We start from the raw sequence: 72,089 nt of genomic DNA on the forward strand, positions 1-72,089 counted from the left end.
ATTTTGAGTTAGTGCGTCTGGTGCTGCGGTGCAGGTAAGTATGGATGTGTAAGTGTATTTTTGAGGGGTATTGGTTTATGTAAGTGTGCATTGTGACTGTGGTGTGTGTGTGTGTGTGTGTGTGTGTGTGTGTGTGTGTGTGTGTGTGTGTGTGTGTGTGTGTGTGTGTGTGAAGGACTGTAATGTGTGGGTGTGAGTTTGCCTTGTGTGTCTGTGCGATCTCGGAGTTAGAATATTAAAGTGGGGGGTGTGGGGGTGCAGGGGGGCTTGCCCCCCTGCCTATCTCTGTTGTAGGATGTTGTGTTTGGGTGTTTGGGGCAGTTGTATATGTGTGTGTGTGTTTTTAGTATGTGCTTTACAGTTTTGTGATTTTGAGTTTCGTTGTTGTGAGTGTTCGGTGTTATGTGGTTCCGTGCATGTAGTCTCAGTGTTTTGGTTTTCGTTGTAATGGGCTTTTGTTTTTGTGTAGTAGATCCATACATACACATATATATTTTTTCTCTGTTTATATTTTTATATATGTATATTTATATTATGATTCTACTTTGTCATATATATATTTCATCAGACACACACCCACAGACACACATATGTATATAATATATATATATATATATATATATATATATATATATATATATATATATATGTGTGTGTGTGTGTGTGTGTGTGTGTGTGTGTGTGTGTGTGTGTGTGTGTGTGTGTGTGTGTGTGTCTCTATATACAACACAGGAATGGTTCCACAAAGCTTTCTTCCTAATGTTGTATGCCTCTATTGCATGATATGTTTGAAAAAGCAGCATTAATTCATATGTCTCAGATGGTGTAGTGGTGTTTCCTTCTGAGTATAGTTTTCAGGGTTAGGGGTTTGACACTTGGGACTGCTTTTTTTTCATTAATGTTAAATGACCAAAATGCATGATATGTTTGTTAAAGCATTGCAGATGCTCACAAGTCAGATGGTGTAGTGGTCTTTTGCTGTGATTGTAGAGGACCGCATCCCTGGTTCAAGACTTGGCAGGGCTGATTATTTTGTTGCCAGGCAGAACAAGGTCTGATGGTTACAGAGTGATTATGGCATGTTTAAGCATATTATACTTATAATTTTATATTATAAAATAATATTTATATACGCATTATAATTTTATGTTTACCTTCCATGTTATCCCCCTATGTGCTTTCATTAAATTATATTCCTGTGTGACTATACTGTATGGGACACTTGTGTTTATATGGGGGTTTCTCATCTTTTCTACACTGACATCTCACTTTAGGAACTGCTACACTATCCTGGTTGACAAAAAAGTTGCTACATAAATTAAATTTACTAAAATAATTTTAACATTTCTTTCACATAGAAAAATAAGCTGTCTGTCCTGGGACTCAAACTATGCATCCCAAGCTGCAGCTCCAACCACTGCACTACTGTGGGTTGGAAATTTTAACTGTCGATTTGCATTAAGCTCCTATGGTATGTTTAAGCTATGCTAAGCAGATATCCACAACATACATACCCACTTAGCTACACTTAAATATTCCTTAGGCTATTAAGAAAAAGTATATATTATTATATTTTTAGTTTATATGGGTATGTATTGTGGTGTTCTGACAACTATTTTGGGCTGCAATCATGAAATACTGACATTGATTTAGCGTTCAGGCTTCTATCCTTCAGGGACTCCTGCTAATACATATCCGTCAACTTTCTAATTGTGTGAGGGCAATTTTCAGGCATGTCCCTAATGTAGTAGTTATTCCCCCCATCATTTGTGCCTTTGTTAACATGCACTGATGTGAGAGAATATTGGCATACATTTGCTTTCAGACTTCTACCCTTACGTGATTCATGCTGATGCATGACCTGTTCTCTATCAACTTTCTATGTTTCTGGGGGTATACTTGTGCTTTTTCACTTTTGGGGGATTTATCCTCCATTATGTGTGCATTTGCACACATTTCCTGCTTTAGTAGTTTGCAGAAGCGTCATACGGCACTTTAGCAATGCAGGGTGTGTGTCCCAGAACCTGTCATATACTCCCTGAATTGCTTTCTTGTTGCCGATTTTTATTTCATGTCCGCGGACACTGAAATTATCATTTGTTCATTTCAGTGTCCGCAGACACTGAAATACTGGCATAATATTAGAGCAAAGTTCTAATATTATGGCAGTTCAGCTTAGTAAGTGCCATATGGCACTTTCTGAGTGCAGGGGACGTATTTAGTGTCCATGCACTACTTGGACACACCCCCTGCACTCGTTCACCATTTGTGCCCATGTAGATTAAACAGCAGCATGCTTTCATGTATATGCAAGACACGCTGCTGTTCTAAATGGACATGAACCTGGGAGTGAGTATTTCTGATGCCATTTGAGTTGCTGACATGCAGTAAATTCATTATTAATGGGTAAGAGCATGCCTTGTATGCCACCCACAGGTCACTTCTTAGCAGTGTGTAGAATACCAAATATAGTGGCAGGTGTTTTGAGTTGGTCCATGAAGGACGGTATTTAGGCCTTGTATCCTTTTTGAAATGAATCTCTGTGTGTATTCCAGTGGTTGCATGTGTCTGGACAGATGCTTGGCAAAGGGGAAATTATATTCACTGACTGGACTAAAGAGGGCTGAGTAAAGGGGGGCGATGATATCCCTAGATCTAGACACACTCCCACTGTTTATGAGTTGTGCAATGTAGAAGGCCAAGAAAATTAGACCTGACACCTCAGTTGTCCAGTGAGATTGTTGAGGCAAATGTCAGCACAGGATCGCTCCGGACATCGGGTAATGCACTGCAACTGGGAACCAAAATGGAAGCTGGTTCGGTGGATACCCAGAGTACGCCCGCTGAAGTTTTTCAACCATCACAACCTGATGGTGAGGGGGAACCATGGATCATGGCTTCAGAGAGGTCTACTATTACTGCCTTGTCATCCACTATAGCTTCAGCACTCAGGCCTACTACTGCTCTTTCTGCTCATTTAAAAAGAAAACAAAAGGAGAAACACAGTACAAAAGACCCTTATCCACCCTGAGAAGTCTTCTCCCAGACTTTGTTCAAGGTCTTTCAGGTTCTCCAAAACTAGATCCCCCAGTCAGGCCTACCAGTTGTTCCTCAGGTGCTGTCTGAAGAGGAGTCTTCCTCCTCAGATGAGTCTTTAACTTACTGCTCTCAGATTGAATCCCCTAAGGATTTCATTACTCCAGAAGAAGAAGAGTCCATTACTCCTGACTCCCCTGGAGAAGATTTCTCCTTTGGGGATACCATTTCCCTTCTTAAACAACATTTAATGTGGGAGCTCTTAGATCTCTCTGAGAAAAAAAGAGATATTTCAAACTCTTGCAGATGGAGCAGCCCTCACCATTTGCAGTCCCACCTTTACTTCCAGCATTCCAGGATGCATTTTTCTGCTGCCTGACAAATCCAAGAGTCACAGCCCTCTGCTTCTAAGAGACCAGATAGATTTTATAAAGTGTCTGCTAAGGAGCAGTACCTGTTCAAGAACCCTCCACCAGACCCTGCAGTCATTGCAGTGTCAGCTGATAAGTCCTCTAGGCAACTACCTTCCTTTTCCCTTTTCCCTACTGATAAAGATAGTAAATTTATGGACAGGATAGGGAAGAAAGTATATACCTCTTCCACCTTGACCATTAGAGCCATTAATTGTCAGACCCACATGGCCAAGTTTGCTTCAGATTCCTTGACCAAGGCCTCTACTTTTCTGTCACAGGTTCCAGACTCACCAGTTAAGGCTGAACTAAGTACCCTTCTGTCCACAGTTTCTCAAGTGACCAGACACTCCATTAAGTGCAGCTATGATACTGTAGAAGCTTCTTCTAAGTCTCCTGCTTCTGGCTCTGTGTTAAGGAGGTTTTCATGATTGAGATGTCAGTCTTTACCGTTGGATGTCCAAGCTAAGTTTTAGATGCCCCTTTGGGCAAAAAGCCCTCTTTGGAGCTGCCTCTGCAGAGCTACTTAAGTCTCTGCAGGAAAAAGGTAAAAACCTACAAAATTTAAACCATTTACTAGTCTCACCTGTTCCCAGATTTCATAGAAATTACCCTCAAAAGCCTAGCTTTGTCAAGAGGCAGTCCTCTCACCCCTCTGCAACTCAGTCCAGGGTATGAAGGCATCCTAGGAAACAATCTGCTCCTAGGTCTTCTGCCACCTCCACACCATCTTCCTTTTGGAGGCAACCAGATCCAGATAGAGCTACTCCACTTTAACTCTCACCCTTTAAGCAGTTTCACCCCCTATCTTTATGCCTAACCCTTTCCCTACCCTCCTGGCAGAAAATCACCACAGACAAGTAGGTGCTTTCCATCATCGGGAGGGAATACGTTATGACTTGGTGGGCTCTTCCATCCTTCCAGGGAATTCCTCAACCCCCTACAAATCAGCTTCCACTGTTTTCCTCTATATTGGACCAGCTTCACTCTCAGGGAGCTATAGAACAAATACCAGAGAATCAGTTAGCCAAGGGATTTTATTCAAGGATGTTTTTGTTTCCAAGAAAAGATGGTCCTTGTAGACCCATCCTTGACTTATCCTACCTCAGTCTCTTCCTCAAGGTGCCTACCTTCAAAATGCTCACATTACAGCACCTAGTTCCCCTTATGCCTCAGCAAGCCTCCATGGCCTCCCTGGATTTGAAGAATGCTTACCTACACATCCCTATTCATCCCCCTTACAGAACATTTTTACATTTCTCAGTGGGTTCTTCACATTTTCAGTTCTCTCCCTTACCCATTGGCCTCTCCACAGTGCCAAGAGTATTCACAAAGTGTCTAGCCCCAGCCATTGCATATTGCAGACTGCAGGGCATGCAGATGTATCCCTACTTGGACAACCTCCTTATTCTGCACCAAGTTCTGCTCACCCTGTCCTAACACCTGGGCATGGTTTGCAATTTTCTGCAGAGTTTAGGCTTTGCTTGCCTTCCCTTGACTCTACCTTCCAGGTTGGAAGTCAAGCAGAGTCTAAAAGGGGTCCTTCACATAAGACCTCCTCCTCATAAGCCTATCCCTCATCCTTGGGACCTTAACTTTGTGCTGGAAAAGCTTTCATTGGCCCCTTTTGAGCCAGCCCACTCATCCTCCCTTAAATTCTGTACATAGAAAGCCGTTTTGCTAGTGGCCCTTACTTCTCCCAGTAGGGTGATCCAAACCCTTATGGCTTCTCCTCCCTAGCTTATTTTTCATAAAGATAGGGTTTGTCTCAGAACTAACTCTTCATGCATACCTAAAGCAGTTAATGAAATTTCCTTAAACCAGACCATTAATCCACCCTCTTTTACCCTCAGCCACAGAACTCCTCAGAAAGACCCTTGCATTCCCTGAATGTTCATAGGCAACTGAGGTTCTACTTAGATAAGATACAACCTGTCAGACAGTCTGACCAGCTTTTTGTCTCCTTCTATCCCAGAGGCCTTGGCAAGGCAGTGTCTAAACACATAATTGCCTCTTGGATTTATAAGGTGAAACCCTTTTGCTATCCCTTTCATGGAAAGCAGCTGAGTTCACCTGTCAAGGCCCATTCCATCAGAGCAGCTTCCTCCTCAGCAGCTTTCTTCAAGGCATTGATTACATTTCTGTTCCAGAGGCTGCAACTTGGTCTTCTGTACATAGCTTAACCAAGCATTCAAATTGGATTTGATCTCCAGGGCTAGAGCAGGGTTTGCTAGGTCTGTCCTGCAGAGTCTCATTGACTCTGCTCCCCTACCTACCTCCCATGCAGCTTGCTAGACAGCTGCGGTACTCTTCCTAAGGTTATGAATACTGCAACATGAGAATAGAAGGACACAGAATAATTGTGTAAAAAATTACTATAACCGTAGATGTCCTTCTCTTTCATGTTGCAGTATTCAATCCCACCCTCCTTTTTTCGGACATATTTATAGCACTGATCTGGTGTGCCTGGGGAAGTTAAGCTTGGGTTCTTTCCTCCTGCTCCTGGGGTCTCTCTCTCTCTATGCAGCAGCCAGTTTCTGAGTTGGGTAAGTGTAGACGTCACAGATATAGCCAACATCAGTTTATGGCCCCTGCATGCAACTTTGCACGTACCCCTGCTTCTAAAACATTGTTATACTGGCCAGATGTTGCTGCAAACAGTAACTCCCTAAGGTTATGAATACTGCAATATGGAAGAGAAGAACATGTATGGTTATGGTAAGTTCTTACACAACTATTCTTTACTCTGCCACCGAGTCATTAACTTTTACTCTGGCTTTTGAGCCTGTATGCATAGTTTTTGTTAGGCGTATTAAATGTTAGGGGAATCCCATCATCAACAGAATTTCCCTAAGTTATTTCCAATCTACCCAGTCAGAGGTCTTTTCTGAGTAAAAACGTATTATTAGAAATTGCTTTTGCTGCTGTTCTGCCATTTGATGTATTTAATTTACTAGATACATATTGTCAAATATTTGTCTGCCTTTATTGAACTCTGATTGGTGTTGATTTATTAGGTGTGGTAATATTTTGCCAACCTCTCTGCTGTAATATCTACTAATATATTATAGTCATAGCTTAATATTACTATTAGTCTATATGACCCTGTATTCAATAAATCCTTCCATTCCTCGGGTATAATTGATACAACCGTCTGCTTCCATGTAATAGGTATTTCTTGCCGCTCCATTATTTGATTAAAGAAAATGTGCCAATACTGTATCACTGTCTCACCTGCTACTTTCCATATTTCCTTTGGGATGCCATTTCATCCCAGTGTTTTTCCTTGCACTTATTTCTCTTCTATTGTTATTGACCAAAGAATCTCCTCCCCTTCTATTTCAGTAATTCTTTTAATTTTGAAATCTTCTGTGAAACGTTTAAGCATGTATTCCCAGATTTTCGTCTCCCTTTGAGTGTTCTATGGCTCCCATTAATATTTTTGAAATACTTTCCGTACAGTTTCTGGGTCTTGCGTTATCTCTCCTGTTTTTAGATTGCTAAATGTATTTATTTGTCTTTCTATTTTTTGTTAACTTCAACACTAGTACTTTTTGAAATCTTGAGGAATTCATAAAATACATTTTGGTTTAGTGCTGTTCTTATTTTGTTCATCTCCAATTCCTGCTGCTCAAGCCAATTCCTTTCCATTTTCTGTAGCTCTTCTTCTTCTATTTGAGTTAATTTTCCTCTATTTTTTCCTGGAGGTCGCATACCTCTGTTAGTTTCCGTTTTTGCCACATTCTAATTCTTTGCCACTATTCCTGGTATATTATTCTGAGTTTACATTTCAAGCAGTTCTTATAATCGGCCCAAAGTTATATTGCTTTTTTCATTTTCGAGCTCATATTTACATTTCCCTCTCGTAGGAAGCCTATTAATTTCTCTCTTTTTCCCCCTGGTGTTCCTGCCAGCCTGTTCCTACCCTCCAGTGCCTTTCCATTTCTATTACTTTGGGTCTTTCGATTTTAATTTCCACTGGTAAGTAATCTGACAGTAGTATGGGGTGGGTACTTATACTGTGTACTAAATATCCATGCTCTGCAGATACATAAATTCTATCTAGCCTTGCCTTGGTTTTATGTCTGGTTGAGTAAAATGTACATTCTCTATACTGAGTGTCTCCTGTTTCATGCCAGCCAAATGCCTGAGTAAGCCTCTTTAAAAATATCCCTTCTGTTGTTAGGTACATCCTTCTAGGGCCCTCTCCTACATCTTGTTTGCTTGTTATAAGGTTCCAATCCCCTGTGACTAATAGTATACCCTGGTATGACTACTATTCCTTGTATTAATTGTCATACTTTCATCTTGCAACATTTTGGAGGGATGTAAGCATTCACTAATGTTTTTCTATTGCTGCCTCAGTATCCCCACAAAATTAAATCTCTATCTCCGGTACATTCTTCAATTGCTAGACCTGAATTGTTCCTTATTAGTGTCATTAGTCCTCTCTTTTGACCATACCATGCTTCTAATCCATATCCCTGCCTTACTTCCTTCTGCATCACATGTGGTGCTTCTTTTTTCACAAATTCTTATATAAATACCTCTTGTCTCTTTATTTTGTTGCTATTCCATTTATGTTCCAGCTCAAATGTCTTGCATACTCTGCCAAAATTCTGCTCTTCTCCCCTTGTGTTTGCTTTCCACTTATTGTATATCTTACTAAATCTTTGTGTAATATTATGCTTTCCTTGATGTGTAACGTCAGTGATTAAATCATTTCTTTTTGATTTCCTTTCTTGATTTATAATATTTTTTATCTTTTGTTATGCTTCCATCCTTTTTTATTCCCTGTTTGTTTCATTAAACTTAATTCCCCTGAACATAAAATAAACATAATTATATATACAAATACTTCAAACGTCCGGTCAAGTCCCACAGTGGGTATTCGAGTTAATGCTCTCCTTATGGTGCTTTTCCTGTTATACCACTCTCTGTCCATAAGTAGCTCCTCCCTACAGTGGGCCTGCCCTTTTCATATTTCACTCTTTTTAATTGATAATGTTTGGGTTTGAGATCAAAACTGCATATCGTTAATTATGTTTAATTTTACATACCCTTTATTTTACATAAAAACATAACTGTTTTTTTTTTTTAGTCTGTATGTCCATTCAAATGGCATGATAACTGTGCTACCTTGGCAAACTGTGTTGGAAATTTAGTTTGATGTACCTGATATGTTCCATCCTCCCCTTCCTACTTGTAATATTTGCACTTTCTGGTTTCCTTTTCTTGTCTGTGCTGTTTAGTTCCAGGTTTTAATTCATTCAGTGTATCAGGTTTGCCAAATTATTGCCTTTTTATCTACAAGATAGCTATGGAAATACATATTTTATGCTTTGTATGCCTTCACCTTCTCTGAAGTCTGCATTAAAGTGTATGGATTCTTATCCCGTGGCTGTCTTGGTGAGTTAAACTATCTGTCTATGTTTGTTCTTTTGTACTAATGGACATTGTACATTCTGTACAGTCCGGGTCTCAAGAGGCACATGCTGCTTGCGCAACAATCAGGGACACAATATTAACTTTGCAGTAGTGTCCATTCTGTTTTCTGATCATTATAAGTTATCCGTTTTTCTTCAACATCCGCCAGCTATTCTAGCTGTGCTGTTTTCCATTAATTCCTCCTTATAATCACTTTCCGCACCTTTCCTTCTTTGCTGATATCAGTTATTTGTTAACTGTGTACTGACCAACCTTTGGATAACCGCTGTATGAGTCATGCTTCCCTCTGATGTTCTGTTTTCTTCTTCATTAATGTCTTGGATGTTGTCTGCCACCCTTTTTGTAAACTTCTCCATCTCTCTTTTCTTATCTAATAGTTTTTGTCGAATAAAATGGGAAAGTTTTTATGGGTCAGAGTTGTCTCACACCCTTGATCTTTCTTTTAACTTGCATTCCCTGGGTTTGATTTTTTTGTCTTTCATTGTGGCTGATGTGTTAGACTGATTGAATCTCTCTAGGACCTCTTCCACTTGATCAATTTCCACAAAGATTTTAGCTCCTGATGGGAAAAATATTCTAAATGCTGCTAGGTTTATTAATTTAAATTGTAGCCCCAAGCCTCTGCACAGTTTGAAATATGGTATGAACTTGGTCTACGCTCAGAAGTCTTGAAAGACAAAAATTATATTTGCACCAATTCTTAGGATTTTGTCTTTTTTCCATAGTGCTCCCAGTAACCAATCTTTTAGTTGGTATGTTTGTATTGGACTAATATAGGGCATAGAAAATGCCTTTTCTCACTTGCTGGCATGTACCCCCTGTGAGCCCTTTCTATCCTGATTTCATCTGCTGGTATGCCAGTCCATTTTTGCAAGGGTTCAGTTATGTACTCTTTACATTTAGCCCCTTTTTCTCCTTCTGTATGTTCACAAAATGCAGGTTTTGCCTTTTCTCGCTGTCTTCCACTTCTACCAGCTTATCATGCAAGACTTCTTCCAACACTACTATTGCCTCCGTCCTGCTTACTGTTTCTTACATACATACATACATACATACAAATATTTCACACATGGGCATTAATGCCCTTCTAACTTGCCAATATACCAAAACACTTATTCCCATAATAAGTATCCAGGCTGTTCTTAAAAATATCTAAACTAGCATTTGCTTTAATGTAATTTGGTGGTCTGTTCCATGCATCAGCTACTCTGTCAGAGAACCAATTAGTACACTTTTCATTCCTATAGAATCTCCTACATAGGTTGTCTGATGACTCTCTAGTACTTTTTGTTAACCCCAATCATCCCCAGAGGTAGTTGTCATTAAATGCCCTATATACCTGAATAAGATCTACTCTTAGATATCTGTAAGAGACACTGTACAAGTTCAGATATTTTAGTCTTTCATAATAACTTACGTTTTCACATCCATGGATACCCTTGGTGTATTTCTGTTGTACTCTTTCCAGTTTACTCATGCTTGTTTTCTTATAGAGTTTCCATATTGTTATTCCATACTCAAGTTTGGGTATAATGTAACTAACAAACAATGACTTCATTATTTTTGATTTTCTAGACTTTATACATATTTTTATACAACCTATAGTTTTATAACTATCATTAACCAATTGGTTGATATGATTAGAAAAACTCAAAGCTGAATCTACCCATATACCCAGGTCCTTAAATGAGTCTACAGTTTCAATCACTTTGTGCTGTATGAAATGTTCACCTTTCAATTTATGCCTACCAAATCTCATATGCTTAGTTTTTGATGTATTTATCAGCAGATTATTCTCCTGCACCCAAATGGTCAATTTAATCAAGTTGTTTTGCAGACATGCCTTATCTGTAACACATGTAATCAGTTTATCCAATTTCAGGTCATCTGCATATAGACTGTAGAACACCTCAGATAAAAAAGTGAGGTCTGAAAGATACAATCTAAACAAGTAAGGGCCTAGGACAGAGCCCTGTGGGACACCCTGACTGTAACCAAAGATTTCTCCTGTCCAGTTGCTGAATGATACTTGTCACGTTCTATTTGTAAGCCATGCAGCTATCCATCTTATCAAGAGTACATCAATATCTAGTTGTACTAATTTATTGATCAGTGTTATGTGTATGACCCTGTCAAATGCTGAAGTTAAATCTATATAAATTACATCACAGCACAATTTTTCGTTCATAGCTTTTATTATATTGTTATAGAACATCATGTTACAGGTGGTAATAGATCTGTTTTCAACATATGCATGCTGATATATGGTTTCAAGTCCCAACCCGTCCAGTTCTGACAATAACTTATCCAATATTACCTTCTCTTTTATTTTTCCACAACATGAAAGTAGATGTAAGGGCTATATGACTCTGGGTTTGTCCTACTCCCCTTTCCCTTAAAAACAGGTTTAATAAGTACATGTCTCCAATCTTGAGGAATCTCCCCATATTTATATGACCTAGTGAATAGTAGATATAATGGTATTGTAAGTTCTTGCTGATGTGTTCTCAGGTCATTGATACTAATTCCATCTCCTCCATGTGCTTTGTTTGGATCCAGTTTGCATAGTTCTTTTTCAATATAATCTAATTTGATTCCAGTATCTGGGGTTACCTGGATGTCACTAGGACAACTTACCACCCCTTTTGTGGAGCCAAACTGTTTTCCATAACATTTTGTAAATATATCTGCAATATGCTGTGTCTGAGAATACATTTTAGGATCTGCACACAGTTTATCAATGTGTGTGTGTCTTTGCTCCTTCCACATCTTATGTATGTATAAAAAGGTTTCCTATTATGCTCAATATCCTTATATAAATTTTCTTCAAAATTTTCTTGATCTTATCTCACACTATGCTTAATCTGTTTGTCCAGCTTCAGTTTTCAAAGTTGCAGTTCGGCCTCTCTTCCATTTCTTAGATTTTTTGTCTCTCACCGTAATGAGATATCTTGTTCTTATGAAAATATATCCGCCTAATGTTGTATGCCTAGATCCTGATGTTAAACATTTTTTTTTTAATTTTTTGCACTCAAACAATTTCTCTTTCAAAACTTTCCACATTCCATCTGCAGTTTTTTTACAGAACACCTCACTCCAGTTAGTTCTACATAGTGACTGTTTTGCCTCCATATAATCTGTAATTAACCTTCTGTACTTTGTCTTAGATTTCAGTTTGGCAGAATTATCTAGCAAATTAACCTTTACAACCCCATGATCACTGCACATCAATGGTGGTAAAACTTGACTTAAAGTTACAGTAATTTCTTTGGGAACACAAATGTCTAGTATGTTCCATCCCCTGGTAGGTTATTTTACAGTCTGAAGCAATTGTTGTTCCTTAATATACGCTGTGAATAATTTCCTTACTAAAGTTGTAGAATCAATATTATTGTTTCTGGTAAATTTAGGTCCGCAGCTAATATTATTATTCCCGTCTGTGTTTCATGCAATAAATGCATGAATTCCCCTAGGTCATCTGCCCTTGACTTTGGTGTCTGTACACTCCAACGATTGTTATATGTTGCAGGGTTGTTTTTATTGTCACAGTTACACAGACTATAGTGTTGGTGTTTACACTGAACATGTAATAATCGCAGGTCTCATAACTATCTTTAATTCTTATCATAACACCTCCACCTGATTTTTTATTAGAATGTCTGTTACAGTAAAAATATTTATACCCTGACCAAACTGGTTTCTTGTCATTGTTCTTTAACCATGTTTCACAAACAATAACAACATCAATCTTGTGGGTACGTAGCAAATTTTCCAATGAAAAACTTTATTATTAATGCTCCTAGCATTAACAGCCATCAGAGAGGTAATAAATGTTGCTATCTGTGGGCTATTAAAATTTTGACACTGCAAAAATCCTGCCTAGTGTTTGTCAAATATTACAAAATATCTGCTGCAAAAATTCTCTTCACTGATCTAGACAAATGCACACCATCCTGTCCGAACACGTGTGCCCAAAACAAGGCTTGTATGCTCTACACATTTCCATTTTTTAAAACAGGACATTTTTTTCCATGTAGGTATTTACCTAAAAAATCTTTTCATTCACAGTGACCTGACTATCCTTTCTATAAGTGATTTGTGAAAAATACGTCCTAACACCAATACAAGAAATGCTATCTAAGAGGGCTGTCAGTTCCCTACTAACAGTCAGAGAATCCTTGCGGGTGACATCATTTGTACCAACATGAATAAAAACAAAGCCATACTTCCTTACATTAAGGCATTCCAAGGCTTGTCTCACATCTTCTATTTTTGCTTCTAGCAAGCAACACTTCGATGTTCATTATCATCTCTGCAAACATACGTATCAGTTCTTCTAATAATTGAATCTCCAAATACAAGAATGTCTTTGTTGGCCAGCTCTGAAGAATCTTCAGCTTCTAATGCAGTAATATCTGCTCTATCAATTGTTACAAAGGATAGATCATCACTATTAGCCTTATTAATCCCACTGTTTTCATTGTGTATTAAATTTTCATCCAGCTGGTGTTGTAAATCCACAGCTTGAGTTATGTAGTCAACATCCGTCTTTCTCCTCTGTTTTCTTACAGTAATGTTCTTCAATCCTTCCATGTTCAGTTTTGATTTCTTCCTTTTCAACTACCTCTTTTTTCTGCCTTCTCTGTTGGAAAGATGATTATTTTTTCTGTAGACTGAAGGTTTTCTGATAGAAAAATATCATCATTTCCTGTAACCTCCGTGTTACATAATAAAGCAGTGTCCTTTTTACTATGCATTCTCTTTCCTTTACAGTCATTAATCAAGTTATTTTTCTTCCTTGTTATTTGTTGTGAACTTCTTCCTTTCTTTTTTGTTTCCTTCTAAACAAACTGGATCCTCAGATTGCTGAAATACTTGCATCCAGAATTCCAGAGTTATCAGCAGCATCATCTTGTTTCATAGGGGTTGAATGATCTTTGCAGACAATAGATGCATCATTTCCTAAATGTGTTCTATTTGTTCTATGCCTAACATTATTTAGTTCATCAGTCCAGTCATTAATATATGAAACAACAGTTCTCCAAGCCATGCCAATTGTACAAGTGCAATCATCATCATTAAGTCTAGATTTAATTCTAACAATGGTAAGCAAATCATTCAACTTTTGACACAAGGAACACAGATCACCAGTGTTATCAGCTATTACCTTTGAATATGCATAGCATTTATTACACTGTACAAGATATTTGTGCATTAGCAAATTGTTAATTGCATACTCATTTAAGGAATCCATATTCAGATTCAAATGAATACAATATTCCAAAAGAAAAGATCAAAATCAGTAACCAGAGAATTCAAAGAGAACTTAAATCATCTTCTATGACCAAAAAAAAAAATCACACCAGCAATATACAACTAAATAAAGTACAATAAGTTCTGACCATAAAAGTTCTACAAGCTAGACAAAAGTTGTAATTCCTTTATGTTGCTTACTATTGCTTGCAGTAGCACTTCTTTTTGATAGTAAAGATAAATAAATCACAAACCAAGATGGGATTGTTCAGCTATGCTCAGGATTTTCCTTTCTGAAGTATGTGTAAATTTATAGCTGTCTAGGCCCCTTGGGTTGGCTAGAGCTTGCCTATCTAAAACCTATCCCTTTCTAACAACCAACAGTGAAATTAAAGGTAAAACAACAAAATATGAATCAAAGTAAATGTTATTAACAAGCAGTCCCTTCCTACCTAAAACATTGAAAAACAGTGATACCAAATACAATATAAATTAAAATAAAACTTCTCTTACCAATCAACTCCACAATAAGTCACAAACCAAGAAAGGATTGTTTAGATATGCTTCACCATCCCTTTTCAATTTCTGAATGTCTTCAGAGTGCTTGCTTAATACCGCTTCCTTTTCTTGTATATTAGAATCGTTTCTTCACATGTAATCGGGGTTTCTGTCATTTTGACTATTTCTTTGTAAAATGTATCTATGTTTCCCTTTTAAGTACAACATCTTTATTACTGGGGCCTTTTCAACTTGAAGGAGGGGGGTGGCATTTTGCTGTTGTGCAACCAGAGGAGACAATTTTAGGTTTTGCTTGTTTGATTTCTTCACATTTTTAGTTTTTATCCCTTCTCTTTGACATCTAATACTTCTGCTGAGTTTTTTTTTTGTTACCAAAACATTCTTTTTCTATTTATGTTCGCAGGGAGTGCGACTCACCCACCTATCTGGTGCGTGCCATACTGGAAGTCTCCTTAAGTAACTGCTTTCAAACTTTTCTACTTCTGGTTCCAAAAAATAAGTACTTTCTAACCAGCTTATATTGGTCCACCTGTTATGCACAATGGCCTAATAAGTAACCTTCCCAATGCCTTGGTGGCAGTTTCTGAGGATCTTCCCTTACATAAACTATAAGGATGGGATTATACTGGTTTCTACTGAGCAGAAAGGGGATAGGAGCAGTCATGATTGCCACTTTAAAGCAGAACACTTTGAGTAAGAATCATTTATTTGTTTATTTATTTATTTTATTCTTTGGAACACAAAAGTATAAATGGCATTTTGATGATATATGTTCCCCCTACAAACTGGCACCTAGGGGAACTGCTCCTTCCTCTCTACCATTCCAGCCCTTCTGTGGATAACTAGGCTGAATTCAGTGAAATTTCTTGGAATGAGTATGTGAGTCAGAAGCATATTTTAAAAGGTAGGAGTATAAAGCATTGACATTTTTGTCACATAATTAAGGTCATATGCTTTTTGTTATATTAGCTGTTTCTATAAGCATCTAATGAAGTGTGCCAAATGAGCAAAAAAATATCTATATATATATTTTTAAGTAAAGTCTTGATTTTTACCCTTGCCAGTGGTGTGAGCTCCAGTTTGCTTCTTACTGTGTTTTACTTTCACCTGTGTGATACCTAAGCTTTGGTATAAGCTTTCTCTGCCAATAAGAAAAACTTTCTCAAACTCTGCCTTCAGACTAGCAGTTAAGCAATATTATGAGTCTTCTTGGCCATTCCTGACACATTTTAGCAAAAGTCCATTTTATGACCATTTCAGCCAGCATGTTTGAATTCATATCTCCGTTTTCCTAATCAAAGGCTATGAGGATTGGTACTGATGATGTGCCCCACATGATAAACAATATGCGTGATCCTGTTTAAAAGAATGGGTACACGGGATTGTGATTCTCAGAAGAATAGTTCAGTGAATTGTTCCATACCTGCAGTGTTACACATTGGATTCTTCACAGTGTACTGGTTCAGCATGCACTTTCTTCTGTTGATTCACTGTCATTTTTAACTGTATTTCTTTCTGCTCCTGTCTTATTAATATTTTTCTGTGATCCTCATACTTTCTTCCTGTTTTCTCATTATTTATATTTTTGCTATAGCTTTCCTTTTCTTCCTTAATATCATATTTACCACCACAATACCTTATCCTTTAGCAAACTAGCTCACTGATAGAACCCACCTAGTAAAAATAGGGGAAGCCACCTGAAGCAATAGACCCATAACAAGTGACGTACCCCAGGGTTCAGTCTTGGGGCCTCTGTTATTTGAGATATACTCATCTGAGGTGCAGGCCAAAACCAGTGGGCTATGGCTGACCAAGTTTGCAGATGACTGCAAGCATCAATTCCACTAGTGATGTGGACATCCTCCAAGAGGGTCTCACTCAGCCAAATAACTGGTGCCAGAAACATGGCCTCAAGCTGAATACCAAAAAATGCATTGTCATCCCCTTTAGGGAAGGTGATATCCCCACAAATTGTCACATAAATAACAACATCCTAAGCACAAAATCAGTCGTGAGGGATTTGGGCACCCAGGTTGATAGCAACCTGACTTTTGACCACCATGTTGCTACCATTGTATGGAAAGCCTTCTACATGGCCCACCCCATAAATAAGCGTATCTCATCCAGGGACAAGGAGGTCATAACATCCCTGTATTCTTCCCTTATAAGGCCCATTATTGAGTATAATGCACTTTTTGGCATGAACCTCACAAAACACATGCAGTAGCTGGAGAGAGAGCACAGAGGTTCCTCACCAAGAGAATCCAGGACCTTAAACATCTACCATACACAGATAGGCTAAAAGCCCTATCCCTATACTCAGTTTCATACAGACTTGTCAGAGGTGACATCTGTCTGGCATACAAGGAGATCATGGATCCCACCTCAATGGGACTGCTGCATATCCACAAGTCAAGCTCCACTCGTGTAACTCACATGTGTGGCCTCAACCTGGTCTGTGACATCAACAGGACTTGTGGGTGGAACAGATTTGAGTCCCAGAGACTCCCCCATCTGTTGAATAGACTCCCTGTCCATGTCAAGCAGAGTACCTCTTTATCCCTTTTTAAGTGCAATCTGGATAACTGGATGGGAAACAGAAAATACACCCCTGGGATTCCACCCGTGTCCCTGCTGGACAGGGACATTTGGTGCTGACTTGTCTAAACTGGAGCTAAACTCTTGGCTAAGCTTATAAGGGCCTCAGGGCCAATAGCCTAGTAATCGCCTATGATCCTAAGTGTGTATATTGTATAACATTTTCTAAACTGTGCCAACCAAAACTTGGATCTGTCAAATATTTATTTTTGATATATGTACACTTCTTCCTACCAGTTTGCTACTGCATATTACACAAATTTCAAATGTTTATAACAGTGTTTACCTCTAGTGCCTCATGCTAAGTGTTACGTCAAAAAATAATCCTTTTTCCAGGGCCGTTGGATTGCATACTTCTTACCTGTCTCTGATATCAGCTCAAAATTTTGTGCAATTTTTCCTATTCCTTCCTACAAATATTGATTTTTGGGAGGCAAGTTGGTGGATTACATTTAATAAATAATGACAATAATTAAAATTATAGCTTGGGGTTCATTAACAATCATGTAGGCTTTCTGGCAGCATTGGTAGCCATGAAACAGTGCTGGGAGCATGAGCACACGTTGTAAGCAAAAGTACTTTCCTGTAGGCAAATGAATTTTGCGAGCATGAGCGAACAGCTTAAATTAAGTAAAGCCAAGTTACTTTTATTTAGATGCAAGGGATATCAAAATTGGTCTAAGTTACACAGAATACAATGTGAAAAGTGCAGGGATAATTGCGAATGGAGGGTAACCGGAAAAAAATGTACTTAGTTAATGCATTCAAATTGGATGATAGCACAAAGAGATCTTTTTCAGTAGAAATATGTCCATATTGATGGTAATAATAAATAATCCGGTATCCAAGTGTTTAACCATCTGCATAACTTAAAAATAGACATGTTAATAATGTAAGCAAGAGGGACACAAAGCAACTTTATAAGAAAAGGGAATAAATATGACATTAATGTTGAAACATATCAAGCTGAGAAAATAGTAAGCAAGGACAGTGGATACATTATGGACATTCTCATAGATTGCAGTTATCAAATATGACATGCATATACAGGGAATGTATGTGTGATAACTGACTACAGTGCTGCATCCTCCACTCCATCCTGTAAGGCATGTGCAATACATCATCTGTGTCATACACAGCCAAAAGGGACATGTTTTAACATTTCTCATTGGACAACTATACATAGGAGGTATAAAACTTTGACACACGTCTTATACAAGCATATGTTTTATATAGACAAGTGTCGTAAACAGTAATGTAATAGCATTCAAAATACACCAAGTGACAAATGACAATACAGGTCTGATGACATTGCAGTAGTTCATGGTCCCCGTTTGTAAATTGAATGCATCTAATACAGGATTATACTGCGTATGCTCATAACACATTCAGCGAGCACTGCCATAACATCATATAAAGAACACAAACACCAAGAAAGTGTCCAAATACAGGCACATTCACACTTTATGATGACCTGGCATCATGCCATACAGGAACACATGTTCTTTAAGTCCTTATGTCCAGTAAAGCTGTACAGTATAAATAAAACAATTACAGCAGGGACACGGGTGGAATCCCAGGGGTGTATTTTCTGTTTCCCATCCAGTTATCCAGATTGCACTTAAAAAGGGAGGAAGACATGCAATGCAATGCACTCTTATTTGGAAATTAAGTAATGCCTGTGAACAGTTAATGACATACTCAACATTTGCATCTTGCCAGAATTGAACACATGCCAGGACAAATGTAAGAAAGATGTGTATCAACCTGTGATGTGACAGCAAAAGGCATACTGTGTATGTCATATGTCATAATAAACACAATTGAAGGGTTTGCAGCTTTTCCCTGTTGTAAAGGGTACAGGTCCCTTAACTGTGGAGGCTGATGCGTTCAAAATTCTGCCCTCTGACTGTGCAATAAATGCTTCCTTTGTCTAAGCTACTCTTGTCTGACACAGTTATGTGATAGACAGATGTATGATGGACAGAGGTTTGAATCTGGTAACTACACAGTCTACAGAGCTGTGTATTGCCTACATCTGTCACATGACATTATAATGCTTCTTGTCAAAAATAAATTAAATTAATGTGTGAATTAATAAAGGACATGTGAGGATAATGTGTACAATACGATTTTTTTCAGAACAATGACAAGGAGGTAACCATGCTAATGTTCACACAAATGTAAGCCTTGTCATATCAAAATGTTCCGTGGCCAAGGAAGCTTTTCATGTTGTTTTGCCCAGCAACATTGTCCCCCATTTGAAACATGCTGTATCTGTGTAGATGTGCTGTGCAAGTCATTACTGAGTACACATGACACAGGAGCACTCACACCAGGACATTTGCAGAACAACTGTTTCACTGGCAGGATATTACAAAATGATTTGATATTTCTTTCTACAAAGTTAAAGCTGAGAACAAAAACTTCATGCAGAGTTGTTTGTGTGTTAGTACATTCATAGAATGTCACCCTTGGCTAGCATTGAACAGTAAACAATATAAGTCCACCAACTACAAATGTGTATTAATTACATGCATCACACTGAAAATCTTAACAAAGCTGTGAGACTTCACCTATGTTAAATCATGATACCATATGACTGTGTTGCAATTTGTATGAGATATAGTTGGGAGAGGTTTATTTCGCTGTAATTGTACACTTTATAACACATGTGCATGCCATTAATGCATAGCATCATTAGGACAGTCAGTGCTTACAGTCAGCCAGTGTAGGTTTTGAACACCTGACTATGTGATGACAGAAGCTACATGATATTGGGAAGAATGAATGCACCATGGTGTCACTGCTGCTACAAATGTGACATATTTTGGTATCTGAAGCTGTGAATTCATGTTATTGCTGAAAGAGAAATGCATGCATGTCATTTATTTAAAATACTGTTGCTATATGTATGTTTCTCACACAACACTGCCTGCTGCTAGGTATATCCAGACACATGTAATGTGATGTCTTATACAATCATCAATGTGATGGGAGAATCGCAGTCAGACTCAATATGTGGATAATCATGGATTCAAACACATGCCTTATTAAAACAGCAGCATGCAGAACATAGTCTCATGTTCTCATACCACAGGAAAATCCTTAGTAGTTCTCATGGGAAAGCAAAATGTCATCCCATGGCATCATCAGATAAAGTATTTCTGTCTGAAAAATGAACATAACTCATTGTAAAAGGAATCCCCAGCCGTACATGTATACAGCATGTTACCTACCAGCACATTCACAGACAGACTGACACAAGTGTGTCTAAGGAGTATGGCTGGACTGGAACAGACTACCTAAGACCACAAGGTACACAACACTGCTTAAGACATATATGCCATATGAGATGTTCTTTTACAATTATGACAATGCACATTTGAATGGAAGACATCACCATTATTTCATGTTGATATTCCTTTAAAAAGATATTAATGTGGTTGAACTACACAGTAACTCTGCACACTTAAACATACTTCATGCACTAGAAGCCTTCTCTACACAGTGTACCAGACCAACATCCACGGACAATAGTCGGTCATTGCTGGATTCAAACCTGCTCCCTCTGGACTTACATAGTATAGAGAGCACAGTATTTAGAGCTTGAATTGCAGGGTAACTCAGATGACCACTTTCATGTGTTTCATTTTTGAGAGCATGATGTAAGCATTGTGTTTCCAAAACTGGTTATTGTCATATGGGTATTACAAATATGTAGGTAATCCACTGCCAGTGAAAACACATCTCCTCAGTGGAAGTTTATATAAGGGGTGTTGTCATGGACATGACTGTACTGGACAATACACACAGCCACACTGTTTAAGCAATGATGGATTCAATCCTTCATCAATCTATTTACATAATCTATACAAAACAGAATTAGCTGCAAGCACCTGAGGAGATTAGTGAATTGTAAGGGCACAGTCCACAATTTTAGACATGCCAACGTCATCAGTGGGATGGAGAGGACATGTTTGTGGAAAAAGTGAGATAAAGCAATTGAGTCATCCTCTCCCATGTTAAAATTTTCCCCTGATTGGAAGTTGATACAGCACGTCTGATGTCCTCCTATTCCTATGTTGCAGTGTTCATCACATGAGGGATTTCCTGCCATAAATGGTCAAAACTACTGGCCAGTATTTAAAAACCTGTAACCACTGATCTTGGTTTGGGAAGAAATGCCAACAACTGTTATAGAATGCAGGCCTACGTAGGGTCCCTCCACCTTCCATAAGGCTGTGGTCCCGCTGAAAAAGCAACAATGAAAAACAAACATCTTCCAGCTGTTCAGGAACCTCTGCCTGACTGGCAGGCCTTCACACAGGGATTATTTAATGCCTTTATGGCTTTAAGGTCTCCCACTGGTGTTTCCTTTCCTAGCTCGCCTTCTACTTCTTCCCTCAAAAAAAGTTTAAGGATCAAGTTTTATCTGAGGATGAGGATTCCTCAGAGAATGAGTCTTTAGCATACTCTGCCCAAATTTCTTCCACCCTGGAGTATGCATCATCTGAGGAGGAGTCCAGTGGAACTGAATCTCCTGATGAAGACATCATCTTTGGGGAGACTATTGCTCGTCTGAGGGAGTTTTTCAGGTGGGACTGTTCACAGGTTGCTGACAGGACATCTGTTCAGGAAGCCATACATACCTGACATTGAAGGCACACTCACAAGTTCAACAATTTTGACACAGAAGAGAGAAGTTGTGAGATTTGAACCTTCTACATATCTAGTTACACAATCTAAAGAACACAGTATTACCTCTAAGTGCCACATGACAAGTCTGACTGTTAAGAGGAGAGAGTATTCTTTTGACAGGATGTCCTGATCACTGTGTTGCAGAGAAGTTTGTGGTAAAACTGGGATACAGGGATGGTGGAATACTCACCCAGGTTAAATTATTCTCCTGACTGGAAGTTTGATACAGCATGTCTGTTCAGGAAGCAGTATATACCTGATATTGCAGCCATGCATACAAGTGCCCCACTGTGAGACTTGAACCTTCTACTTGTCTAGTTACACAATCTAGTGAGCACAGTATTGGTCACAAGTGCCACAGGAGAACTTTGACTATTACAGGGAGAGAGTTCAATTTTGAAAAGATGACTTCATCATTGCATTGCAGAGAAGAATTCTGTGGTAAAACTGGGATATTGGGATGGTGGAATACTCACACAGGTTAAAACTTTCTCCTGACTAGAAGTTGATACAGCAGGTCTGTGTCAGATGATTACGTTTTTAGAAGCTTAAAATCAATATTGAAGAATCCATATGATCAAGTTTTCGAAAAGTAGATTATCAAAAGAAAAATGTTTATGTAAAATGCAGTATTTGTGTGTGTTCGCAAATGCATCTGAGATACATGCAGTTGCATAACCTTAGAAAGACATAGTAGGTTAGGTTACATATATACTTCATAACACATACCGTCGTAAATACATACTTGTGATATGTGAGAACTCAATAATTGGAACAAAAACATTGTACACATCAGACCTGTGTGTGTGCATTCTACTTAAAAGAGTATAATTGTCATGTTCAGTGTTCAGCGTAATTTGTACACATTGCACTGGGCTTCAGCTGCAAGCAGCAATGATAGATTTCTTGCAGTAAATATAGTTATGATACACATGTGCATTTACTTTGACACTCCTAAGCAAAATGGTGTGACAAACTGCATTCTAAACCCTTCTGTAAAAGTATCTATCAGTTATATTCAAACCTGCATCAGATGTCTTTGCACTTTATGATCACTACACTGATCCCTTGTGCAATGGGGAAAGTTACCTGGCAAGCTGAATTTATTCACTGATACTGTCTAGAGTTCTGACATCTGTGCACTGCTACCAGGCTTGTTTGTGCTACAGAAGGCAGTCTAAATTAAAATTTTCACTTTTTTTTCCGTAAGCAGTAAACTGTGGTTGCAGATTGCCAAATGGAGCGCATATGCAAAAGGCATTAGGAAAAAAGTAACACTGAAAAAAAAGCTGAAAGGAAAATAATTTCAGTCAATGAGCTTACCTAGCAATGAAAAGAGCAAAGTACTTTCAAGTGACATAGTCATCCTTTTCACAGCTCCTTGCAACATCAGAAATGTAATCTCTGGGGCACATTATCAGACTTATAGTTAATGCCAAATAATGTGAAAGTGGACAGGTAACAACACATGCTTTGAACAATTCTGAGAATACTTTAGTTTTATACAAAACACAGTGATCTAACAAAATGTGTGTAAACATGTATTCAGGCCACCATCTGTAAAATTGTCAATGAACTGGATTTAATCTATGTGTCATCTGTGTTATTTCTCTAAAGTCACTTCACGTAATACCTTGTGCCACAGTGAGAGTGACCTAACAGCTGCATTTTCTTCACTTAGGACTTTCCAGAGTGCTGATGGACACACAATGGCACCAGCCTTTTTTGAACTACAGAAGGCAGCTTAAATTAAAAATTTCCCTTTTTCCTTTAAGAAGTGAAATGTATTTGCATGCTGCTGAGCAGACAGCAAATGCAAAAGGCATTATAAAAAAAAAGAATTGACAGAGAAAAAAAGCTGAAAGGAAAAGTTAATCCATCAATAGAGTGTACCTAGTAATAACTGGAGCAAGAAGTACATTATAGTGACAATGTCATCTTTCTCCCATCTCCTTGAAACTTCACAAAATTGAATTTCTGTCATAGATTATCAGAACTGTAGTTAATGCCAAATATTGTGAAAGTGGACAGACTGAGAGTAATTGAGTTTTAAACAACACAATGATATCACAAGATGTATATAAATATGTATGTAGACTCTCCTCTGCAAAATTGACAAATATCTGGATTCAACCTCTGCATCACTTATCTTATTGCTGTAAACTCACTTCACTATACATTGTGCCACAGAGGAAGTGAACGAAGATCTGCATTTTCTTCACTTAGTATTTCCAGAGTGGGGATATCAGGGACAGCAGAGCAATAGCTCCAGACTTGGTTGCATTACAGAAGACAGCCTAAATTAAAATTTCCACTTATTTCCTTAGGCAGATAAATATGTCAGCATATTCTATGATGAATCACAACAAAGTTGAGGAAATATTAGACATATACATTTGAACTACTTGCTTTTTAATGTTTTCTCTATCTCACTACCTTTTGTCTCCTTGTTTGAGCACCATTTGGCATTGTGCACTCTGGACTGGCAGTGGTATCTAGGAAAGATTAGAACTCCAGGACACTGGGGCATTCACAAGACACATTTCAGATTCTTATCAGTGTGTGCCACACACAATATACTGAGAAAATAAAAAAGAAGTTACTTATAATCAGCATGTGACATAATATCAAGTGATACTATAAGTGCAACAGAAATAATTCCTCAGGCTTGTCCTGTGTAATTTGCAGTTAGACAGCAAAATAAACCAAAAACAAAACCGTGTATTAACTGATGGACCAACAAAAGAATGTTGCCTTTTTTGTTTTGTTAGTCCATCAGTTATTAAATTGTTTTGGTTTTGACTTATTTTGCCATCTTTTTTAATTTGATTTTTTTGTTAGAATGGTTTTACTATTGTTTGGTTAATTTGCAGTTAGATATGTGGATGGCTTTGATACTGGCATTTTCACACAGTATAAAATAAAACATTTGAACACTGCACCTCTTTGCTTCTCTTTTTTTGTGAACATCAGTCCCACATATTTACTTCTCTAACAAGACTGCTATGTGTTTTGTGTTTCAGTTGATATTTTTCAGTAAGTAATCTACTTCCTTAGAATTGCAGGCACAGTTATATACAGGCAGAATCTGTTGTCATAAGCAATCCATATTCTCCTAAGTCAGTCAATGGTAGTTACAAAATTTCTCATAAGTCCTGTTTCCCTGACACTTCATGATTGATACTGCAGTCAGATTAATCATTCACACTTGCAAGCACTTAGAAGGCAACACTTATCAGTGTTCATCCTTGCAGAGGTAGGATGTGTACATGCAATTGTCTAGGTCCTTACATCATGTTTACATTCCCTGCACTAAGTGCAGATCGTGAAATTCACAAATACTAATGGGTTCACACCTTATTTGCATATTCACAGTGCTGAGAAAGTCGAACCTGCACTATATAAAGGTAATCATGTAGGTGAACTTGTATTGTAGTAGGGGAGACTCTATACCTGGGCAACTCTATCCTTATTGCTACTTGCTTTTGAAACTTTTTTCTACTTTCTCAACTGAATTGCCTCAAAGGTAAGTTGCTGTAATTTATATATCTGAACTTTAGTTATGGTTTGCATTTCACAATACAAGTATTGCTTTACTGTCTGCATTATTCTCAGTAGCTGTTGGCATTGGGCATGTATACCATGATCATGTCTAAACCATGTGATATGTTTCTACATAATGATGACAACTTAATGGAAATTTCAATCTTGAAACATGACCACTTTGTTCAGATGACTGTTGTATTAATTATTACCAAGGTCTTGGGTTCTTGCATTAGTAGCAGTGACAATTCTGTTAAGACTCTGATGTCTACCTGACTGACCTCCAGAAAAGTGCATATCAGATCAAAAACTGTTAACCATTTTTCCTTGACAGGTGTACATTATTTTGTAATGCTGCAATGTACTACAGAGTGACAGAAATTTAATCTTGCTAAGAATTTTTTATCAAGTTCTTTTTTTTTTTTTGCATTTGGTGGTGGATGGTAGAGGGAAATGTGTTATTATGCTGTGAGTACTCATATAAAGCCTTCTTTCTGTGTTTATTTTGTGTATGATGGATGGATACATTCACATATCTTTTTGTTTAACCATCTTTTGTTTCTGTACTTGTGGCTGTATTATTTCCTATTGTCTTTCCTCTCATATATGGCCATGATGCTCAAGACATCTGCACCCCATAAACTGCCATGTACAGATGCTGAGAATGATGTGATAATTCAGGTTCTACATTGCCATGAGCCATTTCTATTAGAGAGACTAAGGTGACAAGTCCTTTCATGACCATATCTGGGAGCAGGTGGTGAATGACATTAAGGTTATGGGAGACCATGGGCATAACCATTCCAAAGTAAGGCATATAGCAAGTGACATGATTACAGAGGCCAGACATCAGACAACTGCAGTTGCCCATGAAGGTATGGCTATGAGGTGGCCCTCCAAAGGAGCCACCACTGACTGAAACTGAGGACTTTCTGTCCACTGTCAGAGATCAGAGACAATTCAGCACAGGGTTCACACAGAATTCTTGATGTGGCTGATGTGAAAGACAGCCCAAGAATGTCTGCTGCAGAACTGCAAGGTGTGCAATTGAAATAATTGTAATTGCATATATATATATATATATATATATATATATATATATTTATATATATATATGTCTATATATATATATATATATATATATATATTTATATATATATATATATATATATATATATATATATATATATAATATACACACACACATACATATGAGAAAGAGAAGAGAGAGAAACATGGGGGAGAGGCTGGATAGTGACCTAGACAGAGAGGGAGAAGGAGGTAGGATGGGAGAGTAGTCCAGTGAACAGTAACAATTTCTTTGAAATGTGTCATTCTCCATATGTAAAGGCAAGTGTCTTGTGTTTCCTCTGTCATTTGTATGATGAAGCCATTCCTGTTTTACATCTCACTTTTATATATGGACACCTGTGTTTACTATTGCACAACCATCTGCACATAGTAAGCATTGGGGTCCGAATGGAGATGATAAAATCTGCAAGCAAAGGAAAGTCATATTGCTAGAATTGAATTCATCCTCAAGTCTTAGTGAGTACTTTCAAAAGGTTGATCCCCTTTTCATATAATCTCACCAAGACAATAACGGTATATACACTGTATTTTATACAGCATATATCATGGATAGAAGTAGGATCTGAGTCCTTGTCATTATTGATCACGGATGGGTCTAGGATCTGACCTCGGATCCGAGCCAGCTCTAAAAGACAACTCCTGAGTTCAAGCTCCTCCCCTTTCCAAGAACCCTTGCTACCCACAATCCTGAGAACTTGTTTGCTATGAATTGCAGTAAGATGTGGTTCCTGAAGCTTCATTTCATCTCTCTCAGATAAGTGTCTTTTTTCTCTTTTTTGGGCTCTATCTTTTCCTGTTTAGTCTTCTAATTGTCCCATATCTTGTTAAGTAGTTTCCTCCTCTCCCATAGCCTTTTTGGGTAATTGTTACTAGGTCCTCCTCGGTTGCTGCCCTTTCCTCCCAGTCTTAGGCCTTCTATCCCTTTTCTCTCTTTCTACCTAGTTCCCTCACTCCCTTGGTGTGTGTGGTGTGACGGTGGTGCATGTGTATGTGTGTCCGCATGATAGTATGTCTGAGAAACCCACAGGTTTCAAACAGTGCTCCTCTTGTGGTCAGACGTTACCCCATGCTGACATGCATGAGGAGTGTGTTTACTACCTAGGAGAGCCTCTTCTGGAGGTTGAATGTGACATTTGCATCAGATTCACCCCCAAGACTCTCCTAGAGTACAAGAATAAACTCCTGCTTAAGGGGCTTGGAAAGGGGGTCCCCTGGTCATGGATTCCCCTTCCAAGCCTCCTTTGGATCGCAAGAGGAAGTCTTCTTCCTGTCATGATTCTCCTTCCAAAAAGCTGAGAATCTCAGATCATAGTTCCCCAGATAAGAGTCCAGCCTCAGCAGCTTCAGATCCGGGATCTTCAGCTTCAAGAGCCCCAACTTCCTCTGTTGGATCCAAGTTCTCAGAGCCTCTGAGGTCCTTGGTTCTGACCCGACCTAGTCCACCCTCAGATCCGACCCCTCCATCAGATCCAGCCATGGTTCCACCCAAGCCTTTGGATCCAACCAGACCCTCAGATCTGACAGTTTTGTTGGATCCAGTAGTTACTGAAGACTCCCCCACCACTCTCAAGAGATAGGATCCTAGGCTGTCTAGCAGGTCTCATTCACAAGACCGCAGGCCTTCAGCTATGTCGGGCCATTCTACCCTATCTCCCCATTCTACCAGAAGTCTGCTCCCCTCAGATATGGATAGGATGATGAGGAGCTTTCTCAAGGCCCAAATAGAGCTGGGCTTGTTACCATCCCCTGGCCATTTGCCCAGGGGACCATCGTCATCCATGAAACTCCTCTCTCCCTGACTGGCCCAGCTGGGTTTGGTCCTCAAGGATCAGGGTATCCCAAGGGAGAGGCCATCTGTGTTGGGCATTGCATCCTTTCCCACACCATCTGAGTCCCTGGCGGGTTCAGCTCTATTGCCCTCTGAGCTGGCAATGCCTTGGTCCTGTGAGGTTGGTGGGGTCACTGGGTGGGGGGTTGGGCCAGAGTTTTCAGACCGTTCCCTTCCTTTGGAGTCTCTGCTTTAGACAGTTCAGGGCTGATATTGTCTGGGAACATCAGTGCTGCATTAGGGTCTTCCCTTCTATTCCAATCCGCTGTGGGGGATGGGGAGGAGGGGGAGAGCTCCTTCCAGCCTGTTGGCTTTCCGGGTGATAGAGATGACTGTCTCTGATTGAGCAGCTGCCTCTACCTCTACTCTGGATCCTCCCCAATCTTGTTCCATGTTGGGCGGTGAGACCTCATCATCCTAACAGGGTCAGCCCTCCCAAGAGCACCTTTAGATGGGCATTACCCCCATTGGGGTCCCTTCCTCTTCCAAGTCCTCAGTGGAACCCGCTGTGGAGGAACCTCCTCGGAAGAGGATGTGCAGAGGAGGCACTTGGACTCCCCTCGAGAGTCCCTCACTGGGGGCATGGATTTACAGGAAGGAGATGAGTTTCACAGACATATGTATGAGGAGGTGTCCTTTGGGGACATCTTTGAGATCCTTAAACAGTGAAGTGGTTGGTCTCCCCCAACCCCATCTTCAGAGGAATCCATGTTCCTGAAGTATTTCAGGATGAGTTCATCTTCCACCTGGGTATCTCCTCCTGCTGTTGAGCTTATCCAACTCATTTTCAGCAGAGCATGGAAGGAGCCAGACATAATAGGACCTGTTCCTAAGAATGTGGATAAATTCATGAGTCCCCATAAAGACAAGACCTTTTGGAGCAAGGGTGTTCCAGTTGGTGCCATTGTGGTGGCCACAGCAACCAAAAAGGAACTCACTTTATCAGAGTTCCATGGTCCATCCCCTGAACAGGGAGTCTCAGGCGATTGACCATTTCAGGAAGCACGTGTTTTCCTCAGCTACATTTGGACTGAGAGCAACCAGCTACATGACACACTTTACCCGGCTGCAATGGGACTTAGTCTTCAAAACTCTCGACCTCTCTTTCTGAGTTGTTGCCTCCAGAGAGTCTCTCTGAAGCTATCTACTGTAACCTTTCTAGCTAATGTCTCAATGAGGTTCATCTCCAGTGCAGTGAAGGCCACCTGTTGACCAGCTGCTACTGGCATTGCCATTAGGCATCATGCTTGGCTCCAACTTTCTGAGTTTACGGAAAACGTCAAGGCATCATTCACTAATGCCCCTTTTGACGGATCAACTCTGTTTGCTTCCCTCTGTCAAGGAACCGTAACCCATACTGAGCAGGAGGGTAAGACTCAATCCGCAGTTGAAATCAAGTTCTCTACTCCCCAGTGATCCTTTTCCAAATTTCAAAGGGGTAGTAAGAAACTATGGTTCCGTAGTTCTCAATCTTCTTTTCAGGATGCTACCCAGGAATCCTCTGCCTCCAGACGGGGAAGGGGGTTTGACAGCAGATGCCATCCCAGAGGCAGAGGGGTCCGCAGAATCAGGGCTCCCAGGAACCCTTCTCAGAGATGCCCCCTCAGTGCTCCAGAAGCACTGCCTGGCTATCCTACCCTGGAGGTAGTCGGGAGTCATCTCTTTGTACATCCACTAGCCTAGTCAAGTATTACCTCAGTTCGGTGGGTGCTAAACATAGTACCTAGGGAAAACTTCATACCCTTTTGTCAGCTCCCTCCAACTCAGAGGTCTCTTCTGGATGTTCCAACCCATCAATGGGAGTTGGCCCTCTTTGAGGTTCAAGACCTCCTTCAAAAAAGAGCCATCCAGTAGGTCCCAACAGGACAACATGGGTCCAGATCTTACTTTCACTTCTTTTTAGTGTCTGAGAAAACAGGGCACCTACATCCCATTCTGGACCTCAGTGTTCTAAATTTGTCAGTCAAAACTTGGACATTCTGGATGGTCACTGTTTAGTCCATTCTGCTGCTATTGCACAAGGAAGATTGGATGTGCTCAGTGGATCTCAAGGATGCATACTATCACATCAAAAGTGACAGATGCTCTGGCAGCCAATCTCTACCAGTTCATAGCCCTGCCCTTTGGACTCACCTCAGCCCCCCTAGGTATTAACCAAATGTATGGCAGTGGTAGCAGCCCATCTCTGGCTGCAAGGTTTCCAGGTCTTTCCATACCTGGACAATTGGTTCCTCATGGCACCCACAAGGCATCAACTCACTCTGGCCATGGATTATACTCTCAACCTTCTTTTAGAATCTAGGCATCACAGTCAACCTGCCCAAATCTCACCTTGCCCAGTGTCAGAGCCTGGAATTTATCAGAGTCCTTCTGGGCACAGTGTCAGAGATGACAGCACTTCCCCCGTGCAGGGTCAACATTATTTGGGAACAGGATTTTCTTCTTCTGGATCTGGAAAGTCCCTCAGTACATTTAATCTTGTAAGGCCTAGGCTCAAAGGTGGCAATTCATTTAGTCCCTCTCAACAGATATCACATGCAAGTTCTGCAATGGACCCTTGCAGTATAATGGTCAGCCCACCTTCATCCCATGTCTGTGTCAGTCAGGATATCTCAAGTCTGCAGACGTCACCTTGCTTGGTGGCTTCAAGCCCAAGACCTTCTTCTAGGCAGATCCTTCTGTCTTCCCCAACCCCAAGCCACGGTGACCACATACACCTCCCTGCTGGGTTGGGGGGGCATTATCGGGGAAGGACTGCCCAATGTATGTAGTCCCCCTTACAGACCAAACTGCACATCAATGTCCTGGAGATGAGAGCAGTTCTTCTAACACTGTAAGCCTTCCAAGACTATCTTCCTCTCAGGACCATTGCAGTTCAGTCAGACAACATGACAGTGGTTTGGTACATCAACAAATAGGGGGTACACTATCTTATCCCTTATGCAGAGAGGCCATGAGAGTGTGAGAATGAATGATGTCTTCCAGACAAAGCATATTCATGGCAGTTCCAACATATTAGCCGGCAAGCTGAGCAGTTCTGTCCTGAATTCTCACGTGTGGTCCCTGAAATCCGTCAGTGGCACATTGGATATTCAACCATTGGAGTCTCCCTTGCTGCAGTCTCTTTGCCTTTCTGGTCAGTCACAAATGCAGCAAATACTTTGCCCTGATCCCCCCAGTGGGGAGTCACCCAGGGATGCCAGGTCTCCTGTACGTCTATCCCCCATCTCCCCTCATTCCCAGAGTCTTACAGAAACCCCTTAACCTGAAGGTGCCTCTCATTCTCATTGCCCCCTTCTGGCCTCATCAGGCATGGTTTTCCCTTCTTTGGTCTCATCTGAAATATCCACCTTGGGCACTAGATCCCAATCCAGATCTAATTTCCCATCCTTGGGGGTTTCCTCTCCCCAACCTCCAGTCTCTTCAGCTGACTGCTTGTAACATCCAGTTCCAGTGATCATTGCCCAATCCAGGCTTCCTTCTCCAGTTAAGGACATTATTTTGGCTTCTCAAAAGGCGTCTACCAAAAAGGTGTATGCCAGCAAGCTGAAAAGGTTTACTATGTGGGCTCAATAACGTAATTTAGATCCCTTTTAGTCTTTTATTTGTGACATTTTGTTGTTTTCTATGTTTCTAGCTTCTCTTTTTGAATAAGGAGTTATTGTTCTATGGTTAGACTTCAACTGGCTACCATCTCCAACTTTTATTTTAACTAAAGTCCCACTTTCTCATCTAGGCTGTGCAAGGCTTTCCTCAAAGGGGTCTTTTTGCTCAGACCTCCTGTCAAAGATCCTTCCCCTCCTTCAACTCTCACTCTGGTGCTGCAGTCTTTGATGCAACAGTCTTTTGAGCCTGCAGCTACTTGTGATCTCAAGTTCCTGTCTTGGAAGACAGCCTTTTTGGTGATCATTGCCTTAGACAAGAGGGTCTCGAAATTGCAGGCTGTTTGTATCAAGCCCCCTTCATGATTTCCCATAAGGATAGGGTGTCTCTCAGGACCAATCCTTCCTTCATTCATAAGATGGCCTCAGAGGCTAATCTTAACCGATTGATTCAGCTTCCAGTCTTCTTCCCCAGTTTTAACCGGTTGATTCAGCTTCCAGTCTTCTTCCCCAGTTTTTCAAATAAGGGAGAATATAAGTTACACTGTTTGGATGCACACAGGCAGTTATGTTTTTACTTGAAGAGGACAGAAATTTTTCTAAAATCCGATCAGCTTTTTGTTGCTTTCTCTCAGGCTAAGAAAGGTCAGGCAATTTCCAAGGTTTCTGTTTCTCATTGGATAGTTAGCTGTATTGCTTATATTTACAAGAGCAATCATATGGCTCAATCTGACCTCATCAAAGCTCACTCCACTAGGTCAATGGCCACATCTTCTGCATTCTTGGCAAGGCTTTCTTTGGATGATATGTGTGCTGCTGCCACTTGGTCTAATCACCATACCTTTGTGACACATTATAAGTTGGAATTGGTGTCTATGGGCAGGGCATCCTTTGGTTCTTCTGTGCTCCTTCATGTCCTTCCTTGAGGTCTCACAGGGATGTTGTTAGCTGGTGACTCTGATCCATCCATGATCAATAATAACATGGATAGCACCAGATAAAGAGTTATGTACTTACCATAACTTGGAATCTGTGCTATCCAGTGTCATTATTCATTACGTTCTCTCTCTTCATCCCCCTCCTTCTGGTGATTGGGTAGTTATGGAAGAATGTTTTTATTGGTATCCCTTTCCATCTTATAGGCAGTCTTCACTGCCCTTTGTTTCTATTCAGCATACTCAATCTGAGGATTGTACATAGCAATGGATCTTGGGAAGGGGAGGAGCTTGAGCTCAGGAGCTTTCTTTTAGTGCCGGCTTGAATCCAAGGACAGATCCTAGACCGATCCATGATGAATAATGATGCAGGATAGCACAGATTCCACGTTATGGTAACTACATAACTCTTTTTAAAAACAAAAAAGATAGCTGGGTGCACAAGCCACAGAATAAAAAAGTGCCCAATCCTGGTAGGCGCACTAGTGCCAGGACTGGAAAAAATGACAGTGTAAAATCCTCAAGTCACAGAAACATTCCTAGAATAGGGTTATGCCAGATAGAGGGGGAGGATGCCCCCCCCCCCCATTGTAGAAAAAGTAGTAGTCCTTAAACATCACAAAAACTGACAGGCCAAAAAAAGAGACATAAAGATTATAGAGTGGACTATTATACAAGTATCCCAGAAATTCCAGACAGAAGATGTACAAAAAGATTAAGAGAGAAATTAGAGGAAAGAAAAATACTTGCACAAGAAAAACTGTCAAAAATTTCAAATTCAGATTTGTTTTCATTAATACAGCAGATTCATGAAAAACATTATATGGACCAAGAAACATTGGGCTGATTGAAAAAAGAAGTGACTGAGGAAGTGCAAAAATAGAAAGAACAAAATCTAGAGATTTTTGAAAGGTATAACAAAGAAATACAGATGTGGAAAAGAAAGAGAGATCTGATATTGTGCAATATTTATACAAAGGAGAAAGCCAAATTAATTAATGCATAAAAGCAGCTTCAATGATATTTAAAGAGAAATACAGGCAAAGGCACCCTGATATGGAAAATTTCACAATTCAAAAATAAGACCACAAAGGGGGAACATGACAATTAGTAAAGTAGAAGTTAAAAAAAAAATAGAAGCAGAAGTTATGGAATACATGAGAAGTGAAGGATTTAGTGTAGAGAGTCTAACACAGGTTATGGCACAGCATGATGGGACAATGAGCCCCTCCCTATTAAGGGGGTGTAATTATGTTATCGAACTTTTAAGAGTTTGAATGTCATATGGTTAACACCATATGATCGAACTTTTAAAAGTTTGAACGTTTCAGTGGAGATCCCCATACAGTGCAGACTGGGAAGATTTCCCCTTCTTGCACTGTAGTGCGTTCTCAGAGTTGGTATATTTAAAGATTGAGGGGTGTGGGGATGCAAAGGATGCTTGCTCCCCTGCTTAAAACAGTCAGGTAGTTTTTTTCTGTTTTTTTTTTTTTTTTTAGCTTTTCAAACTTTTAAAAGTTCGATCATATGGCTTCGACCATATGACGTTCAAACTTTTAAAAGTTCGATAACATAATATGAACCCTTATTAAGAATAATTTTGAGTGGGTGATATCTAAAGAAGAAATGTGGGAATGGGAAAGAAAAAGAGATTTAATATGGTGCAACATTTATGCAAAGGAGAAAGCAAAATAAATAAAAAGCATCACCAAAGATATATGAAGAGAAATATAGGCAAAGGCATCCAGATATGGAAAATTTTACAATACAAAAACGAAAAAACAAAGAGCAAAGGAGGGAGTAGAAAAGAGAATTAGTAATGGGGAATTTAAAGAAATAGAAACTGAAGTTATAGATTACCTGCAAAGTGAAGGATTTATTGTAGACAATCTAACTCTGAAAATATCACAGAATGATAGAAGAATGAATCCTCAAATTAAGAAGAAACCAGTGGAGTGGGAAGCATCTGATCAGTTGCCATATGAAGATACTGTGGAGCCTTCAGTAGGAAACCAATACAAAAGTTCAGTTAGATTTGCACAGAAAGGCAAGGAACAGGAACCTGGCAACTCTGATGCAGTCAGTGTTGTGGAGTGATAGGCCAGTGAGTTTCTATATGAGAGAACAATGGATGACACAGAGTGAAGTTCAAGAGAATATGACACAGGAAGACTTTCTGTAGAATGCCTACAGAAAACGGAGAACAAAGAATGCACCCTTAGTTTAGAACAAAATGATCTAAGGGAAATTTGTTTGATTTGATAGAGATGGATAGACATATTAAGATCAATGAAAGAAAAAACTACAGGAAGATCCAAAGTGTTAGAAATTTGATAAAACAAATGACCACAGTAATCAGGACTGTACATAGAAATTTGTGTGATATAACAGAAGTAAACTGGATATATTACTGTGCAGCTAAATTAGTAACAGATACAATTTTACCAAAAAAACACAGGGCAGTAAGAGAAAGGAAGCGGACAAATTAAATGCCATCTTAGAAGTATTGAATAACGAAAACTTTAAAGCAATTAAGACAAGTGTCACTGTTAGAAGAGTACAGAAGAGGGTACAGATCAACAGAAATACTCAGAAGGATATATATATGATAAAAGCAACTGCAATATCAGAAGACACCAGAATCTATCATACATTATTGCAAAGAATAAAATACAAAGTTCAGCACAGGCAGAAAAACTTAGAAGATATGTAAATAAGGGTCTACTTCACTTGACCTAAAACTCATCTGACTGACACCCATCTGACCAACACCCAATTGATATCATAGATATCATAGACATAAATTTAATTTGACTGACAACTGATTTGACTGACTCCCATTTCACTGACAGCTTATAGTGCTGAATTTCAACATACTAAATCTTAAACCATAGACAAGCACACGTAGAACACCAGTAACTAACTCTTTCCAGAACTTAAAAACTACTTACTAACCCTCTTAACAGAAACAGAACAATATACAATCAAACTAGGTGGGGGCTATGCTGTCCATGCCCCCCACACCCCTCTAATTGTATGTACTAACTCCAAGGTCGCACTACAGTGATGAAAAGCGCATATACCTTTAACTTGCCTTACACTACTTTACATGCTACTTCTACTGCTGGGAACGCACAAGACATTCGCCCAATTACTTTAGATACTTCCCATAAAAATGTAAATAGAAAAACCCACATTTAGAAACAATGCAGCACTGCTTCCTACATGACTATCGAAATTCTAACAGTCAGCACTATAAGTTACAGTAATTCTTTTTATCACAAGCAAGTCACGGTTGAAGGAAAACCCACAAGTCTATGTCTTAAATGTCGGTGAAATGGGAGTCGGTCAAATGAGTTTTAGGTCAAATAAAATTTAGGTCAATTTGGGTTCAGTCAAATGAGTGTCAATCAAATGAGTTTTAGGTCAAGTGAAGTAGACCCATTGATAAATAGATATGAAAAGTACAAAATAAGCAGTGACCCAAAAAAGTTTTATAGGAAATTGGGAAACAAGGCAAAAGGAGTAGAAGCATCACCAAAAAAGAAGAAATAGACTAATTTTGGAGAGGTATCCATGAAGTTCCTGTAGAACATAACAAAGATGCTGCATTGACAGAAGAAGTAAAAGAAAGAATAAGATGTTCAAATGTGCAGGATATGAAATGGGATGATGCAACATCCAGAAAAATTGAAACAAAAATAAAGAAAAGCTTCTATTTGGAAAACCCCGGGTCTAGATGCAGTGCTTAACTTCTAGCTGACAGTATTAACATCTTTACATGAAGATTTAGCCATGAGTAAGAACTATTTATATGCACACCCTGAACAGATGCCAATGTGGTTACCAACAGGAAGAATGATACTGATCCTTAAAAGTGAACCTGCAAGCTATCCTAAAATTATAAACCAATAACTTGCCTTCCAATGATCTATAAACACTATGTGATCTATGATCTAAATACACTGATGATACAATGATCTATGTACACTGAAACTGATGCAGACAGAGTTTATAGACATTAAGAAGAAAGCTCAGTCATGGCAAAAGAACCAAAGGCAATGAAAGAAAGTCATATGGAACAAAGGATCATTTGTTAAATAAAGTCATAATGGAGAATTTTAAAAAGGGGAAGAATCTAAGTATAGCATGGATAGACTACAGAAAATCATTGGACAGCATCCCACATTCATGAGTAAAAAAGTGCTTACAAATGTATAAGATACACCCTACACTGATTGATTACATTATAGTGATCAAGAAACAGTGGCAAACCACTTTGCAGCTAACCATAATAAAGGGCAAATCATTATTCCGGGGATACAAATTCAAACGGAGATATTCCAGGGTGACTCTTTGTCACAGCTGCTCTTTTGTCTTGCAGATTAGGTCATGGCTGCAATTTGGCTGCCAGAAAACAACAAAGTGTAAAGAGTTTTCATCTACTTTTTATGGGTGATTTAAAACTATATAGTCTCTCAGCTGAGGAACTGAAAGCACAACTACAAGTGTTTAAAACTTTCTCAGATGATATAATAATGTCATTTAGTCTAATCTTGATAAATGTGCAAAAGCAACCTTTAAAGCAGAAAATCTGCAGCATCAAGAAAATATCAGCCTGGGATAGGAGTGTGATATAAAAGAACTTGAGCAACACGGACTATATAAATATTTGGGAACTGATAAATGGTCAACAATAAAACATGAATAAATGTGAACAAAACTTAGTAAGGAATATTTTAAAAGACTAAAATTAATACTGAAAACAGCTCTGACATCTAGGAACAAAGTCCAAGCAATAAACTAATTTGCTCTTCCTGTTCTAACTTAGAGTTTTGGGGTGATTGACTGGCCCCAAAAGGCATTGGATCAGTTGGAGAGGAAAACAAGACAAATGCTTCATGCTTGTCAAATGATTTATAAAAATCAGTGTATAGCAAGACTATATATCCCCCATTCTGAAGGAGATATAGGCCTCCTTGAAAATGATTATATGTATAGATCTGCAGTCATAGGACATATTTGCTGACCTAACAAGGTCCAAACATAGAGAAAGTTTTAAAACATAAGGAGAACAAATCTAAGATGACTTCCTTGCTTAGATTAACAGAAGCATATCAGTGTCAAGCCAGAATGGAAATCAAATCAGAAGTAGATAAAAGTCAGACAGCAACTGAATGTGCCAAAAAAAAAAAAAAAACAGAAAGAATATAAGGTGAAGGATCAGATGAGAAGACAAGAAATGTGGAAAATGCATAAATATAGTTGCAAGTACAGAAAACTCCTGAAACAACCTCATGTTGATCAGGATTTCACAAAGGAATGTTTAAAGTGAGGTGAATTTAAACCAAAAGACAAAAGGTTGGCAGTCAGGATAGTAGACTACATACACGTTGGTTTACAAAATCTATTGAACATGTGGGAGAAACAGACAAATGCCAGTTTTGTGAAATGCAATTGGAAACAGTTGCACATATTGTTGCTGGATGTGATACACCATTGGCAGAAAGGCATAATAATGTGGCACACTGTTGCACTGGGGATTGTGCAAACATAATATTGAAGTAACTGAAAAGTGTTGGAAGCATGAGCCACAAAGCATTATGGAAAATGATGAAGTTTGTATTACATGGGATCACCCATTAACAGCAGTTCAAAAAACAGATGCGAGAAAACCAAATATAGAAATCCATGAAAAGAAGACAAAAGTAGCATTGATCATTGAAATTGCTACACCCAGTGATTACAGTGTCTTACATACAGAGAGGCAGTCATAAGTACCAGGATTTACAGGCAGAAAAAAAGGGCAGTGTGGACGAAGGACACCCAGACAGTTCCAATAGTAACAGGAGCAATGGGTCTTATAAAAAATAATTTATAGTCATATTTAGATATGATACTAATACATGTAACTCTGTATGAATTGCAGCAAGAGTCAATTCTGGGCATATTGCAGGTGCAGCGAAGAGCACTTCTAGCTAATATCAAAGACTGAAACAACACTAATTTCATGAACTTTAATCATACTTTGACTTAAGAATGGGGTCCACTCCCATCATGGTATTAGAAACTCAACAGACTTGGAGAAATTAAATCATGATAAGCATACATTCTGCATTTTTATTGATATCCAAACAGTAGATGTATGTGTAAAAGAAAATTATTTGATTTCATTACATTGGCATCTTTTAAGTTATAATGCATGTTTCACTTAACATATGTTTAATCATTGTTTACTTTCTCTCTCTCTCTTTTTTTTTTTTTGCTTACTTGTTATCATGGGTGATCCTGCCAATAGTACTGTGGAACTTCTGCTGCCTGATATCAGAGTATCTCTAGACTCTGATGATAATGGCAGTGATGAAGAGGCACAGCCTAGGGGTGCAGAGGGTTCATCTGACATTGAGATCATGCCTCCAACATCTCCTGCCAATATTTCTGACACAGTCAGTATGCCTATGCATGCCATTGACACATAGACCTCAGACACAGGACAAGTTGAGGGTGACACAGTTGATCAGAGTAGTGTGGTTAGTCCAGTTGCAGAACTAGCTGAGTCTTCCTGTAGCCATTGTGACGTGCTAACAGGTGGGTCATTAGAGGGGTTTGGAGGAGGCCTGCTGTCCATACTGCTCTTGATGTTGTTGTGTCAGTAGGTGCCACACGACATTTATGTGGGGAAATCACTGAGGCACAGACACATTCCACAAATGCCACAGAAGAGATAGTGCGAGTACTAAACATTGTACATTTTGATGTGAAGGACTGCCTGAACCATGTGGGTGATTCCTTTGGACAGGATGTTTGGCACATTGGATCAGGTAGTATCTATAATGGGACATCTGCTGGGGGAGGGTCAGCATCCATGTGGCTGTAGAGTTGCTACATTGTCCAGTGTTAGCCAACATGGCCATGCAAGATCCCACTTTTATAGTGGTACTACTTCCAGTGCTCCATCAGTGATTGTTGTGCCCACACCCAGAAGTGGTAGGCTATCTGTTCTTGGTTCTGGATGTATTTGTGATGACAGTTCATCCAGCAGACATCAGTCATGGCCAATTTGCAGCCCAAATTCTAGCTAAAGATATGGAACTATTAGCACAACTCCAGCAGAGGTACTTCATGCGGTTGAGAGTGATGACACCGAATTGACTAGTCTACCATGCACGGCTTTCACCTGTCTGATGCTATCACAGGGCTTGATTGTGTTCATACAGACACATGTGCATTCATTAAATACTTGCTCGTACCACCTCAAACACACACACACACACACACACACACACACACACACACACACACACACACACACACACACACACTACTTATCTAAGCAATACTATTGACTGCTAAACATATCTTGCTACTGGTCCTGCAAATTGGTTGCATAAAAAATACATTTTTGTTTTTCTTGTGTATATATATATATATATATATATATATATATATATATATATATATATATTTATATATATATATATATATATATATATACACACACACACACACACACACACACACACACACACACACACACACACACACACACACACACACACACACAAAACTCTTCTTTGGTGTCAGGCTTGACTTCCTGTCCCCCCTCCACCCTGTCCTGTGCAATTGATGATGACTGTGCCCTGCCCTTTGAACATTTCTTTGTGGCTCCACATTGCATATATGTGTGTGAGATGCACTGAGTGGATAGTTAGTTCTTGCTTACTCAAAATCTTCCTTTAATGAAAATGTATTACAGAACAAATGCTTTTAACCATAACCCATAATCATTTGTCCATGATTGCTTCTGTAATTGTTGACCCTCACTGTATTTGTGTTACTGCTGTTACTCATAAAGTCAAAGTAGATGTTTAAGTCTTGCTTACTGTTATACTTGTGCAATGATGCTACTCTTGACCTGCTCACTGGTTTCTATGCATTGGTCATCTGAAAGGGTTGATGTACATTAGTGAGTAAAAGCCATAGCTGTATATTGCAAGTATAAATCATAAGGTATTGCTGACATTACTGTACACCTGGGACATGTTTTAACTTAGGTTCAAATGAGAATTTGCATAACACACTAATCATTTATATAACTGTATTTGTTCTTCTGTACAGGTTCCAGACATCTTAGTAATAATGCAGATGCAAGGAGTCTCCTCGGAGGTTGCCTGTGTCTGATGCTAAGTGAATACAGCTATTAAATGATTAAGTAAAGGTTGTACATTTTGTCAGACATCATTTTTAATATTTGTATGTGTTAAGGCTGTTATTCCTTCCTTTAGGTATTCAGAGTGTGTGCTATCCATTGCCCCTTAGCCAAAGCCATGGTATATGATCAAATATCAATAAATATATTACTAAAATAAATAAATAAATGAGTAAATACATAAATACTGTGCATGCCTGTGTCTGCCAGCACCATCTGTAACTGGTGGTTCTGCCTCAAACTCATATGTATCTGCTGGAGCTGCTGGCCCTGCCTGTAGTACTGGGGACTGTGGTCCTGCCCGTAGTTGTATTTCTTGAAGCTGGCCCCTGAGAATGATGTTGTACAACATGGAACAGACTGTATTTCAGCAGAGGTGCCTGGGTCATACTGCAGAGCAACTTCTTATCTGGTTAGACACTGAAACATTGATTTGAGCAGGCCAGATACGCTGTTTATAATATTCCTAGTTTGAGTGTGGGAATCATTGTGTCCCTGCTTGGTAGACTTGGGTGGGTTTCTCATGGGTGTCATGAGCCATGGTTCCAGGGCATAACCTGCATCCCCACTAGATGCTGTTGTAAAAAGTCACCCCTAGTAAACCTTGTGCACAGCTCGCAGGTGTGCCATATGTCTGAGTCATAAAAACTGCCTGGGTTACAGTACTGCTTAGATAAGTTGTGTGTGTGTGTGTGTGTGTGTGTGTGTGTGTGTGTGTGTGTGTGTGTGGGTGGGGGGAGGTTACGAGCAAGTATTTAATGAATGCACATGTGTCTGCATGAACACAATCAAGCACTGTGCTAGCTCTATGTCCTGTCATCTCAGACAGGTGAGAGCCATGCACGGTAGACTAGTCAGTTCTCTGTCATCACCCTTGACCAAAAGAAGTACCTCTGCCAGAGTGCATTGCTAGTTCCATAGGACTGGTAGAATTTGCACTGCAAACTGATTATGACTGATGTCTGCCAGATGAGCTGTCGTCACACTGCAAATAATGCCTTGGGCAGTACAGACAGCCTGACACTTTATACAGTTGTATCCTTTTTCTGTTGATGTACCTCCTTGCCTGTTCACCAGATAGGGATTTTTCTTCTATGTGTATGCAATCTATGGCCTCCAAAACTTCAGGGAAGTGTGGTATTACATAACATTTCTGCATTGTCCTTGCTCTCTTCTGTGGTGTTTGTGGGAACCAGATATGCTGCTTGCATGTTGTAGCATTGCATTTAGAATGTGATGTAGTATTCTGGAAGCTGAGGTCTGTGACACCCTAAATATATATTTCCTGTGGGTCTCTGAAATTTATCTGTAGCTAATATACACAATGCTACTCATACTTTTGTTTCCACTGGGATGGGTTCTCCATGATTTTCCTGGGCCTCAGGTGGAGGTGACAGAGGTTGCATATTTCCTGTAGTATTTCCCTGCCCAACAAGTATCGCTGTACAATTTCTGTGTCTTGAAGTCCATGATAAGTTTAACAGGATCTAAGCTCCCTCCTTCAGGTTAACGATGGCAACAGAAACCAAACCACTAACACCCTTTTTTCTAAGTGTAATCATTGCTGTAATCCAAAGAGTTTTGGATTTCAGACCAAATGGCTATACTTGAGTGTTTATGATTGCTTTATAGCTTTCTGAATAGCTCTGCCATGTTGGATTGGCTACTCAGCATGTAATTTGGCTAGCCATGTTATCATTAGCATATTGTGACAGTTACCTTTGTTTTGCATAATGACTACCAAGTAACACACTATTGTGTGCGCTGTGCACTGCAGCACATACAAGATAGCTGTTCATGAATCTGGCCCATATATTTCTTTTACTTCAGAAAATGCATGATAATTCACATTCTCTTATTCTGTCAACTTCTCAAGTTAACAGTGGGGGTCTATATTACAACACCGAACATTCAAAATGTTGAGTGTTCTAATATCGACCCGTTTTCAGCAAACGCTGAAAATATCGAAGAAACAGCAAACCAAATTTTTTCCTAAGGAAAGAAATCGGTTGTCCATTTCTGTTGCTTTGGTATTTTCAGCGCTCTGGTGGAAAGTTACGGGTGGGGTTCAGGTAAGTATGCGATTGTGTGGACTTGAGGGTTAGGACAGGTTAGATGAGTTAGGGTTAGGGTGCAGGTCAGGTAAGTGTGCGATTGTGTGGACTTGATGGTTAGGGTGGGATAGGTGAGTTAGGGTTAGGGCGCGGGTGAGGTGACTGTGCGATAGTGATGGAACTTAGGGTTAGGGTTTGGGTTAAGGTAAGTGGATAGTTAGTGGTGTATGTATAGTTTAGTGTAGGGTTAGGTGTAAGAGTTTAGGTGTATGTTTGTGGATTGCTGTTTGTTTGGTGTGCTTGTGTTATGTGTATGTGTTTTGGAACAGCAAATCTTTTCCCTAAGGAAAATATTTGCTGTTCTGAATGTTCGATGTTTTTAAATTTCGATTGATAGGGTTCAATATTAGAACACTCAACATTTTGAATGTTCGGTGTTCTAATATAGACCCAACAGTGGTAATATTGTTTTAAGTGTCCCTGATTGCCCTTTATTATTTCTGTATTTGTTCCTGATACTGGAGATGAAAGATTGAGAGCTATGGCTAATTGTGAATTGAGAATATCTTCAAAAGATTTCTATTTATTTCTGTTTAAGACTGGATGTTTCATGGTTCATGTGATACTGTACTTAAATTATGTTGTTTTCTCTGTTGAGCTTTTAGTGCATCTGTTTTTATCTCCAGGCTTCCACTGAGAATGTGTTCTTTTCATCTGTAATAGCAAAACTGGCAACAAACTGGAGGGTTATGATTGAGTCTCCAGTTATACCCAACTTATGTTTTGAAGAAAATTATGTCAGGGGAATTTACCTTGAGACTGCAAACTGAGAGGTGAATCTTGACATCCATTTTGAGAAGACATAACTAGCTGGTTATGATAAAAAAAAAAAAAACACTCATAATTATGTATAGTACATGGAGCTTTGGCTGCCCGGATGTACTACCAGTTACAGAAAGAAAAAAAAATGTAGGAGTGTGAGATGTTTTGCAGCAGTATGGGTAGTAAACATGGCAGATATAAGTAAAAGTTTAAATTTTTGAGTTAGAAAATGATAGGTTAACTCGAAATCTTTACACAGTCTTATATATAAAATACTTTAATAATTCTGAAAGTGATTTAATTATGCAATAACCAATGTCTGGGTGTAGGTAATGCTGGATTTACCCATGGTTGGTGTGTTGCCCTCGTGACCAAACAAAGACAACCGTGGGTAATTCCAGCATTACCTACACCCAGATGTGGGTTAGTGCTATTATACAATGACATTATTTAAGAAAAAAATACTTACTTTTCTTAAGTAATGTCTTTGTATAGCAGCGCCGTGGTGTCCTTCCACTGCTGGACATAACCTTGTTGCCGTATCTGATGTACTGCGCATGCATTTGGGACTTGCGTTCCCATACATACCCAATACATCAGTGCTTGGGAAAGTAAGCAACGGCGAAAAAAAGATCTCCATTTCTCCATTTTTCTTTTCTTTTTTTAATTAAAAAGAAGTTTGGGGCAGTTTAGGGATAGAAGAGAGACAGAATGGAGGAAATACAAGGGGACTCAGCTACGTGCCTTTAGTTTTAAATAATGTACCTGATTTTCCTAGAATTTTATTTATTTTTATTTATTTTTACATTTGTTAACCTGGTTAGTTTGTCTGGGTTCTTAAAAGCCCTTTTTCAGCAGAGACCCAAGGAGAAAAGCTCCCCAAAAAATATTTAAGTAAACAAATAGTAAGAACAAAGATAAACACAGATCACATTTTAAGTATACATGCTTGTGAAGTAATTACATAACATGCAATAAAGGAATATATAGAATGGACAGAAATACAATACAACACATATATGGAAATGTTCCCATAGTATGGCAAGAAACTAAGCAGAAATATGGTAAGACTAAGGTCAATACATTGCTGAACCAAGGTACTAGGCATGAAGTAAGTAAATATACAGATAAAGGTGTGTGAACTTTGGAAGTTAATAAATAAATTAAAGAATAGTAATAAGGGATTATGGGAACTGAGTGTAACATGAGCTAACTATATGGAATATGATGGAAAAAATGTGTAGGTAGTAGTAAGAGAGAGAGAGAGCTAGAAGTGATACAGTTAAGTTAGGTTATCCCTGAATGTTTCTTGGGTATTAGTTTAGAGCATGAACAGATCCAGTTTGATAGGAAAAAAGATTTAAGCTGTTTCCTGAAGACATTTTTGTCTTTAAGTAGTCTAAGGGCTAAAGGGAGTGTGTTCCAGTTTTTTGCAACTGAGTGACAATAGAGTATTTTCCTAAAGGTTTTGTTTGGCTTATGAACTTCAAGAAAGTATTGATTAGTACTTCTTAGTGGGCGTTGAGGAGTATAAAGTGTCAGGGAATTTGCAAGGGATGGGCAAGATTTAGGATTGTTTAGTATATTCTGGGCTATAAGGAGTTGGGATTGAAGCAGTAAGTTGGAAAATTCAGGCTAGTGTAAAACCTTTAATGAGAGGCAGTGATGGGATTTGTAAGGTTGATTTGCAGCAAATCTGGCTACTTTGTTATATGTGGTTTCTAGTTTGGATATTAAGTTACTCTGTAGATGGGTAACAATAGGTGAAGCATAGAGTAGGGATGGTAGAAGCGGGGACTGGGCAAGGGATGGCCTGGATGCACAGGGAAGAAAGTTTTTGTGACGGTAAAGCAGACCTAGTTTTTTTTTTTTTTTTTTTTTTTTTTTTTTTTATTGAGCTATGAATGTTTGAAGTTAAGTTCATCATCAATTATTGCTCCATGGAGTTTTGTTTGGGTGTCACCAGAAATTTTAGTTCCATTAAGGGATGTTATGGAAAAGTTCTGTTTTGCATGTTACAGATTTTAGGTAGGAAAAGTAGTAGCTTAGTTTTGCTCGAATTTAGCAGGAGTTGGTTGGATTGTAGCCAGTTTTCAACTCAGTGGAGTGAGTTTTGTGTAAGGGATTGAAGGTTTTCTATGTTGTCAGCAGAGCTGATAATGACTGAGCCATCAGCATACTGAATAAGATTGGATTGGGGGCAGGATGAGAAAAGTCATTGATTGGGAGGAAAGAGTTCCATCTAATAGCCTGGTGTCTATTAGTGAGGTAATCACAGAACCATGAGGTGGTGGAGTTTGAGAAGCCTAGGTTGGAGAGTTTATGGTGACGTATGGTTTGAGATATGGTGTTGAATACTTTTGACAGGTCCAGAAAGAGGGCTGATGCTATTTTGCTAATATCCCCTGACTTGAGCAATGTTATTAGTAAAGGATACAAGAGCGGTAGCTATGCTATGTGTTGGGTGGAAGCCATGTTGAGTTGGTGTGAGTAGGTTTTCTTGTAGCAGATGATTAAGTACTTGCTTACGGATACACATTTCCAGTATTTTGGAGAGAGGAGACGGTATGGCAATTGGTCTGAAATTGGTTGGCCCAGTGGAGTTTCCTCCTTTATGAAGAAGTACTACAAAAAATTTCTTCCAACTTTCAGGGACTTTGCCTTCTTTTATGGATCTGTTAATCAGCATAGATACTGGGTAAGCTAGAGATGTAGCTGCATGTTTAAGGAATAATGGAGGAAGGTTATTAGTTGAGGGTGAACCAGGTTTTAGTTTAGTTAAGAGCAACTTGATATAAGAGGTGGGAACAGGTGACAGTGGGAATGAGAGTGACGGTGAGAAAGGTGAATCAGAGGTGGATGAAGATGTAGATAGATTGAAAGAGGTGCAGGTGGAGAAGTTAGTTACAGTTAAGTTTTCAATGGTTTCAATGAAGAACTTATTAAGGAGGGTTTCTATTTCCAGAGGAGTCTTGTCAGAATAAGGTGTGGGTGGGGTAGGAGTACCAGGTGAGAGAAGTTTATTGATAGAGTTCCAGAATTTCTTTAGGATTACAGTTGGGATTAAGTGAGGATTGGTAATAGTTCTTTTTATCAAGATTGATTTGTTTCTTAGCTTTGTTTCTAAGTTCCCTGTAAGAGACACAGTTGGAAGAGGTATTATTGCCTTTCCAAGTTTTCCAAGCTTTATCTCTGATCTTCATGAGTGTAAGGGTAGTTTTAGTTAGCCTTGGGGCATATCTGAATTTGATGCGAGTTTTCCTAGTGGGGGCAAGGGAGTTGAGGATGGACAGAAAGGTGTTGTTGAAGTGTAGGACTGCTTCATCGAGAGTGAGATTAGAAAGAAAGGACCAGTTTATAGTAGAGAGGAGGTGATTTAGTGAGTCAAGAGAATAGCTAGATAGATCACGGGTCACCTTATATTGTTGTGCTTTATGCAGGTGTTCAGAGTTTCTGTGAACTAGTAAAGGTAGGTGGTCACCTAATGTGTCTGGTAGAGTGGTTGGATTATGGTAATGTTGAGGGTGAGATAATAGTTTCCAGTCAATAAGTGAACCAGTAGAGGAAAATTTATGAAGGTGGGTAGGGGAAGAGATGAGCTGTGCGAATCCATACAGGTTGAGAGAGGTAGAAGGTGATTCTTTATTGATCTGCAGCCAATCAATAATGACATCTCCTAGTATGATGGTTTCATAAAGGATAGTTTTAGATATCCAGGATAGAAAGTGTTCTAAAATGGGGACATTATTTCCAGGAGGAATATAAATTGATGCAATGGCAAGTTTTTTTATGATTGCTAAGTTTAAAGTCAGCTAATATTATCTCAGCTGGGAGAAAGTCAGATATGGGAAAAACCACACTGAAACCCCTCAGGTCTTGGCAAGCAAACAGTTCACAAAAATAGCTGAAATTTAGAGCGTTGTTTTAAATAAAACGTACTTTGTCAAATGTATTGATTCCAATGTAGTCCCGATGGGACTCAGATTTTTCAAAGTTCCCATGGGAGTGGAGTTAGCAGAGTCTGTTATGTCAGATTTTAACATTTTATTTGACTCATTTGGTATTCAATATATGAAACATTTGATTAAATACAACAATAGCTATTTAAGTAAACTATTTATGGAAGTGGAGAATATTAACAACAAAATACAGCATGATGCACTTTTTCCGCAGTGGGAAAGGTTGTATCAGAAACAATTTCAGAATGTTGAAATTTATTCAAAGAAGGTACATCATAGAAAGGCACAAAAATTAGTAAGAGATATTACTCAATATCAGAAAAACACAGCATATAAATGGAATAAGAATTTAACTAATAAAACTTTTAAAGTATATAATCAAGTTCAAAATAAGGGAAACGATTTGAACTCACACACCAGTATAGGACATGACTATCATGAAGATCATTTTTTGGGGGAGGCGAGTACCCGCAAGCCGAAAAGGTACAAGAGGTGGGAAGATCGACATTCCAGACATTACCAATGGTAGTTATGGTTAGAAATCAACTGGATAGTAATGTAAATAATGTTTCTGAATTGAGCGATAATATTGTGTATGACTCCAGTGGTCCCAGTAACAAAGTTTATACTCAGGGTGTTCATTCAAACACTGGTAATAGAGAAGTTTTGAATGATACACCTGTGAGTGAAGGAATAGAAGAACAGGACATACTGAGAGTTGGTAATGTTTTGTCTTATCAAAATTTTAATATTTACAATTACACAGATATGGATATTAATAAAACACATTTTAAATTACTTTCTAAAGGAATGAAATTCATTCCTACAGCAAAACCTAAATTAGTGGATACGTTGATTGAATTCAAGAAGTACACACGAAAATTAAATTTAGCCATCTTATTCAAAGATGGTGTTGAAACACCAATTACACCCAAAAATAATTCTGGGCAGTGTAGGACATTAAAAAAGAAAAGTAAATTCATTCCGCCCACACATCCTACGGTGGCAGTCTTTGATAGAGTAGTAACTAGACATATATATAAGTTATTTAACAAGATTTCCACGAGTAAATTTAATTTTAATTTGACCATTGAAGAGACAGAATTATTAGAAGAATTACGACAGAACGAAGCAGTACGCATAATGAAACCCGATAAGGGAGGGGGAATAGTCATCTATGACAACAACGCATATTCAAACAAAATTCATGATATTCTGTACAACACTGATAACTATCAGATAGTATCTCGTAATGAGATCCAGATTTCATACCGGCAGATTGATTATTATATAGAAGAATTTTTGATAGATCACAGAATTTCAGATGAAATATATGGATTCATTAAAGTGGAATATCCGTTGTTGGCTAGGATCTTTGGTATTCCCAAAACTCATGAGTACCATCGACCCCCAATTTAGACCCATTACATCGGGAAGTTACTCAAAGACTTTTTCCATGGGTGTTATGATTGACCAACAGTTGAAGCATATTTATAATATTGTACCTCATATGGTCAAAGATTCTTGGGAATTTTTAAGAAAATATCCTACAAATGTATGGAATCAAGACCTTTTGTTTGTTACTGTGGACGTTGTTGATTTGTTCTCTTGCATACCCAAAGCTTCTGGCTTGGATGCATTTTTGAATAGTGTGAGAAAATACTTTAATAATTCTGAAAGTGATTTAATTATGCAATAACCAATGTCTGGGTGTAGGTAATGCTAGATTTACCCTTGGTTGGTGTGTTGCCCTCGTGACCAAACAAAGACAACCGTGGGTAATTCCAGCATTACCTACACCCAGATGTGGGTTAGTGCTATTATACAATGACATTATTAAAGAAAAACATACTTACTTTTCTTAAATAATGTCTTTGTATAGCAGCGCCATGGTGTCCTTCCACTGCTGGACATATCCTTGTTGCCGTATCTGATGTACTGCGCATGCATTTGGGACTTGCGTTCCCATACATACCCAATACATCAGTGCTTGGGAAAGTAAGCAACGGCGAAAAAAAGATCTCCATTTCTCCATTTTTCTTTTCTTTTTTTAATTAAAAAGAAGTTTGGGGCAGTTTAGGGATAGAAAAGAGACAGAATGGAAGAAATACAAGGGGACTCAGTTACGTGCCTTTAGTTTTAAATAATGTACCTGATTTTCCTAGAATTTTATTTATTTTTATTTATTTTTACATTTGTTAACCAGGTTAGTCTGTCTGGGTTCTTAGAAGCCCTTTTTCAGCAGAGACCCAAGGAGAAAAGCTCCCCAAAAAAATTTAAGTAAACAAATAGTAAGAACAAAGATAAACACAGATCACATTTTAAGTATACATGCTTCTGAAGTAATTACATAACATGCAATAAAGGAATATATAGAATGGACAGAAATACAATACAATACATATATGGAAATGTTCACATAGTATGGCAAGAAACTAAGCAGAAATATGATAAGACTAAGGTCAATACATTGTGAACCAAGGTACTAGGCATGAAGTAAGTAAATATACAGATAAAGTTGTGTGAACTTTGGAAGTTAATAAATAAATTTAAGAACAGTAATAAGGGATTATGGCAACTGAGTGTAACATGAGATAACTATATGGAATATGATGGAAAAAATGTGTAGGTAGTAGTAAAGAGAGAGAGAGAGAGAGAGCTAGAAGTGATACAGTTAAGTTAGGTTATTCCTGAATGTTTCTTGGGTATTAGTTTAGAGCATGAACAGATCCAATTTGATAGGAAAAAAAAATTAAGCTGTTTCCTGAAGGCATTTTTGTCTTTAAGTAGTCTAAGGGCTAAAGGGAGTGTGTTCCAGTTTTTTGCAACTGAGTGACAATAGAGTATTTTCCTAAAGGTTTTGTTTGGCTTATGAACTTCAAGAAAGTATTGATTAGTACTTCTTAGTGGGTGTTGAGGAGTATAAAATGTCAGGGAATTTGCAAGGCATGGGCAAGATTTAGGATTGTTTAGTATATTGTGGGCTATAAGGAGTTGGGATTAAAGCAGTAAGTTGGAAAATTCAGGCCAGTGTAAAGCCTTTAATGAGAGGCAATGATGGGATTTGTAAGGCTGATTTGCAGCAAATCTGACTACTTTGTTATATGTGGTTTCTAGTTTGGATATTAGGTTACTCTGTAGATGGGTAAGAATAGGTGAAGCATAGAGTAGGGATGGTAGAAGCGGGGACTGGGCAAGGGATGGCCTGCATGCACAGGGAAGAAAGTTTTTGTGACGGTAAAGCAGACCTAGTTTTTTTTTTTTTTTTTTTTTTATTGAGCTATGAATGTGATGGTTGAAGTTAAGTTCATCATCAATTATTGCTCCATGGAGTTTTGTTTGGGTGTCACCAGAAATTTTAGTTCCATTAAGGGATGTTATGGAAAAGTTCTGTTTTGCATGTTGCAGATTTTAGGTAAGAAAAGTAGTAGCTTAGTTTTGCTCAAATTTAGCAGGAGTTGGTTGGATTGTAGCCAGTTTTCAACTCAGTGGAGTGAGTTTTGTGTAAGGGATTGAAGGTTTTCTATGTTGTCAGCAGAGCTGATGATGATTGAGTAATCAGCATACTGAATAAGATTGGATTGGGGGCAGGATGAGAAAAGGTCATTGATTGGGAGTAGAAACAGTTCCATCTAATAGCATGGTGTCTATTAGTGAGATAATCACAGAACCATGAGGTGGTGGAGTTTGAGAAGCCTAGGTTGGAGAGTTTATGGTGACGTATGGTTTGAGATATGGTGTTGAATACTTTTGACAGGTCCAGAAAGAGGGCTGATGCTATTTTGCTAATATCTCCTGACTTGACCAATGTTATTAGTAAAGGATACAAGAGCGGTAGCCTTGCTATGTGTTGGGTGGAAGCCATGTTGAGTTGGTGTGAGTAGGTTTTCTTGTAGCAGATGATTAAGTACTTGCTTACGGATACACTTTTCCAGTATTTTGGAGAGAGGAGACAGTATGGCAAATGGTCTGAAATTGGTTGGCCCAGTGGAGTTTCCTCCTTTATGAAGAAGTACTACAAAATATTTCTTCCAACTTTCAGGGACTTTGCCTTCTTTTATGGATCTGTTAATCAGCATAGATATGGGGTAAGCTAGAGATGTAGCTGCATGTTTAAGGAATAATGGAGGAAGGTTATCAGCTGAGGGTGAACCAGGTTTTAGTTTAGTTAAGAGCAACTTGATATAACAGGTGGGAACAGGTGATAGTGGGAATGAGAGTGAGGGTGAGAAAGATGAATCAGAGGTGGATGAAGATGAAGATGGATTGAAAGAGGTGCAGGTGGAGAAGTTAGTTACAGTTAAGTTTTCAATGGTTTCAATGAAGAACTTATTAAGGAGGGTTTCTATTTCCAGTGGAGTCTTGTCAGAATAAGGTGTGGGTGGGGTAGGAGTACCAGGTGAGAGAAGTTTATTGATAGAGTTCCAGAATTTCTTTAGGATTACAGTTGGGATTAAGTGAGGATTGGTAATAGTTCTTTTTATCAAGATTGATTTGTTTCTTAGCTTTGTTTCTAAGTTCCCTGTAAGAGACACAGTTGGAAGAGGTATTATTGCCTTTCCAAGTTTTCCAAGCTTTATCTCTGATCTTCATGAGTGTAAGGGTAGTTTTAGTTAGCCTTGGGGCATATCTGAATTTGATGCGAGTTTTCCTAGTGGGGGCAAGGGAGTTGAGGATGGATGTTGACATCTCCTAGTATGATGGTTTCATAAGGGATAGTTTTAGATATCCAGGATAGAAAGTGTTCTAAAATGTGGACATTATTTCCAGGAGGAATATAAATTGATGCAATGGCAAGTTTTTTATGGTTGCTAAGTTTAAAGTCAGCTAACATTATCTCAGCTGGGAGAAAGTCAGATATGGGAAAAAAGATAGGGGAGACAGACAGGCAGTTTGAATACTTGATTGCAACTCCCCCTCCTCTTTTTGAAAGTCTGTCATGCCTGAGGATATTGTAGCTAGGGGGAAGAATTTCAGAATTAGAATACTTGGTTTTAACCAGGTTTCACACAAGGCAAGTATGTTTGGGTTATGTTGAGTGATCCAAGCATGAAGTGTGTTGGTTTTTTTAACTATACTTTGAATATTTATAGATGAGTGGGTGAGTCTTTTTTGGGGAATATTATTAGTAATGTTTTTTTAACTATACTTTGAATATTTATAGATGAGAGGGTGAATCTTTTTTGGGAAATAGTATTAGTAATGGATGATGGAGTGGTGGAAGAGAGCACAGAGGTGGTAGTGGTATTGAAAGTATTTTGAGGAGAATTGTTAGGACCTGGGTTGGGGTGGACGTCTCCTGATAGTAACAGGTTGGATAATATGAAATTGATTATTGGAGAGATTGGGTGCATGTGTGGATATTTGTTTTACTGGTCAACATGCGGTTTAGGTGTAAGGAAGTATTTTAATCTATGTGTGGCAATAATGGTGAAGTTAGATAGGGAGTAGGAAACGTGAGTAAAGGTAGATGTGTTATGGTTTGGAGATAAAGTGAGTGTGGGTGATTTGGTGTGTATAACAGTAGTGCTTTGATAGCATGTGAGAACTGAGAGAAAGAGTAATGTAGTTGAAAGGAGAAGGAGAAATAGTATATTAAGAATAGTAGGCATATTAGCAATTAGAGTAGTGTGAGATAGATGAGATTGTTAGTTCAGAGGGTGATGAAAGACTATAGGAATGGTGTAAGAGTGTGAGTACTAAGGAGGTAGGGATTTAAAGAGGTGTGGGTGTGTTGTGTTGTATGATTGGCTAGTGAAGTGGGTGGAGGAGGTGCATTTTCTCCATGCTGTCTCTCATATGTCCAGAGTCCGGACTGCAGATTTTATTTTTATTTTTGTTTAAAAAAAAAAAAACACTTACAGACTATGCAAACAGACAAAAGTCCAGGCAACTGGACCTTTTTCCATTGCTATATTCTCGATTTACAATGGGCACGCTGGTTGGGCTAGCCAATCAGTGTGCTCGTTTTAGAATATTAGTGGCCAGTCATTGTATAATAGCTTAAGCTTATTTATAATACTCCTGGAAATAAGTCCGCAACAATAGGTTGTATTCGATGTGTTCACTGATTTATTAAGCAAGCTTGGTAGGAAGTCCATAGCAAAGGTGATTAGATTAGTTAGACTATTCAATATCTATCCTGTGAAATTATTTTCTTAGCATTTATAAATGCATGGCCAGGAAATTCTGTAGAGAAATCAATAGAGATACTATAGAGGACAGTGACTGGGACTTCAATCATAACCAGCTTATTATGTGTTCAACAGATGGATGCCAAGAAATTCTTCTTGAATCCGAAGCTCGAGAGGTGAATCTAGGCATCCATGTAAAGAATATATAATAAAAGATTTTGATTGGACACCTGGTCTTTGTTCTTTGTGATGCATCTACTACCGGTTAGAAAAAAAAAATTGAAAAGTGTTTTGCTGGCTTTGAAAGACTGTAAAGTACTTAACACTGTGAAAACAGATAGTAGCACACCTCTTCATTTTTGTGCTTAAGAATTCTGGACAAATCCAAAATAATGGGGAGACAAAGGATCAATATCAGGAACAGAATTTAAATTTTGTTCTTATTCTTTTAAAAATTTAATAAAACAACAGGTTATGCATCAATATGCATTTTCTGAACAATGTAACTACAAAACTATGTCTGTCAGTACTGTGTAATTAACCCTTAGTGATTTCTGAGAAAAATAAAAAAAATTATGAGGACAAAGCAAAAATATGAGACATAGTCAGGGACGGCTAAGAAGTATGTACAGCAGATAGAACTTAACTTTACCTACTGATGCTGTTCTTTAATAGCAGACACTGTCTATTGTTAGTCCTTATTGCAAGACCCAATTGTAACAGCACCTGCTAAGTGCTCTTACATTTGGATCGCACGCTGTGGAAGGTGTTAACAAATTTATCTTTTTCTTGTTATCTGAGTGTAATCTTGGCACTTCACGTGCTACAAGAATATTCAAACTCTGTGCTGTGAACCTATTATGAGGAACATTTATGTAAACAAATATTGCATGCATACAGTTTTAAGAGGCAGTGAACCAGATACAAATAAATAGGTAGACAGGTAGTAGGTAGGTAGACATATTACATTAGTACACAGAGTCAGGAATAAGAGAATTAATTGAACAAGTGCTGTGGAAAAACAATAGGGAAGATTGTCAGCAAAGGCACATCCAGGTTTTTCCAGAGCAATTCCAAAAGAATTGTATCAGCTTAGTCAAGTAGCCTATTATTCCGAAATACCAGTGGAGGTGTATGTCATCAAGGAATTTTAAGTCTTCCTCAATCCAGCCATCCATCCACAAACACTTTTTTCCCATTTTTGCACATAGGCTTGTGTCACTTCAACAGTGACAATCATCTACAGCCAAGGTTTACACCAAAGGGTGGCTAACCCTGCCCTGGTGGTTCTGCCATAGGATGCACTCGCATGCATACTCACACCTGTGGCAAATTTAGTGTCAAATCCACCTACCGCATGTCTTTGGAATGTGAGAGGAAATTGAAGCACCCAGAGGAAACCCACGCAAACGTAGTGAAGACATACAGACTACGCACAGAAGGTACCCCAGCTGAGAATCAAATCACAGAACCTAATGTCCTGATCTCTTATGGTCTTGTAGTGAATCTTAATTTTACTAGAAGCTTAAGTAAAGGATAACATTTTGGGTTCCAGTCGTACAACCATTTAGGTAGTGGGACTGTTGATAAAGAATGGAGGGATGTAGAACAGTTTGGAAAAATATGTCATTTTAATGAACATGTTTTACTTTTGTTTTTTAAAGATATGAAAAAAATCACCTCATGTATTATAAGTTTAATAAAGAAGAGCAATAACTGTATGTGACTGCTATTAAGATAACAAGGATAGAGAATATGCTAAGAAAATACCCTAACATTTAGTAATGGAGCAGATAAAGGAGTGAAAGAGAAGTAGAAGTTTGAGCAAAGGTGTGTGGTTTTTGCAGGGCTGATTATACAGCTTGCTGAATAAGTCACATATTGCAATGTCACATGTAGATGAGAAAGTGCCGTATTAGACAAAGCTAAATAACTCAGTATATTGCCAACAAACAAAGAACTGCTTAATTTATCTTGAGAATATTGAAGGAAGATGGGAAGTGGCCAGCCCTACTTAAGCGTCTCATGTAAATGGAAAAGACTGATATGTAGGGATCTCAAATTTTGCATGGAGAAAAGGAAGCAAATAATGATTATTTGCAGATTTATAAAATGTAGAGCATGATGAGAGTAGTTTTTTTCAAGTTAAACTGTCATTTCAGCATCTAAATGTCAAATTATAAAGGGATAACTTGGTATGATATGACAAGATAAAAAGAGAGAGAGAGCACCTTTTCCTGGGTTGAGTTTGCCTTCACTAATTGAAGATATACTGGTCAAATTATAAAAGACAACATTACATTCCTTTTGAAAGTCAACACACACATGCACATATTTCATCCTCTGTATATATCATTATTTTAGACATGTAAAAAATATAATCCAGGTGACCTTTAATAGGTTTCATGAGAAGGGATGTGATGTTTTTTTTTTTTCAAAATTAGTGAATATAGTCTATATCTTTGCAAAGCTGCAACAACTTAGTATTCCACACAGCTTCTTAACAGACCAGTCAGTCTTAATAGTGCTACATATATGAAAGAATTTTGGGGACTCATGTAGAAGTAACCTGTCTTTTGACCAACATGTCTAAAGTTGTAAGAAAATCATTCCATGTCACTCAACTTATAAGTAAGGGCATGGCATCAAGGTTCAGAGAAGTCATCATGCCACTATACTCAGCCATCTTCAGGTGCATCATTGTGTATAATGCTCCTTTCTGTGTCTACCTGACTAGGCACATGCAACAACTGGAATGTCCACAGATGTTCCTCACAAAAAGAATTTGGGGCATAATCAGTGTGCTATGCAGATCACCTCAAAGCCCTATGTCTGTATTCTGTTTCCTACAGACTGCTGAGAGGTAATTTATTACTGGCATGTAAGGCATCCTTGGATCCTGCTCTGATGGATTTTTTTTTATGTCCAGAAAGCGAACAGCACCAGAGCTACTAGGCTTAAGGACTTAAACATTGCCTGTGACTTAAATAGAACATGCTGGAGGGACAAGTACATATCTTGGAGAATTCCCACTCTCTGGAATAGACTTTTTATCCATGTGAAGCAGAGCCCCTCCCTAAGCTTATTCAAGTGCAACACAGACCAGTTGATGGGAAATAGAAAATTCTCCCCTGGTCTGACACCTATGTCTCTGAAAAACAGAGGCAGCCGATATGTCATACCCTAAATAACATACACCTCTTAAAGAAACTACTAAGGCACAAATAACTTCTGGGATACATCTGAGTTGCATGGCTAGGCTTATAAAGGCCTCAGTAGTCATTAAGACTAGTATACACCTCTGAACCTATATCCTTGATGCATAGACTGAATACATGTATCCTGATATCATTTTCTGAAATATGGCTTAGAACACATCTCTTTCCTTGATAGTATTCTTAAATACTGTCATTTTTGGTGCAGAGGCTTAGATTTTGTACAAAAAGGTATACTGCTGACAAAAATATCTTCATCAGTGGTATCTTATGATGTATGATGAGCAGTCTGGGTCTTCTAATGAATGTGACTGACATTACTTTTGGTTCTGCTGAAAATAAAATATCTTTTTTTATCTCTTTTTATGTCTGTATCTATGTACACACACCACACACACGCGCGCACACACACACGCACACACGCACACGCACACACACACACACACACACACACACACACACACACACACACACACACACACACACACACACAAACCAGACTCAGATTTCAGAGCTTCTGGTCGATCTTACTTCAGTGAAATGTACATTACAGTTGCAAATGTAGACAAAACTGCAGCTATTCACACAAGCATTGCCCCCAGCTCAACTCCCTACCCAGAGAAACTGCTTTCAACCTACAATGTTTAAGTAAAATAAATCTCCATGGTTGCATTTCTTTCACATCACAATAGCCAAGAACTTGCACATAATCTTACTTTATTTGGTGGTGTGTGTGTCTGTGTGTGTGTGTGTGTGTGTGTGTGTGTGTGTGTGTGTGTGTGTGTGTGTGTCTGTGCAGATGTATAGTGTTTAATGCTATTGATTTCTGTGGATGTAAACTACAGGCTATTTCATTTCAGAGACCTATTTCTGACAAATGATACAAAATGCCCCAACAGATGTCCTAACCTCCAGAAAGACTCCTAAATGGCCAAAATACCATCATATTGTAACCATTGTCATAGCCAAGCATTTTCAAATGCAGTCATTTCCTTATTTCTATGCACAATATATTTTAATTTTATTTTCCAAAAAAGAAGGATGCATACAGAGTACCAGTCCCAGACCAATAAACATAACAGAAATGATATTCCAGGCATTCCATTTCACATGTACTGATTCTGAAGTACCACAGATACTGATTTAAACACAATGTATGTGTACACTGCTTGCTTATTTATTTTTAGATTATTCTAATGCAAGCCAAACATTCTACCCTAACTAAAAAAATGTTAAGCTTGTGTTTTTCATTTTCTTATAATTATAGGTACTCTCAAACAATACTGGCAAAAAAAAAAATATATATATATAGAACTGCAGTAGTCGTGCTAATGACCCCCCCCCAAAAAAAGAAATACTGTTAATTACACTCAGATGTCTTGTTCTGGGAAAATGTTAAGAGTACAACAAAGTAAAATATAACACAGCTTTACTATTACTGCAAGTTTATTTCTTTCTGCTCTTATGTTCTTAAACACATTCAGGCCCTTTGTTAAGAGGGAAGCACATCAGCTAACTTAGATAAATGTGTCACTTGACTGCTTGCTGCAGCTAACCACTGAATATGATCACAAGTACACTAAAACACATGAAACATTAATCCTTAGGGCAGGGTACACACCTGGACTGTCATAAAACCATAAAAAATCAGTCTTATCTTCCTGCTGTAACTAGCAAGCTATTCACCTTGCAGACACACTGTCTCCAACTTCATTCAAGAGTGTGAAATAATTTTATGACTTAAAGCCATTTACTTTGGGCTGCTATTTTGGGGAGGTAATAAAATCCACAGCCTTCTGATCTTCCAGAATCAAATAAGGGTTATTCTGCTCTTAAGTTAAGAGTCTTAACACTGTATAATTTCTTATCTCTTGTATAATCTGCATCCTTTCTGTAAGAGTTGGTGCAATCTGAAGTGGGTCTTGTCTGAAAGAGGGCCAAATGAATGTTTAACTACCTCAGTATTGTTTTGGCAGGTGTAGCCTGAAGCCAGCATGATTCACTGGAGTGTATTAATCCATTGCATTAGTCAATTATTAATTTGTTCATCTCCAAGAAATTAGCTTATATATATATATATATATATATATATATATATATATATATATATATTTATTTTATTTTATTTTTATTTTATTTTACATTTGTTGACCGGGCTAGTCTAGCTGGAGATATTTCCATTTTCAGTAGAGGCCGGGAGAAACTCCACAGAAGTAAATACATGAAAGAAAACCAGCATAAGTAAAAATAAAATTAGTAAAAATTAGTAAAAAACTAACAAACTCTACAATTTAAAATTATTACTACATGAATTAAATACTACCAAACACAGTAACAGTTCAAAATAGTATTACACAAAGATAAAATACTTGTCTGAGAAAGATAACAAGGATAGGAGGTAAGAAAAAGAAGACAAAGTAGAGTACTAGGAATAAGGGGAGTTAATAAGGGATTAGTTTTGGAAAAGAGAACAAGTTAAGACAGTTAACAGGCAAAGAAGCATTAGGAAGATGAAGAAGGAGAGAAGAAAGCCAAGCGGAGGATATTGTCACACAAGGAGTAAGAGGTAGTTTTAAAGTTGAGTAGTACAAGTGGAAAGTTAATCAGGTTTACTACAGGAACAAAGCCAGTGATTTTGGAAGTACAGTTTAATATTTTGTTTGAAGAGAGGCAATGATGTAATCATTGTTATGTTGCTAGGTAACAAATTCCATTTTGTACCTACTGAATTGGTGAATAGGGAGTCACCAGCAGTGTTATTTGATTTTATAGAACTAGCCAAGAGTTTACTAGAAGAGCGGAGGCAGTTAAGATTGTTATAGGGGATTAAGAGTTGTGAGAGTATAGGGGTGTTATTTGGTTGGTACAGTATTTTATGGGCAATAGTGAGTTGAGGGATTGCAAGATAGTTCTGAAACTCTAGCCAGCCTAGTAGTTTCAGGTTAAGACAGTGATGGGTTCTGTAGGGGTTACCGGTAGCGAAGCGGGCAATGTTATTATAGCAGGTTGCCAGTTTGTTGAGGTTGGTTTTCTTGAGGTTGGTAAAGATGGGTGAAGCATAATGGAGAGTAGATATAAGATGGGAGTGAGCAATCCTAGTTCTAGTTGATGGCGTAAGAAATGGTCTAATTCGATATAAGGATCCTATTTTCTGTTGACTAGTTTTATGGTGTTGTTAATGTGTTGGTTGAAAGAGAGATTATTGTCAATGGTAATTCCTAAAAGTTTAGTTGTAGATTCAGGTGAGATGACAGTGGCACTGTTAGAAGAGATGGTGAAGTTTAAGGGGGAGGTCCTGGAAGTGGGGGTGAAGAGGGAAGTTTAGTTTTTAGCATTTAGTAAGAGGGACCGACTGGAGAACCATGTTTCTACAGTATTAAAGATTTTTATGAGTAAGAGAGATAAGTTCTGGGGTGGATGATGCTGAGCAGATGAGCGTAGAATCATCAGCATATTGAATGCAGGTTGCTTGAGGGATTATTGTTTGAAGATCATTAATGAAGAGGGAAAAGAGAAGTGGGCCAAGAATAGAGCCTTGTGGAACTCCAATAGAAACAGGCAATAGAGAAGAAATGTGGTTATTCCAAAGAACTGCTTGTTTTCTGTTTGTAAGATAGGAACTAAACCATTTAATGGCTGGGATATCAAAAGAGAGGGATTCAAGAGTAGTAATTAATAAAGAGTGGTTGACCATATCGAATGCTTTAGAGAGGTCAATGAAGTGAGCAGAAGAGAGTAGGTTATTGTTACGGTTCTGATTGATAGTGTCTACAAGGGAGAGCAAGGCAGTAGTAGTACTGTGATGCGGTCTAAAGCCATGTTGACAGTTTGCTATTATGTTGTGAAGAGAGAGATATTGTACAAGTTGATGATGGATACATTTCTCCATAATTTTAGCCAAAAGTGAGAGGAGAGCAATAGGTCTATAGTTAGAGTAGTCTATGGAGTTTCCACCTTTATGAAGTGGGATAATATGAGAGACCTTCCAGATATCTGGGATGGTTCCTTCTTTGATTGTCCTATTTATGAGAATAGATATAGGGTATGCGATAACCTTGGCAGCCTTTTGAAGAAAAAGTGAAGGGAGCTTATCAGCAGAGGGGGTACATGGTTTTAGTTTGAGAAGGAGTCTGTATATGTAAGATGTAGAGATATGTTGTAGAAAGAAGTTAAAAGAAGAGTTTGTTAGGTTAGCTGGTGGGTAGAAGTTGTTGGCATTAAGTTGTTTAGCTAGAGCTTGTATAGTTTCAGTGAAGAAAGAGTTAAAAGCAAATGCAGTTTGTTGAGGGGTATCAGGGTCAGCATTAAGTGGGGAAGGTGTTTTGGAAGTTCCTGGGGAGAGGAGTCTATTGATTGAAGACCAGAAAAGTTTAGAATTGTTAAGATGAGTTTGTTGTAGTTCACAGTAGAATTTTTTTTATCAGTTATTATTGCCTTTTTAGTTAGATTTCTAAGCTGGCGGAAGTGAAGAAGATCAGGGTTATTTCTATGAAATCTCCATGTGGCCCAGACTTTATTTCTAGTGAGAATAAGTTTTTTGGTTTCATGGGAGAGCCAAGGGGCTGTATTAGATTTCATTCTAATAATACGTTCAGGAGCATGTATGTCAAGAATGGATAAAAAAGTTGTGTTAAAGTATAATACTGCATTTTCAAGAGGAAGTGTTTTTAAGGGGTTCCAGTTACATGCACTAAGTTCAGTCTGAAACAGGTCTAAATTAAAATGTTTGATAGTGCGAATTTTTCTTATAATTGGGGGGTTTACACAATCAGCCTTTTCCCTTGTTATGAAAGTTAAGGAGTGATCACTGACATCATCTGGCAAGGTTCCTACTTTGTAAGTATTTTTGACTTTGTTTATAAGTATCCAGTCTAAAATACTTTCTCTATTACTATGTTCGTTGAGCCTAGTAGTTGACGTAATGGTTTGGGTAAAACCATGAAGGTTGATATGAGATGAAGGATTTTCAGCATTAATGCTATTCCAGTCTATGTTCAGGTCACCTAGTACAATGGTTTCTTGGGGGTAAGTAGAAGATACCCAACTAAGATAATTTTCTAGGATAGGTATATTGTTACCAGGTGGCAGGTACATACAGATGATATAAAGGGATTTTTTGGAATTTAATTGGAGTTTAGTAATGATGGCTTCTACCTTGCTATCTTGGGTTGGAGAGGCTGGTAGGGTAGTGATATTCAGATGACTTTTAAAAAGAATTGCAACTCCACCACCTTTGTGGTAGGGACAGTCGAGTCTTACTATATTGTAGCCTTGGGGAATAATTTCAGTATCTTTAGTGATAGGTTTTAGCCAGGTCTCTGAGAGGCAGAGAATATCAAATGAGTGTGTGTGAAGGAGGGCATGCAGGTAGGGTACTTTGTTGTTTATGCTTTGAGTGTGAAGATGTCCTATTAGGAAGGTGTTATTGAGTTTGGGTATAGACACTAGGGGAGAAGGGAAAGTAGGACCAGGGTTGGGGTGGATGTCTCCATCTTCTAGGGTAGGACTATTAGGTTTGATTATGAGGTTACATTTTAGAAGGGTTAGTATTTTAGTTTTGTTATCAGAAGGCAAGACATAGTTGAGATGTGTGAGTCTGTGGAATTTAGGTAGTTGATAGTTAGGGGTAGAAATATATGGATATGAATTAAGTGGATTGAGAAATGTTGTAATGTGTTTGTGTGGATGGAAAGGCTGGACATAAAGTGATTTCTCATAGAAGGACAGGAGGTAAACTGAGCATAGGGTGGATAAAAGTAGTATTGAGAGTAAAAGCTGGGTTGGCAGGTAGGGAGCCATAGTAAGAGGAGTAAGAGTATTAGAGATGGACGAGAAAAAGTATGAGAGGAGAAAGTAGAAAGGGGGTATTCTACTGTTAAGTAAAATAGAGAAACATATAAAGGATAAGAAAAGAGGGAATAGGAGTAGAACAGAGAAAGGAGTAAGATTTAAAGAGTAGTTATAGTGGGAGGGGTAAGTGGAAGAATATAGAGAGGAGGATAGGAAAAGTAAAGAGGTGTGTGGTGGTGAAGGGGTGTGTGTGGGGGTGGGAGGAAGGCAGAGCGGGAAGGAGAAGGATTGGAAGGTAGGGATAGGGGGTGTGTAAAGGGAGCTATAAGGTTAAGACCCCTGGGGGTGGGTGGGAATTGGGGGTAGGGAGGGAGTGGAGTGAGCCGTGGAAACCACAGAGGAGAGAAAGGAGAGGAAACAATCAGAGAGATAGGTGAAAAGTTAGGAGAAGTAGATATGTAGAGGATAGGGATAGTATAAAAGTTAAAAAAGCAGGCAGGTTTTGCAATGTAGAGCAGAGAACTGTAGGAAGGAGAATAGATAGGCAATAAGGTAAGGATAAAGGTTAGGAAGAGCAGAGAGCTCAAGTATTAATTTGGATAAGCAGAGAGGGTAGAGAGGAAACAAGTAAGTGAAGATGGAAGGAAGGTATAGAATGTTTAGAGGGTGGATAGAAATATAAGACCCTAAGGACAGATGAGCTATGGGGATACGGGTTTAACAAGAGCTAGGAGTCTAGTATGGTATCCCAAAGCAGGAAGAGCTATAGTTAAGAACAGAAAGGGGTAGCTTGTAAGGTATAAAGGGAGAGTGTGAGGATAAAGTAAGTCAGCAAGTAGTGAGCTCAACTAAGTGGTCAGACACCTGAGATTATGGAGTCAGCCACAGCTGAGGTACTCCAGGTTGAGGAGAAATAAGAGCTAGAGGAGAGGAACCAGTGAAAAGTTGGGCAGACAGGTTGCAAAACAAATGGAAATAGAGTGGCGGATAGGCTGGGAGAGGGGATAAGAGAGACCTCTAGAGGGGGGGGGGATTGGCTGCTGTTGTATCAAACTCGGGAGACTCAGCTAACCTAGCAAGGTAGATAAGTATTAAAATGAGTACAGTCTTTAGTTAACTCTAGCAAACATACTTTCTGAATACAGTGTTCCTGGGTGTGCTTCACAAAGAGCTGTATTCCTGGGTGTAATTCACCAGGAGCTGGTAGGAGAGCTACTTTGCACAAACAGAGAATACCAAGGAAAAACAAGGCAGGGCAGTAGCAGGTAGTCAGAGTAGAAGTAGGAACTCGGAGTTTCTGAATACAGTGTTCCTGGGTGTGCTTCACAAAGAGCTGTATTCCTGGGTGTAATTCACCGGGAGCTGGTAGGAGAGCTACTTTGCACAAACAGAGAATACCAAGGAAAAACAAGGCAGGGCAGTAGCAGGTAGTCAGAGTAGAAGTAGGAACTCAGAGTTTCTGAATACAGTGTTCCTGGGTGTGCTTCACAAAGAGCTGTATTCCTGGGTGTAATTCACCGGGAGCTGGTAGGAGAGCTACTTTGCACAAACAGAGAATACCAAGGAAAAACAAGGCAGGGCAGTAGCAGGTAGTCAGAGTAGAAGTAGAAACTCAGAGTACAGGTAGAGGTGTCCGAGCAGGGTGGACAGCAACCAGGACTAGTCGAGCGTGGAAAAGATATATATATATATATATATATATATATATATATATATACACACTCACACACACACACACACACACACATATATATACATATATATATATATATATATATATATATATATATATATATATATATATATATATATATATACACACACACACACACACACACACACACACACACACACACACAGTCATGAGGCTAATATTATGTCCCTCAACAAGTTACCTTACATTTTGCTACTTTAGGTGCAGAAACCAAGACTGCGAATTGTGTAAACATTTATTCTTACAGGAAAAAGTACATTTGCTAGCATTCTTTCACTATGCTCAAAACCACAAAAACTGGTACTTTAAATACACTGCCACTCTGTGTGCCAAATTATCATTATGAGAGTCCAATCAAAACAAAATGAAGAGGAGAAGAAAAAAATATTTCAATGCCTTGGGTACATGACAGCTTACTTAATATCTAGATGGAAACAAAGGTTGTGAGGCATGAAAAAATAAATTACTTTTTAAATACATTACTAGAATGCCAGTCAAAATAAAGTATAAAAAAACAAGCAGCCAACCAACAAAATGCATTTTCTGAATACGCATAAATCAACAGTATAAAATGATGACAGAAAACCAGAACATTCTGCAAAATAAAGGACAGATTAAAAGCCATGACTGTACTTGTGTCTACCTTGGATACTCTAACTGCTCCTTGCCTGGACACATCTAAAGTCACTACATGGGGGAGTGGGGTACAACAAGTATGTCACAATTTGAAACGTCTCTGGCTGATGGCGATGGCCCTGACACATTTCATATACTCTCAACCTCAGAGCAAGAAATCTGGATAAAGCCATAAATAAAAGTAGGACAAAGGCCCAAAAATACAGACAATTTTTAAATGTTGCTCTTACAAGCTTAGAAAGTTTAGTAGGTCTTGCATCGGTATGAATTTTCTATAGGGTATGAAGTCTGAAACTCAAAACATCTGTCATTTTCTAACTTCAATCTTTAATGAAAATCTGGATATTCTGCAAAAATCTGTACACAGACACTTTACACATTCTTCTTTTGAGAGAGAAGAATGATAAACTGCATATAGAGGCAGAGCCTGTGTGTAGTGATCACCTTTATAAACATGAAAATGCTGAAATTGTCACAGCCTGACCTGTTTCCTGTGATGTGATTACAATCGGAGTTTAACTATAAGCTCTGAACATATACAAAGATGGCAAAGGAACAGGCTGAGGGACTGTTAGCAAATGTCACCTAATGGAAGGTTTTGGCTGCTGCTAAATGAACTTCTCCTCTCTTTGAAGAGACAAGAGATCTGCAAGTACCACCCATGCCATACTAGACAGACTTACCATCTTACTGCATGAGTACAAGTACATACAGTAGCTGAATGAACTACATGCAGTTGATGTGAAGTGACCCAGTACAATTCCTCAAGACTATATGCCTCAGAATACAGCTTTTCATCAAAAAGTAGCTGAAACCCACAGTCCATGTACACAAATCTTGTTAACATAGTTACTCATGGCTGTAACTAAGTCAACAAATAACAATATAAAACACACAAGACATTTCATGCTGGGGCAAGATGAAGACATAGCCTACTCCCCTCTCCAGGAACAAAGGATGGATATGCGTGCATTCAGAGGACCAGAGGGTGGTACAATCTCCATGATGGAGACAGAGAACCCACCACTTTTGCTGCAGAAGGGGCAGGGTTGATGGAAAGATACATCTCTTGTGGAAGTAAGAGGGATGCCCTTCATGGACAGCCCAATGCACTCACTTCCCTAGCACCTTGCTGGGTGCATGCACTGATAGGAATGGAAAGAAAACTCTAAAATCTTGGAACCCATACTGACAGCTCCTTGGAAGATGAACCCCTCTTGTTCTGCCATTACTCAGTGATGAGAACGAATAGACTTACTGACCAAAAGAGGGTCTGATAGCTAGCAGCCATCTGGGCAAAACATCCTAAAAATAAATGTGATGCAAATAATTTTACATAGCACAACTGATTATAATAAAGTGTTAAAAGTAAGGTTCTTCAAATGTGGTCCTCTAAGAAAGGTATGCTTCACAAGGACAAAGAACTGGAGGTTATATAAAAATTAAAAATAGCAGCTTGGTGTAATGTTTATTCCTCTCCCATGAAGCCAGCCATCATTTATTTGTATTCCTTATTTAGTATGTTAATTTGTTTATAAAATTTGCATGAATTTTTATGTACTTTCTCAAATGCATTACATCAGAGTGCTACATGTTTGTCACCTCAGAAGTTTTTTTGTCCATGAACTTCTGCCAGAAAGGGCTGATTTACTCAGCTGGACTATCACAGTTAAAAAAGCAATTTAAAATCCATTCAATAATAAATGAATTACTTTGTTAATTAATTATACTCCCTCTATTACTTGGAAAAATGAATAAAGGCCATTCATGATCCTGTAAACATAATAATGTACAACAGAAGCTTGAAGAACTGTTGTTATGCAGACAGACCCTTCAAAGCACTACAACTGCAGTCGTCCACGTTAACTCAGTGATATTTGCTTGTCATCATTCAGATGCAAAAGTGTGACAAGTTTTAAACCATCTAGTTACTGGAGCATTCATACACTGGTTTACAAAGGAAAGTGAAGTTCTGAAAGGTACATATGGAATAGCAAAAAACAATATTTGGGTTCGGCCATCTGCTAGTTTGACTTTTTTTCGGACTGATATTTGCAAATACTGGTTATCTTCCTTGCAAGTAATGATGGAAGATCTCAAACCAATATAGGCAGGGTGCTGATATACATAATATAAGACTATCTTATCGCATGTTATTCCTCACTTTCATTGTGTCTTCAAGCCTGTAGCACCCATTAGGAAAGCATGATTGCTATAGGCATACTTCCGTATTAAGTAACACTTAAGTAAAACATACAGTAATACTATCAGCAGCAATAATGCTGTGGGTTGTAGGTAGTAGAGGAATTGCTCTGGTTTATCTGTTGTAAGCTCACAAGAATGTACCTCAACTACAGAAACAGAAACTCTCATTTCTCAGCAGAATGGAGGGATGAAGAAAAGCTTTACTGGTGTCACATACATACCACCACACCGAGAAGAAAAGAAACTCTGTACTTACTTCTTCTTCTTCTTTTTTTTTCAGCTGCTGTGTCACGTCCAGCGAAAGAAATTAGGCCGCCAAGGCAAGCAAATAAAATCCACCACAAGTCCACAACTGAAACTGGCTGCAACTGTTTGCTTCTCGCTCTTTTCCCAGCACATAAAGCCCGGGAAGAGAGCGAGAACCAATCAGCAGCCATTTAGCCCATCCACGTCATGTACATGCCTGCGGACGTGGCAGTCCGAACCCCTTCCAATTACTGCTGGGCATCACACTGATGCCTTAATTTGTTATCCGGACTGCAGCACTGGAGTGAATCTCTAAGAGAAAAAGAGAAAAAAAAACGTCTTTTTTTAAAACCGCCGCAACCCGGAATTCGAAAGTGCGCATGCTCATACTCACAGACGAGTCAGTCGGCGTAAAGCAACTGGCTGAGAAAGACTCACTAAAGACAATAAAAATTAAATAACTAAAAAGTACTTTTTTCTTGCAGAGGGGGCTGCAGTCCGGCAGTCCGATGGCACTAGTGCCCCTGGTGAATCGGGATATGGAGATAAGCATCCTTGAGATCCAGAGACACAATGTAAGCCTGAGGAAGCAAAATAGGGAACAAAGTCTGAAGGAATGACATTTAAAAGGAGGGCACCTTTAGAGAAGTGTTCATATGGGAGATGTCTGCAGTTGGTCTCCAAGTGCCCTCTTTCATGGGCACTAGAAACATCCTGGAGTAAAATTCTCTTCCTCTTAGGGGATACAGGCACTTCTTGAATAGTACCCTGAGCCAGGATATCCCAAAGCACCTCTGGAAAGAAGGACAATTGTTTCCAAATGTGCTGAAGAATACCCATAAAGGGGGGGGGGATTTCCAGACCATAAAATACCCCTGGTAGATGATGGACAGAACCCAGGAATACTGACTAATCTGTAGCCAAACAGGAAGAAAGAAAGAGAGAGAGAGAGAGAGAGAGAGGCAAAGAGAAACAGGAAAGTGGTCGGGAAGAATAGGATAGTCAGACAGCACCTGGTTTATCTAGAAGAGGAGGCTTCTGAGGCAGAGAAGTCTGAGTAGCCTTCAGAGGAGGAGCCTGCTTGCCACCCTTTTTACCCTTAGGAAGAGGGCAAGATTGGCTACGAACAAAAGCTGGCTTGCTGGGGTAATTTCTGTGAAACTTAGGCACAGTAGAAACAAACACTTGTTTAGGTTCTTGTAAAGTCTTGCCCTTATCCTGAAGGGACTTAAAAACATCATCATCATTCGCCAAACAAGTGTTTATTATCTAGAGGGGCATCCATCAACTTAGCCTTAATATCGTCAGACAAAGTTTGAAGCTGAAGACAAGAGTACTACCTCATCACTGACTTAAAAGGAGCAACTGTACAGGAAGCATCTACTGCATCATAACTATACTTGAAAGAATGACGAGCCACCTGGGAGGAAGTCCCTAACAGGGAAAGGGCAGAATTTTTACCCAGAGTCTGGAAGATAAGTGATAACATGAAGGCTTGGGACAGAAGAACCAACAAGTATCTGGACATGTGGGTCTGGTAGTAAATAGCCTTAAAAGCCAAGGTAGCAGAGGTATAAACCTTCTTGCTTAGCCTTCCCATGGTTCTGCTATCTCTTATCTTTATCAGAGGGCAGTAACTTAGGAGAAGGAAGCAAATGAGATGGCTTGTCAGAAGGGGTTTACATCATAACCTTGAAAGCTGATAACTCCGAAGCACAATACTCCGAACTTCAAAACTCAAAGTTCAAAAGCGTCGAACCATAGAATGGCGATTGCCATAGAGTGCAGGAAGGGAAGATTTCCCTTTACTGCACTGTAGTGCGAGCTTGGAGTTGGTATATTTAGGTAGTGGGGGTTTGGGGGAGTGCAGGGGGATTGCCCCCCTGCATAGAGCTTTTTTTTTTGTTTTGGGTAATTAGGGTTTTTTTTTTGTGGATTTGATGTCAGATTTCGAGGTTTGAATTTTGCAGTTTTGTGCTTCGGAGTTATCAGCTTTTGGTTATATGATATAGACCCGTCAGACGCTACACACCACTAAGGGTCAGTAGAAGAACACTTGTACAAGAATTTACAGTCCTCAAGGACTCTATAGAATCTATCAGGCTTCTTGGGGGGCAGTGGGCTGAGAGTCTGGAGCTTTTGAAGCATTACAAAATGGATCCAATGAAGCAGCCAAAACAAGAGAAACAGCACAAGGTTTTGGAGAATCCATCAGCAGCAACTCATAATACCTTTTGTTATATTTTATAAATCTGAGTACAATCCTTTTGAAGAACTCCATCATGTTAAAGATTGTGTCCCCAAAAGAAATCTCTTCAATGGGAGTATCAGGACTGGTAGATTTCTCTTCCTCAGATCCATAATCCAAAGGAGAAGGAATCTGAAAGGAGCAAGCAAGGGATTCCTCATCCAAATCCAATTCCTCCTCAGAAGAAATCTGCTCCTTAGGTCTCTTAAGAGGGGTAGAGAACCAAGGAGGAGGTGGAAGAGAAACTCCTTGAAGTGGTTTCAAGGCCATCAAAGCACTAAACAAACCCTGAGTAAAGGACTGCCATTTGCTCTGTACATCCTTAGACACAGTGGAAATATGTTTACTCTTTTACATTTTCTTCAATGGGTCATCCGCCTTATAGAATTTAGAAGGCTCTGAATCAGGACAGCATTCAATAATACTAGTAGAGGCTTATTCTCTGACTAAGATTTGTGGAATGCCCCTAAGCCACTTGGAGATAATCAACCATGGCTCTCCCTGAATGTCCACAGTGGATGTCTGCAATGCCTCCTCAAATGTACTTAAAGATGAACTCCTGCCAGCCTCCACCCCAGTTATGTCAGAGAGTCAAACAACAAAGCCGGGCGAACGTCTGGGCAAGCACTAACCTTGGGTTAGATGTCCAGTGGAGGCTGAACAGAAGAAGATTCAGGTCTAGTTCTCTTGGCCTTCTTCTTCACAAACGTCTGCCCCTCAGAGCAGGAAGTTCCTTCCATCATCTGTTTAGTAAGAAGCTTAAGACTTTGGTTTTCAAGATAAAGCAGCAAAGAAGACAGTCTTCTATGAAGAGTCTTGAGAACAAAGGCCTGACAGATAGAACAGGACATATGGTCGTGCGAGGCATCAAGGCAAAACAGACACTGTTCTTGGTGGTCTTTATGGGGAATCTGTCTTCCACACTGGCATTTACCCTTCTTGGCTGACACAAAACCCCACAAGCAATAATAAAATAAAAGGAACATAAGGAAGACAAAAATCCCAATGGGGCACTTATCTGCAATGGCTTGGTGAACCAGCAGTGGAACGGGCATTCAGACCAATGATCAAGAGGTGACATTTTGACTGGCACCAAAGAAGCTCTGAGGATGGTATGTCTGGACATCACCTTTATTCCCTATGCTACAGAGAAGCATATATATGACATATGGCTTACCTTAAAGCAATCTAAAGGCTTTGGTATACTGGCCGGACATCTAGCCGCCCTTGGCAGGGGATCCCTAGTGTTATGAATACTGCAATAGTGAAATGGAAGAACATCCTTTTTACTTAGACCTCCAATGAAAGACCCTGCCCCCTTTTGGGATCTTTCTTTTCTAGTCCTTAACAAAACCCTCTTTTAAACCAGAAGCTACAACATAACTTAAATGTTTGTCTTGGAAGAATCTCTCTTGTAGCGATTACATTGGTCAGAAGGATTTCCAAACTATAGGCATTGTCCTGCTGCCTCCTTATCTTATCTTCCATAAAGAGAAAGTTTCACTGAAGGCTAATCCTTTTTTTTCTTTCTAAAGTGGCCATTGAGTGTTCCTTAAACATGTCCATTGAGTTGCCTGTTTTCTTTCCTAACTTCAGTAGTAAAGGTGAAAACGTGCTTTATTGCCTCAACAGCAATCATCAATTTAGCATTTATTTGAACAGAACAAAACATTCTATAAAATACCATCAACTTTCTCTGTCCTTTTTTAAGGCAACAACCAGTTTCAAAAATTACCTTGTCCAGATGGCTTTCCAATTGTATTTCATTTGTATATACCTATAGAGGTATCTCCTTACCCCTTATACCTAAGGAACACTCCACTCCTGTGGCATTTTTGGCTACAGTTATTTAGAGAACATCTATGCAGGAGCCACAAGGGCACCTGTTCACA

Source organism: Protopterus annectens, chromosome 8.part0 (genome assembly GCF_019279795.1).
Source record: "Protopterus annectens isolate FY-2018-M chromosome 8.part0, PAN1.0, whole genome shotgun sequence".
Classification (NCBI taxonomy): Eukaryota; Metazoa; Chordata; order Ceratodontiformes; family Protopteridae; genus Protopterus; species Protopterus annectens.